At 40.2% G+C, this 64,024-nt stretch overlaps 1 protein-coding gene across 1 annotated transcript; it reads left to right on the top strand.

Annotated features, from left to right (window-relative positions):
* The first annotated feature begins 27,334 nt into the window (after positions 1-27,334).
* Positions 27,335-60,588, top strand: CLDN14 (claudin 14). The gene is made up of 2 exons (XM_068688370.1): positions 27,335-27,732; positions 53,017-60,588. The coding sequence occupies exon 2, from the start codon at positions 53,134-53,136 to the stop codon at positions 53,842-53,844; it is 711 nt and encodes a 236-aa protein (XP_068544471.1). The 5' UTR covers positions 27,335-27,732; positions 53,017-53,133; the 3' UTR covers positions 53,845-60,588.
* The last annotated feature ends 3,436 nt before the right edge of the window (positions 60,589-64,024 follow it).

Genomic DNA, 64,024 nt, shown 5'->3' on the forward strand with positions numbered 1-64,024 from the left:
TGCTTTTGCTTCTGAGAAATCTATTTTTTCCTCTATGTATTAGACCTGATTACAGTGTATTATTATAGACTGGGAAAGAGTTTCATGGCAGATAGCCTAAATTTCCTGTAGGTTTAGTCTATGGAGCCCTACCAATGCATATCAGTGTTCTGTCAATGCTTATTCATGAGTTAATAACACATCTTGATAGGGATTATTTAACTCATGCAAGAGTGATTACTTATATGTATAAAATTCCGAGTTATTAGAAGATTACACGTTTATTTTAAATTATCATTTGAGAGAACTCTTTCTAATGGTTATACATGATACAAGGATCATTTGTATTTACGTGGCTGAAAATAGTATCTTAAAAGGGGCAGCACTTCATTTAAACGCTTAATTTCAGTAACAGAAATAACAAAGCCAGAAAACTGTTCTCTCTCTCTCATCCCTTTTATCACAAAATTAACTAGAATGGGGAAGGTAAAGTAGGCAGACTTCTCACACAAGTTCAAGTAGAAAATACACACTATATGAGGCTACAGAAATGACCCTAAAGAAAACAATGTAATAGCTTTTCCCAGAAATTTCCACTTGCCATATCCACATTAAGCCCTCAGCTTTCCATGCCTGATCTGGAAAGGTTCAAAAACACAGAAAAAATCCATAATTTACTGAAATAATACAAAATTATAAAAGTGAATGATGAGTAGATTTATTGCAAGACAAGAAATACTGAAAATATTTGGCGTGCTTTTCAAGTCAATTGAAAATTGAGGTGTTTTTGATAAACCTGACATTTACCCCTTTCACATTTACATCCTTTAATGCAAAGTTCCAAAACAGACAAAAACATAGATTTTCTTCCAGAAGTCATGTAACCTGAACTAAATGAAAATGGAAGGTAGTGGCAACCACAAATAATTAACAAGTGGTTTGGAAATATGCTAAAAAGGCATGTTGTTAGTGAAATAAAGGAGGATTTGAACCAGAAGAGACTAGCATAGACATGGGTGGAGAAAATATTTTTAAATGCTATCCCGCTGATAGAAGTCTGTGGATACAGTGACCATCTTTATTCCATGGAGTTTTCCCATTTCTTCAACATTTAATGCTAAAAAGTGAGGTTCTTAGCTTGGTTACCTGAAATTAATACCAGAGCATAACAGAATTTCTCCTAAACACTTTATCTGTTGTTTTTTGTTTGTTTGTTTGTTTGTTTTGAAAGTGCAGTCTCCCAGCTGAAGTTGAAACATCCCTCTTTCTAGCCTTGGTGATCAGCTGTAGTTATAGGGCAAAAACATTGAAATATATTTAAAAAATCCAATTTCCTTTTTTACAAATATTTGTTTAAGATTTTTAACATATCAACAAAGAAATCATCTAGAACACTTCATGATTTTTTGTCATCTTCAAAATACCTGGAAGGGCTTTTGACTTGCAGGTTACATACTTTCAAGGTCTTGCCTGCATGCTTGTACTTCAAATCACCTTTAATATCATACTGGTGACTAGCAACAGCTTCAGACCCCAAGGCCTTTACAAGTTATTTTATATTCCATTTGCTCAATGCTTTTATCAAACATTGTTGATGAACAACTGTTTACTACTCATTCCTACCAGATTTGGTTTATAAACATGAATATGGTATGATTGATATGATATGAAACGATATGAAATTAAATGAAATGATATATGATATGATATATCTATATATCATACCTGCTCTAGTTAGCCTAGCTGAAGAAGTGGGGATGAACCAGATGACCTTCTGGTGTTGTTTCCAACCTCAATCATTCTTTGATTGGGTGATTTGGTGACGTGATAAGATATGATATGATATAACTCTGGTAGAGCCAACTTGAATCGCAAATGCTGAATTGACGCTGGTGAAGCAAAGCTGAACTCACACAGTCACTGCCTGTACCATGTTTCTTGACATATTGTGCAGCACCTGTACTGTCAAGGATCTCCATTATTGGAGGGGAACTCACTGCTACCATCATTGCTGCAGAAAAATGATAACAGACTATGAATAATCACCTTGTTGCACTGATCAGGACCCCGGACTCTGGCTGTGGAAAATAATTCCTCATTTTCCTTTCTTTCTCCACCTTCTACCAAGTACCCTTTTTGCACAGTGAAGAGGAGAGGAGAGGAGAGGAGAGGAGAGGAGAGGAGAGGAGAGGAGAGGAGAGGAGAGGAGAGGAGAGGAGAGGAGAGGAGAGGAGAGGAGAGGAGAGGAGAGGAGAGGAGAGGAGAGGAGAGGAGAGGAGAGGAGAGGAGAGGAGAGGAGAGGAGAGGAGAGGAGAGGAGAGGAGAGGAGAGGAGAGGAGAGGAGAGGAGAGGAGAGGAGAGGAGAGGAGAGGAGAGGAGAGGAGAGGAGAGGAGAGGAGAGGAGAGGAGAGGAGAGGAGAGGACGGGACGGGATAGGGAAGAAGTAGAATAGAATAGAATAGTTCAGTTGAAACACACCATCAAAAATCATCTAGTCCAACTTCCTGACCATTTCAGGGTTAACCAAAAGTTAGGGCATATTATTGGGGGCATTATACAAATTCCTTCTGAACACTGACAGGCTTGGGGCTTGGTCTTTTCTGCCTGAAGAAATACAATCCCACAATCAAAAGCAATAAAACAACTGAATCATAAAAGTATGGCTATTGAACATATTACTGCTTAGATGTTAAAATGGGAAGGAAATTTCATGTAGTCAAATACAAATAACATTTTGATTTAATTTCTTAAGGCTAGTTCAGCAATACATATTTGATTTCTAGCCTAGATATACTCAGTGGAACAGGAAATATTTCCAGCACTCCTTTGATTTTACCTTCTTTTTTTTTTTTTTTCCACATACATACCTCAGTGTAGCATCAACAGAGAAGGATGACTGATGTTTTCAATTGGTCATGTAAATTCTTATTAGAGGTATATTAGACAGAGCCCATCTGAAATGTAATTCGTGTTTTTTCTTCAGTTTACAGACATTAAGAGTTACAGTGAGAAATAGAAGATGATAAAAATCTTGCAAAATTTTGGTCACAAATGGGAGAAAAGTAGTCAAGGTTGCTATCAACTCTGCATCAAAACATTAAACTAAAAGGAAATAATTAATGGATTCATGCATAAATTGTCAAATGGATAACTGATTTCTTAGGAAAAAATCAACATCTTTTTCAGAGAGATGTGTAATTCAAATCTTTTAGAATGATACATTACAAATGTGGACAAGTGAGATCCAGTTGCTATAGACTGCCTGGACTTTCAGATTTTCAACAAGATTTTTCCCCAGGTATTCTCAGGAAAAGTCAGATTGTCATCGGATGGGAAGGGAAGTCATGACATGTTTAAAGTACTAATGAAAAGGCAAGAAGCAAAGAGAAAAAACGAGTTACTATTTTATTTTATTTTATTTTATTTTATTTTATTTTATTTTATTTTATTTTATTTTATTTTATTTTATTTTATTTTATTTTATTTTATTTATTGCAGGAGGAGGGTCAAGTTTCTTTGATTTCTGTGATGGGGCCAGTTCTTTTCAGAAATCAGCTGAAAGAGGGGACAAAAAACAAGGTGACAAAGTGGGCATCAAAGCTAAATTATTCAGGATAGTTACAAGTAAATTCAGCTCCAGAAAGACCTCATGATATTGAGTAGCTGGGCAATAAAATGGCAGATTAAATTTGATACGCAGAAATGTAAAGTAATACTCTTGGGAAAAAAGCCAAGCAAGTTTTGCATACAAAGTAATATTTTCCAGACTATTTACTACCACTCAGGAAAGAGGTTTCAGGGCCCTAATAGATGGTCAGATCAGTGCTTGGTAATGGTCAAAAAGCAAGAAATAGAAGAAAGGAATAATATGACTGAATGTTCTTATATAGACCCATCTGCATCTTGATTACAGGGGTAATTCTGATTTCTTAGCCTCTGTTTCTAGGCTGGAACAAGGGAAGGCTCAGCAAAGGTTGGAACAATATAACGTGGCTTCCACATGAGGAGTAACCATGATCTAGTTTTAATGAGTGAGCAATGGAGAGTAGGGGAGAAAAAAACAACATTACATGAACAGTATATAATATTCTAGGTGACATGGAGATAATGAATATGGAACATTATTCTTTGCTAATGTAATATGAGGGCCAGGACTAGAGTCATGCTGAAGGAGATATTTCTTCACACAATACACCAACAAGCTGTGAAATGTGCTGCTGCAGCTGAGACAGATTTCTGGTCTGCAGTGGATCTTATGTACACATAAATAGATTTCCTTGTCAGGAGGTATGCACATTTGATAAACATCTCCTCCTGGTTACAAGGACACTTGGTCAAATCCACAAGAGAAGAATCTGATTTTCAGAACTGGATTGGAATTGTTCTTTCTCTCCATCTTGGTTTTCATCTACAATAATATTTTCCCCATTTCTTACAAATTTATTAACTAAATGAGCTGTATTGATAATGTCCACAAAGTTTCTTTGATGTGTACTGTGAATTTAAAATAACAGGAATGTCATCTATTTTACTGAAAATTAGAATGATGCCATGGTTCAATATTAAAGCCTATATCAGACTTAATAGGAAGAAAAAAAAACCTACATTATTTTCATGGAAATATTACTCATTAAATAACATCACATTATTTCAAATATACATGCCTTTCTGTGCAGATGTGCAAATATGCACTATATATATATAAAGTTGCCAAATTTACATGTGTGAATGACAAGAAAATAAGGCAAAACATCTATCAGTGGATTATAACTGGCCTCTAACTCCATTATGATTTTGGAGTTATAATTAGATAACTTATTCTTAACACCTGGAAATAAAAGAATTACCATTCCTGTACTTTGAAGCACATTTAAAAAACAAAAACAAAAACAAACAACCAAACAACCATTAACTTGGCACTGTTGTCTCTCAAAAGTACAGGATTACATAAGGGATTCTATACATCACCAAAACTGTGTGTCATGGGGAATTATTGTTAAAAGGGGATTCAAGAGAAGAGTGATTCTTCCTTTGTTTCAGAACTAAGATTCTCTTGCAATGTGGATGTGTTTGAATGCAACTCAGACTTGTAATACACAGTTACTACCGAATCAGAGCCATTCCCTGGGTTTAGTGGAGAGCAACTGCTTCAGGCTGTCTCTCCTACTCCCCCATTCCTTTTTGTGAGCATGCTGAAGATGAGACATTATACTTGAAGAAATCCAGGACCACAGATCAATACACCATGGAATCAAGATATGCTCTGGAAAATGTACTTCCTGCATCTTTAATACTATCAATTTCCTTTTATCCCAGCCTTCACACTCCCAGGAGCTTAATAGCTCTTAGTCTGCCTGGTGGTTCCTGTACCCCTCTTCTTCCTGCTGGCAGACATGTCTTCCGGCTGGAGATGCCAACAAATGTCAGACAATTCAATTTATAATTCTAAATCTTCTGGAAAAGGCTGCAGAGGCCAGGCCATACAGGGCCTTCCAAATTAATCTGAAAGTAAAACAGTATATGCAGCAGGCGGGTAACTTTATCTAGATTTCAGAGATTTAGTTACATGAAAGTGAGAATATAAAAACACTTTCACATGTAGCAGAATACTGTTGAACACATTTGGAAAGGATCAAGTCAAGAGTACCTAAATCATTCAATAAAATCTGCTACATAAAACATCTAATAAATTGTAATGGCAAGGACTTGTGCAGAGAGGCTGAAATTCCAGCTATGCACCGAAAATAAAAGTTTGGTCACATAGTCACTTTCTTTTCTTTTCGTTTCTGACTTTACTAGCCATTGGGCTGGAAGTGTCCAGTTTCACTGGAACACCACAGAAAATGTTTGGCACCAGTCTCAAAGGAGAAATGATTTGGTATGCTGTGATTTGCTTTATGATTTTGGGGATACTTTATTAATCCCTGAAGTTTCAAATCTCTTAAGACCATGATTAAATAAATAAATAAAAAGGTCTCTTGGTGCAAAGGCAACTCCTATCACTAAGAAAAACGATCATAAAACTCCTGTGACAAAGCAATAAGGATTTCATAGTAAATTACAGGGCTAAATAATGATAGTATCTCACATGAGAATAAAACTTACTAATTCAGTTAAGCACTCTGTAAGTAGAACTGGAATGCTGCTAATACAATAAGATTTTTGTAATCATGTTAGTAAGAATGATAGCCTTATGTTCCATATCCTGTTCCTCAAGTTTGGTACCTATAAGATGCAGTACAAGAAAAAAGACCCATAGAATACATGCAAAGGATCTAGAAGCATCTGTTTCTGTTAGCAAAAAAGGTACATTGATTAAATTGCATTTACCTGCATTTTGGTGCCATACTGACATAAACACACACACAAAAAAGAAAACAACAACAACAACAAACAAACAAAAACAACAAAACAAAACAAAACAAAAAACAAGCAAACAAAAACTAGGAAGCTAGTCAACATATGTAATAGGCCATATTATTAATTGCCTAAACCAAGCTGTCTTATAGACAGAGTATATGACCCTTGTTATTAGTTTCTAGTTTTCATCACCCAGGAGTAAATGTTCAGTTTGTGTGGGTCTGAGAAATTTTGCTTGTGTCCTCACTGCATATTTAAAAACAAAAACAACAAGAAGGGAATATACCACATGAAAAGAAACATCTCCCTTCCAAAACCTCTACGCTTTATGCTTTCATTTAAGTCAGAGAAAGCTATAAGTAATACTAACATGCTGGTAACGGCAGTGTATAGTGAAAGAGAAGCCTGGATTAATATAATAATCAGGACTCTCTAAAGGACAAGGACAACCTTTACGATCAACAGCCAGCGGTGGTAGAGGATACTGTGCTCATTTTTGTCTTGTTTACAATGACAATATTCTGCAGAGGCATTCAGATGTTAAAGCTGGTATGGTCCGTGAAAAAGGTGGTACACACATTCTGTTCACATGTTTTAAGGAAGCTAACTCTTGGGCATCCTAGGTATGGCTGCAGTGCCATCCATTTCTTTTCTATGCAGCCTCCCTCCTTGTGGGTCAGGCCAAGGATTTAGCTTAAAAATAAAAGTTGGGTTATAGCTGTACAGTGGAAGAAAATATATGCTGTAAAAGGACTACACACTCCATCTCCATCTTGTTGTTTACACTAGCTTCTCACAGAATCACAGAATTTCTAGGTTGGAAGAGACCTCAAGATCATCGAGTCCAACCTCTGATCTAACACTAACAGTCCCCACTAAACCATATCCCTAAGCTCTACATCTAAACGTCTTTTAAAGACTTCCAGGGATGGTGACTCCACCACTTCCCTGGGCAGCCTGTTCCAATGTCTAACAACCCTTTCGGTAAAGAAGTTCTTCCTAAGATCCAACCTAAAACTCTCCTGGCGCAACTTAAGCCCATTCCCCTCGTCCTATCACCAGGCATGTGGGAGAACAGACCAACCCCCACCTCTCTACAGCCTCCTTTAAGGTATCTGTAGAGAGCGATAAGGTCGCCCCTGAGCCTCCTCCAGGCTGAACAAGCCCAGCTCCCTCAGCCGCTCCTCGTAGGACTTGTTCTCCAGGCCCCTCACCAGCTTCGTCGCCCTTCTCTGGACCCGCTCAAGCACCTCGATGTCCTTCTTGTAGCGAGGGGCCCAAAACTGAACACAGTACTCGAGGTGCGGCCTCACCAGAGCCGAGTACAGGGGGACGATCACCTCCCTAGCCCTGCTGGCCACACTGTTTCTGATACAAGCCAGGATGCTGTTGGCCTTCTTGGCCACCTGAGCACACTGCTGGCTCATATTCAGCCGACTAAAATACATAAATAAAATGAGAGGAGTAGGAAGGTATGACCACAACTGAGCGAAGTTTCAAGTGGAAACCAGCTGCCCAATATAGAGGGGAAAGTAAAACATATTAAAAAACAACAAACAAACAAAACCCAACTGAACAGCAACAAGAAAAAAAAACACACAAAGAACTCCACCACACACACAAAGAAAAACAAAATCCAAAACAAACAAAAAAAACAGTTGATATGCCTACTGCAGCACAAAAATCTAAGAAAGCTACAGATCCATTCCTTTCTGGGTTGTTTCTACAGTGAGACTGCGACTTCCATGATCCAATGTTTGACATATTTTTTAGCTCACTAATGTCTGCTTCTCTTCTTGATTGGGGCTTATGTCCAAGCATTCTGATATAACTGAAAATACTTACTGGGCTGTAATGGGGATTTGATTGGAACCAGAGGTACAAGATAACAAGTAGGGGACTGGAGAGCCCTTTAATGTTGTAGTAGTACCTGAGTGAAAGGGAACAAAACAAAAAGTGATAATAAATTACCACAGGTAATTGAATAACATTGAATAACAAATTGAATAACATCTGTCTCATACAGTCCAACCTAAAGAAGACGGAAATTGACAAAGTCTTTCCTTGAGCTTTAAAAAGTACAGCCGATGAAGAAAATTATATAAAATAAAATCTGTAACACATGTAACAAAAGTTGAGCCATAATTACCTGGAGACAACTGCATGTGCAAATCCACATATTTCCAATACACAGATGATCTTCTGCACATTACGTGAAACGTTCTTTACTAATTTAATTGTGAAGTATGTCCTAAGTCTACTCCCACCCTCTTGGACTAGAAATGGCAGCTTACTTTTCTGACAAGACAGAATGGAAGGGTGCAACTTAAAAAGTATGCTTCCTCCACTGAAGCAGAACAGACAGAAAACAGCAACATCCCAGACCTCACTGTCCAAATGTTGCAATGAGACATACACAGGGCTGTCAGCCAGGAGGTTGGCTTGCTATTTCCATCCCTAGTGGCAATGAGGCAGGGCACAGGTGACTGTCAAGAAGAAAAAAGCACTTATGGTATGGAGTGTGGATGGGAATCTGGTGTTCTTGTAAAAGCAAGAGTGAGAGGAAGGAAAGAGAAGGAAGGTGTAATAGAGTGGGGAAAGGGATGAGTGATGTCCACCGTGTTGGGTGGCAAACTTTTTTAAGAAGCCAGAACATGAGTCACAAAAAAAGGAAAGAAAGGTGGAAGAAAAATGGCTTTGACTTGAAGACCACCATTGGTGAAGACTCTTACAGTAAACCCCGACTGACTCTTTTCTCTCCTAGGACAAGCCTTCAGGTTCTGACACCTCATTCTCATGATGAATATTCCAACAGGTGCAGGAAGAGATGCAAACTGAATACAGCTTAACAGCAGTGAGTAGACAATAAAATAGGAAACAGTGCGTATATAAATTATATTTAATATGGTCTTAGACTTTGTAACTTTGCAGTCTTCCTTGGATGGTTTATAATTAGTCAAAACCTATTCCCATGCTTCTGTCCTGTTATTGTTACTATTATTTTTACAACAACTAAGTACTTTTCTCAGCTCTTTTCAGAAGTACCCTCTAGTTTTCCTATATTTGGCACAATAAAGCTAGTTGCTTACAAGGAACCTCACGACTCCCAGACAAGTTTTGAAATATATAATCAGTTGCAAATGTTTTGGGGTGGTTGACTGATGAATGCAGTAACTTTACCATTTATCCCATTTTTTACCATTAGCAAATCTTAAATATTTTAAGGACAGCAGCACTTTCGCCTTTTCAGAATAAAAAACCTCAAAAACTTTTGAAAATTATTATAACAGCTGTTTAACACATTGATTGGTCTGCTCCTAGTAATAATAAATACAGTAGTGGTAGTACAGTAATGAACTTTTATAAGAACTGACGTAATAGGATAATTTCTGCCATAATAAAACACAGTGTCAAAATATAGTTACCTGCCATTCTTCATACTTTATAAAAAACTCTTTCTTTCCTGTATTCTCATTTCAGCTCCTTCCCCTCATAATGATACACTTCATCGTTTCAGGAAAAAATCAGCGACTTGCAGAACTGTCCCCTGGGCTAGAAGGCTTTTCATTCATTCACTCTCTTTTCAGGTTCCCAACTTGTTTATCATTTAGAGTTTTTTTTTTTTTTTTTTTTTTTTTTCTCTCTCTACTCAATATGTCACTTGTGATTTACATGATTAATAAAAACATTCAGAGGGGCATTAGTGAGGACTTTCACATTTTGGAAGGTACATAAAGCCTTGCATTTCAGGACATAAACCAAGCTCCAAGTAATAAGGAGCTTGCTGTTAAATCAATAGCTTGAGCCAGGATATTTTGTGACTTCTCTGTGCTGTTGGTGTCTGACCACTCTCAGAAAAGTATGGACAAGGAGGACCTCTGATCTGGTCTGACATAGAAAGTCCACAAGAGAGTATTCAGTCAGATGCAATATATTTAGGAGTGTAGAGTGTGTTTGTGTGTGTGTACAAGGTTTTCTTTCTTGGCTTACCAGCAAGGAATGAAAACAAAAATGGCTCTGAAGAGCAAACAAAATCAAATGCACATTGTCACATCAATGACTCTGGCAAATGTATTGTGAAAATTCCACAAAGGGAGAGAAACCTCTCACAGAGCACCTGCAGAAATGGTTTACTAGGGACTAACTCCTCCAGTTACTTAAATTATCTCACCTTGCTATAAGGACTGGAGGCCAGAGATTTATCTCCTCTGTGCATGTTTCAATAACAGATGTTTCTTTATAATTTTTCAGTGTTTAAAATACATTTCTACCACTTCGAGTTCTGAGCCTGTGTTTTCAGAATTATCAAATTCAGCAGTAATAAAGCAAAACAAAACTATCTTTCAGACAAATAATTTCCACTTTCTATTCCTTCGTGTTCCCAGATAATGTCATTTTAATGACATGAGGGATGTAAAATATAACTCTCTAGGAGTTTTTTTACCTGAATCACAATGGGCTTTGAATATGGCATTGGCAGTCCATAGTCCATATGACACTCCACTGCACCAGCAGTCTGAAGACTGGGTTCCACTTTTGGCTCTGACACCAACCTGATGCAAAAATGGGAAAATCATCATGTCTCACTATGTCTCTGTATCTTTTCCCATCTTTTATATTGTTTTATATTTAGTCTGCAGACTCTATGAGGCAAAGGCTGTCTCTTTGAGAAACTGCAGATACTGGGAAGGAACAGGGACCCTTGTCTGTTTGGGCTTTCTGGTACTACCATAATTTAAAAATAGAAAGCATCTATTTCTGAGCCTGGATGATTTTTGCAACAAGTTGCTGTAAATACATTCCATCATCCTCCTGACTTATGCTCTTTGGCACTCCAAAATTTTACAACTCAAGATAGGGGCTCAAACTCAGCTAATGCAAGCTGTCAAAACTTTATTTATTTCACTGGCACCATGACAGTTCACGCCAGCTGAAAATCTGCTTTACACATTCAAGCTTCCACTCTGTAGATGGTGTTCCATAACTTGCATAGCCAAGACAGGATTTTCAAAGCTATGCGTCTCAACCATGGTAGAGACAAGCCAGAAACAATGTGATTACACTTATCACACTCTGTTTCCCTGTAAATGTGCTGAAACTCCATGTTTTTAGCCAACAAATCTTACAGTGACTTTTGTAACTGTAGCTCTGAAAAATGCAGAGGAAAATGGCTTGTGCTTTTCTTTTTAAATACAGATGAATACATGCCTATTAGTTTTTGGTGGTGGTCGTGATTTTTTTTTCTATTTATTCTCTAAAAATGGTGGGAAAAAAAAAACAAAACATTTCTTTACTCAGAAAAAATCCACCCTCAGAGGCTTCAAATTCTTCATTTCCTAACCAGAATTAAAAAGCTGTATTTGCTTAGTGATGTAACAGAGAACACACATTAATACATCTTCTAAGTCACAACTGTTCCACAGACTTCAGATTTTGAACATGAAGTACTGAAAATCTATAGCAAAGTCTTCAACAAATCCCACGACTTCAAGAAACACTAAAATATTTGTTGAGTAAATTAGAACAAGTAAGTGTCAAGCAATTACAAATTACTAATAGGCATTCAGGAGCTAGGAAAGCTAATAAACTGAATACATTTGTTCATACAGTTTTATTTGGTTGTTTCTAATAAAGACTTAAGAAATCACTACTCCTGTTGAGTACAGCACTGCATGTCCAGTAGCATTCATAGTTTTTTACTGTCCACAGTACTTCACCAGTGTTCAGAGAAAAAAAAAAAAAAAAAAAAGATTTGAGTAGTCTAAGCCCCTAAATAAAAGTGATTGTGTGTATGTGAAGAGCTGATAAAACACATATCTCAGAGAGCCCCTGCAAGAAAATGTCAAACTGGCATTTCATCTACTTCCATACCAAGGCTCTCTGTGCATTATAAAGTTGTAGAGAAAACTCTTACTGCTGTGCTTTAAAATAATGGTCTCTCCCTACAGACTGAAATATACATGTACAGTTAGCGAGAAAGGCTACAGCAGTAAGACTCAAGAGAACTCTTGTTTGGGTGAATGCCACTACTCCAAGATGCCACTGGCATCACAGGGAGGATCTGCTGGCCTGCATGGCCTCATTTCCACTCCCTCAGATACTCTTCATGCTGCTGCACCATTTTAGAGATGTTCTCTTTTCCTCTTCCTCCAGTCTTCACCCATCTCCCTTGGCCACATCCAGGGGCTCACCCTTCCGGCTTCATCTCCACAGCCTCCCCATTCCCCCACCTCGCACAGTGCTTGGTAGCTGCATCCAGTGCCTGGACTTCCCTCCTTGGGGTACAGCTCAGATCTCCATGGGGGAGCAGTTAAAATGACTGTCCATTACTGCAAAATCCCTGAATACCATCTGGGAAACCAAACTTTCCATCTGCTCTCTCACATGGAGAAGATGCTTTGTAGTTGAGATGGTTGAATTTTCTTCAACTGACAAAAACAAAAACCAAGCCCTAAACATTTTTATTAAAACCAGAAGCATGTTCAGGTCCTGGTATTTAACCAAGACACAAAACATATTTCCACAGGAAATTAATTTTTTTTCAAAGTTTCCAGTGCTCCCCCCCGCCCCTCCCACCCCCATTAAATCAGCCCTGAACTTCTTTAGCAGCTACATGAACTCTCTGATAACCTCACTGTGCTGTCACTGTGGAAAATGCAGATGGAAAAAATTCTGACCAACACAAAGAGGAAAGGATGCCTCTCTACCAGGGGCGTCCAGCAGCGATTGTCTGCTTAATCCCCCTCTGTGCCTCTGGAAACCTCCTCCCTGCTCACCGCAGAGCTCAACAGAGGCTCCACAGCCATCCTGCTTTGCTTGGAGCTATAGTAAAAAGTGGGTAAAGACAGCCAAGACACTGGGAGTCTCCAAATGATGGCTATCAACCCCTTGCAATTTTCTCAAGTAGAAATAATTTTTTACCACTGCTTCTCCATGGGGGCAATGGGATATTTTCTGAAGCTTTTATGAGCATGGCAAAGTTGGACTTGCAAAGTAACTAGAAGTCAGGAGTGTTTTGTGTAGCTGTGGCTCTCCACCTCTTTTTACAGCCTAAAATGCACTTGAAAGAGTTGGAACCACTCTGAGCCTCACCGAGCCCAGTTTTTTCCATTCTCTGCCATCTCTCTCAGTTTCCATTGCCCTGTTCTCTCTCCCACTGCTTCTGCAAAAACTGGTTTCCATACAGGGACAACTCTCAGCACCAGCACATATCAACCACCACCTCTCATCTATACTTTATCCTGCTTTACTCGTTTGGAGCTACAGTTACGTTTTAAAAAGTCTGTTAGTTTCTTTTTTTTTCCTCTTTTTTCTTTTCTTTTTTTCCCCATGGCTTAGATCATTATAACTAATGTTTGTAATGTCTATTTGGAAAGTTAGGTTCAGGCTTTGATCTTCTTTAAGCATATAACTTAGACAAAGTTGTTCTATTGAACTGAATGAGACTTACATTCCTGAAGTCAAGCATATGCACAAGCGTTTTAAGAATTATGGCTTCAACCTAAGTCAATCCTAAACCTTACATGAATTTTGGATATTAAAAAGAAAAATGTTTTTAAACCCAAGTCTCTAAGGAAAGAAATAAATACTTATATATGTCCACTATATTATGAAAACTACTGTACTTGAATAAGACAGTCATGGATGTTTTTTAGATTTAAGAAAATAATTTTGAAATAAAATATATCCATACATACATGATTAATGTGGCTTCTCTGTTCTCTTCTGCTCAAATTATTTATATTCCTAGTGAGAGGGGAAAAATTCTTTCCATCTAAAGAAGCAGCCTCTTTTATGAATAAAAATGAACTTTTTTTTTTTTTTTTTTAAACAGAAAAAGGGGAAAAGGTCTCCTTAAAAAGGTCTCCTTTCAGTTTTATTTTCTGGCATCAAAATAATATGGTTCAACTCTGAATGTGATCTTCTCTCTTTGCTTTCTACCATGTCCAATTTCATAGCAGGCTCCAACAGCATTTAGAGACTCCAGCTAGGCATTCAATAAAGTACACACAATAAGAAAATAGTCATGGACCAAAGAGCCCACAAGAAGACGGGTAGAGATAACACAGACGGAAACAGCAAAGTAGCACAATTCAAATAATAAGCAGCAGTCATCTCACACCCATTTTCTTGCCATCATAACAGGATGATTTCCCAGCATATATATTTAGCATAAAGACCCCTACAGATAGCTGTGTTCACTAAGATCCCAAAGATTCAAGTCAATAAAACTCTAAGAGGCCAGGCACTTAATGGGCAAAGAAAGAAAACTGGATAGAAGTGTAATCCACATGTCAAGTAGCCACATTGCAAAGCAGACATTATCCAGGAAAGAAATGTTAGAACAAAAGGTAGGATCAGGTTACTAAAAAGTGGAGAGCTCTTGAGACAACCCAGCAATCTGGGCAAGCTCCAGAAAATAAGAAAGGCTTCCTCCAGTAGGGTTTCCTTCCTTGCCAGCATGATACATGGTCCACTTCTTTGGATCATGAACCTTTTTTTTTTCACTTAAAACAGTGTCTTGAACCATTGGTGTTATCCTCATTCTCTTCTTGTGACCCACTATAAAACCTGAAGTTGATATAGGTCTCTTGCATTCACATTTGAAGTTTGCCAAAGCATTCTGGGGCTCTCCAAACAAAATGTTATATGCCTGTTTGTAGCTGTGGGAGACTGGACTCTGTGATGCCAGGGGTCTAGTCCAGGCGTCTTTCTACTAGCCAGTTCTCTGCAGTTACCAACACATCAAAGGCTATTGATTGCTGCCATAGCATCTTCCTTCACTTTGCCAATGGATGGGGGTCAAATAGAAAAGACAACAGTTGGCAATTCTAGTCTGGTATCTAGAGCAAATATACGTGTGGGAACCTTCAATCAAGGGGAATAGTCCAGAGATAAGAAAAAAAGTCTGAGCTGGAAATGACAGAATCAGAAAAGGAAGAAGATAGTGGAATGTTGACTGAAAGAAAAATGTCAACAATCCTCATGAGATCCCACCTGGAGTACTGTGTTTGGATCTGGTACCTGCAACATAAGGACATACAGCTGTTGGAGCAAGTCCAGAGGAGGGCCACGAGGATGATAAAGGGGCTGGAGCACTTCTCCTGTGAAGATGGGCTGAGGGCGTTGGGGTTGTTCAGCCTAGAGAAGAGAAGGCTCAGGGGAGACTGTATAGAGGCCTTCCAGTACGGAAGGGGGCCTGCAGAAAAGCTGTGGAGGGACTCAAACCAGGAATTGTAGTTATAGGACAAGGGGTAATGGTTTTAAACTGGAAAAAAAAATAGATTTAGTTTAGATATTAGGAAGAAATTCTTCACTCAGAGAGGAGTTGAGGCACTTGAACAGGTTGCCCAGAGAAGCTGTGGGTACCCCAGTTCTGGAAGTCCAGGTTTAAGACCAAGTTGGATGGGGCTTTGGGCAATCTGATCTAGTGGGAGTTGTCCCTGCCCATGGCAAGGGGTTAGAACTGGATGGTCTTTAAGGTCCCCTCTAACCCAAACTATTCTATCGATCTATGATTCTATGAAGAACAGAAAAGAGTCTTTCTGTCTGCCTGCAAATCCAGCTCCTTGTGTGCAACTTCTGACAGCAAGACTGTGATTTGAAGCAGTAGTTTTCTGATTGTGTTCTCAAATGTGGCCTTTCCCCACAGCTCTCTCCATACTGAAGATCCCTGGTGACAATGAAAATACTGAAAATATCAGATATAAGGACTCTGTGTATCTAAAAGCTCAATTTTTAGAAGTAGTATAATGAAAATGTTTGGAAAAAATAAACTATTAAAAAAACGCCTAAATTCTTTCGTCAATGGAGACAACCATCAGTTTGTATTATGTCTTGTACTCACTCCCCTCTGCCCAAAAAGCACCAAAGTGAGGACAGCCTCTTTTCAGGGGTGTCTTCTGGCAGCTGATGAGACAGACAGCAGAGATGTGCTCCCATTGTGTACAATACCCACCCTGCAGGACCTTCAGTTAGGTGGTTCTTGGTTTCCAGAAGGCTGCTTTGTGGTGACTGAAACAAAAACAAATGCAATTAGGGAAGCAAATGGAGATGGGAGGGAGTTGCTCTGACATTTAGGAATTGAACAAACAATACACTTCTCAGAAATTAAGTTTGTCTATTCAAGGTCTCCCAGTTAAACTACTACTTTTTGTCCCACTTCTGTCTGCAGAATTACAGATTTATATGTGTTTTCAAATCATAATGGGTTCTTCATGAATTTTTTAAAAATCACTATCTGGGTAGCCATCCAACTGTCTTGTTTGCCAAATCATCTCAGGAAAACCCCAATAAAGCTCATTTTGTTTTCCAGGATTTATTCTTAAAACAAAATAAGACAAAAAGAGAGCAAGTTATTTGCTTCAATATTGTAGATGTCAGTTCTGATTCTACTCAAGGTAACAGCAAACTCCCTTTCAATTTAAACTTGCTGGCCTTGATCCTTTAGTACAGGTACACAAGTGAAGCAGTCATAAGTTATGCCTAATAGTGAATCAAATTGTATCATTTTCCATTGGTGAGCAGTAGACAGGAAATATGAAATGTCATTACAGGGCTGGTTAACCATCTGGTAAAAGCTCCTGTATGAGCAGTGCAGACGAACTACATTGAAATATTAAGGAAACATCAACTGAAGCTATTTAGCCTCTCCAGAGACCTATAGTTCACGCATGGTGGGAAGGCAATAATGTCCAATTATTCTGGAAACAACTAAACAAGTCACTGTAAAATTATCTCATTTGCACTGGATCCAACATTAAGTATTTTTTAAAAATATTCATCATTCATTCCAGGTAACAAAACAAAACAACTAATCAATCTCTGAGGAACTACCCATAAATCAAAAAGCCATACTGAGGAGCTGGCAATTTTTCATTATTGCAGGAGTAATATTTTAAAACTGACAAGCTGACGGGGTGGTCCAGGTTTGTGACATTATCACATCTGTGATGAACAACCAAGCTTTGCACAATTACAGTAGTATGATTTACTCTAACCAGTTACCACAGAACTTGTGGAAAAACAGACTTAAAAAAAAATCTACATTGAATTTACTTAGCAGACAAGTTACTGAAACCAAATCTTTGCCAAATTCATCCTTTCATTACCACACGGAGAAAAAGATTTGGTTTTTCAGCCCTCTATAGCAATTAAACCAAGTCTTTCACAAAGACTCATCTCGTGAACAGAAGTGTACGTTCATCTTCAATTTATTTCAGAGCAAGTTGATTTGAAAAAGTTAAAAATCCCTCAGTGAATGGCAAATCAGACAGGAAATCTGAGGTTATCCTGATTGCAAGTGGTGTACATTGACTGACTACCCAATGACACTTAAGAGATAGCACATAAAAATGAAGTTTTTCATTGCTTTGCATCTCTGACTGCTGAGGACATGGTTCAGGCCTTTACCAATGTCACCTAACTGACTATTGAAACAGGTAAAACTAGGGTAGGTGGAACTTCTAGGAATCATGTTGGATGCTCATTTCACATTTAAGCCATTCCTAACTGCTGTCATGACTTCAGGGATGAGTTAGCAATGTCTAAATGCTCTTTACTTATAGGGCCCAATTCTGCACAGCCTAAGTATGATCTGTTACATATGCATGAAGAAAATTTGAATGAGAGAATGCAAAGCAAAAAACACAGAGCCTTAAAAAATAGTTTAGTAGAGCAATGATATTGACATGTATGGGTCTTCTAGTTAACATTGTAACTTACCCCATCATTATTATTTTTTTTTCTTCCAATTCAGAGCAAGTACCAGCTACATACACCTTAGGTTTGGGATCAGATTCTATTTTCGATAATTCATTTTGGGAGAAATCTCCATCCAGGCTTGTGCTGCAGACTAATTTGCTCAAGCACAGCAGAGGGAAGAACTGTAGGAAGGAGACTTTGAACATGTACCCTGAGCACCTATAGCATCACACACATGCAAGACCATCCCATGAGACAAGCTAGCTCCCAGAAGGTGTATGGTGTTTGTGTGGAGCATATACTAACCAAGGTGTATTCAAAATACCTTGACTATAGTTAAGAATGGGATGGAAGGAACACAGAAATTTGGTGTGGTATGAAGTAAAGGACTGAATATCTGAACAACCCTTTATTTTACACAGTTTACTTTGTTCATAAACCAGGAAACTGAACAAGTATAACAGCTTAAGATGATGTCTAGTCACGTGGTCTGAAAGAGTTTGACTGACTGGTTTGTCCTAAAGCATCTGTAGCCAGTGTCATGCTTAGATTTGACTCTTAGCTAGCTCAAATATTTGCTAAGAAAAACTGTGGACAGGAAAAGGAGTATTACTTCTGTTTGCATTTAGAAGTACTCAAAAAAGCAGCAAAGTTCTGCTTTTGCCTCACTTTTTTTTCTTTTTTTTTTAGCCCCCATTCTTTTCACTTTAGCAAGCTTAGCATAAGATACATATATTTATTACCCTCATTTTTGTCCACCTTCTTTCCATGCTTTTTTCCCCCATCTTCTTTTCCCATCCGCTCTAATACAAACCATTTGTAAGTTTTTACAAATTATTTCTTTTAAAATTTTGGTGATAAAAGAATACCAGGATTTCCAGAAATCAACTTGCTATATATTCAAATGTGGCCACTGGAACAACACGGCCTCAATATTTAGATGCTTATCCTCTCTATCCAAGTTTTTAAGCTTTGTTCACATACTCAGATCCTGTTGTGGTCCTCAGGAGTCAATAGCAAATCATTAGGCTGTCATCTATTATCAGTGATGGAAAGAGACAAGTTGCAGACTGACACACTCAGACTGGTTCTTATTCCTTCGATCTTCAGCAAATTCTAAGAACAAACTCCACAGTACAATTCTCAGGATTTTGGAGAGCTTCTAAATTACAAAATGTTTCCAAAGGCATACAGCTCTGTAGCTAGCAGCCTGATACTGTTGAATCTGAGGATCTCGCAGAACTATTCTCCAAGCTATTTTTATTAAACTCTCAAACTGCAAATCTAAGGCTACATCTACATTAGCAAGCATGTTTCCTGATAAGAGTGGATTTATAGAGTGAAAAGAAATGGTGTTGATTATCTGACATGCAGATGATACATGCTTTCAGGGAATTTACTTCAGCCTAGTTTTAGTCTGGTCCTGTGGACTGAATATGTAGAAATAATTGGAAAGCATTAAGAGCAACACTGGAACACATTGTCTGGTTTAATTTAATCCAAAAGGAAACCAGTTTGCGCACTCAGGAACTGCTCTGCATTGTGGGCCAAATCGCAATAAGTGACAATGATCGGGAGAACACTAATGGGAGAACACTAATGGAGCTGTGACCTAATTAAACGTCAGCTTGATCTTACACAAAGGTTCATATTCACATTTCCTGAGATGATTATTAGCAATTTAGTTGGAATATTTATATTTATGGCCCTGAAGAAATCTCGGTGATAACAGAACTTGTCTCTAATTGCCGAAACCTTCCTGTCCCATTCTGTGGATACTTTGATCAAAAATAAATTGGAAATTCCAAAGTGTCCTTGCAAAATTCCTGTATATATCAAGCCTAATGACTGAAGACTAGGGAGAGAATTTGAGCCAAGTCATGGTTCATAACTTGATTTTGAACCTGCTCCAGTAACACCGCCCTGCCTCACGCCAGTTTGATTTAGAGATAGGCTTTGTGCCCAGCATCTAATTTTGTATGTAATTACAGATCTAATGTTTGTAATATGGTCTTTGTGAAAGAAGGAATCCCCTGAGGAATGCTCAAACTACACCAATATTCTGAGTGGCTGCTTAGGTTGAGGCTCCAACACTTAAAACAACACAGGAGAAGTAGAGGTAACAGATTAATACAGCTCAAGCACATGTACACTCTTCATTTGTGGCAATACTGGCCCCTGGTCAGTGTGTGAAGCCCTCCTTTTTACAGACGTGCCCACAGTGCACAATGTCAAGAAGAGGAAGTGGTAGACCCAGATTAGGATCACAATAAAACAGGTTTGGTTTCAGCATGTAACATGAGGATTATTGACTATACCTCCTAGAAGATGTGCTTTCTTTTTGTGATTTCTCCTCCATCAACATATGGATGGCCAAAAGCAAGAGTTGGATTCTGCTAGTCAACAAGATTAATTCGAGAGCTTCTCTTGCTCCCTTGCTTACATCCTCATCAGTATACCTTCACCATTCTGCATAGGCTTACAGACTGATATGACTGCAAGCTTTTGTACATGATCCACAGAAAGCAGACAAATGACTATCAGTTCTGGACACACTGATACAGTGATTATATCATTAGATTTTCACAGGTGCCTCTATCCATTTGTGGAAGATTGTTCTGATGATAAAGTTGCCATACTACATTTCAAAATTATTCAATAAACTTTGAGAATAACCCAAACAAGAGCTGATTTTTTTTTTTTTTTTTTTGGCCTTAAAATTATTCACACAGGAGACTTCTGCATAATCCTCATCATAAACTGTAATAAGATCCATATCTGTTAAGAAAATATAGAAGACTACAGTGCTTCATTTCTTAGAACTGAAATTGAGAGCAGTGCCAGCTTTATTCTAACATGTTTCTGTATGATATAGCTTTACTAGTTGTGTATTTAACAAACACTGCCAACCTTAACAAATGCTTTGACATCTGACACTGGTAATATAACATATGATTGACCAGGTACTGTTCAGAAAGTAAATCAGAAACTGGATTTAGTTTTCAACTAACCTGTGAAGAAATAAAATTAATAAAGAAAAAAAGATTAAAAAAAAAAAAGAAAAAAGAAAATGAAAAAGAAAAAAAGAAAGAGCACAAGCACAGGGAGTCAGGCCACACAGCTGAGAACAGATTTTGAACTGATTCATGTCAGCTCTTTCTCAGCTGCAGGACTTAGGAGTTCTTCTACGTCCTAAGTCCAAGGAGCTCCTTGGCTAGTCTTTTACACTGCCCAGACGAAGTGAGACCAAGGTGTACATCAGCCTGACCCACACCCCATTTCTAGGAAAAGCAAACCAGGATGTGTAAGCTAGAGGAGACCTGCAGTGCAGTCAGCTGGATCACTGGTACAAGCAGGGTTCCAGGCAATCCATGACAGCACATGGTCTAGACACAATGTGAAAACCATTTTAGGAGTTAAACCTAAGAGGAATGTGGTAACTGAATGGGGAGATGTCTGTGTACAGCCCTAACCTTTCCTAACAGGAAAAGAGCCTGTGCAAAACAAACACAGGAAGGTAAAAACAGGAGAAATATCAAACACTATTTACCTCCCAGAGTAGTAAATGCCTGAAGCATGCAAGATTGGGCACAAGGTCTCATGTTGTGCAGATTAAGGCAAAGGAGAATGAAGCAGAGATGCCACAAGCTAGTAGCCTCCCAAACGAAAAGCCATCTCTTCATGCTGCTGATCACCCTCCTCCCACCCACATTCTCTCCCAGCTGCGGTACAGCTACTGTCCACACTCCCCAGCAGATGCTTCGCAGGAGCCTCTGCAGGACTTGAACACTGCTGAAGCCCAGCAGCTGCTTTGCCCCACTCCCTCCTGATGCTTTTTCCAGCCCCCAAACCACAAAGAAGCACTTTACACAAACCACAAGCAAAGAGAAGACTAACTGCAGAGATGGTGCTCCTTGTGCTGCAAGAGTAAGAGCAGAAGAAATGTCAGAATCGGTGCTTTTGGCATTCCATATCTGACAAAGAAACCTCCTACCACCCTCTCATTTTCTGAAAATGTTTATTGAAGAGTTTTGTTTTCAAAAGACTTCTTCCTCTTAATCTCTGTTACCAATAAATGAATAAATAAATGTCATAGGGGAAACCTGGGCAAAGTTTTCCTCTTCTTATTCTGAAAGCTAGAAGAGTTCATCCTTTTCTGTTTTAGAAATTTATTTCAAGTATCTGACTAGCTTCAGCTAGTAGGACTGCTGTCCCCCATATGGCTGTGACAATACAGCAGGGCCAAGGACAGATGCGGTCACAGACCACTAATAGTATGTTATAAAATCCTTTTTTTTTTCCAATGAAATACATCTGGTAACAAAATGTTGAGAGCTTGTTACATGTAGGTGGAATATAAAGGCTTAAGCAATACCCCAAAGGGGTTCTACAAAAAGTTAAGTACTGTTTGGTGGGGAAGGTGATCCAGTCTGCAACATACCGGGGGTCTGAAAGGACATACAAAGATGAGACATTAGCACGTATCACAGAAAAATAGATTAATTAATCTAATTAGAAGAATGATATCTTTCCTTTTGTTTCATGTTACAAAGCCCTTCACTTTTACTTACCTACTTAAAAGTAGGTGTGTATTAATAGCAAACTAATTAATCAAACACATATCAGAGGTGAAATTAAGAGCTTATTTACAAGTAATGCTTGGAGCTAATAGAAAAAAAATGGTTTTGGAAGGAGTTTTAGAAAAATTACCTTGATCAACAGACATCAGCGAAGATTATTTGGATATGTTAAAGTTGCTGTCTCAAAGTGAATGGATCTGCTTCCATTCCCTGTTATCTGAAGGTTCAACCCATGTTAGCTATGTGCTAGAAACCTCACTGAGCTTGCCTGCCTTATAGCTGGCTACAATACTAAACAAAAAACAAACAAACAAACAGAAAAAGAAACAAACCCAACTCCCTGTCTTTGAGTTCTGTGCATGCATCAAAGATCAGCGCTCTTTACCTGGTACTCATTTAAGCAAAGATTTTTGAAATCTTCTTGAACTAACCAAAATTATGTTTGACAAGAGCAGACTAAAACAGGGTGCTGAACAAGGCTTGTCAAATATGTCCTTTCTAATATAGTGTAATATGGTCATTTCAAGGAGCATTTTGGTGGAGCATGAAGTGAGGTTAGTTGTGATGCATTGGCTTTCCTTTTCAAAGTAAGGAGCTCTAAATCAGAGTGGAAAAGCCATGGAGAAATGAAAATCTCTTGGCTCCTCACTGGGAGTTAGGTACTGGGTAAACACCTGAGAACAGAGCTCACAGGTAAGATCTCACCTCCTCACTTCTGATGACATTCAACACGTCATATGTCTCTCCCATACACAGTTGCTTCAGAGATTTTTAAGAGCTGTTGTTTCCACGTGCATGTGCCCTCTCCCTTCCCAAATTCCACAGGCACAGGTGGCACAGTGGCTCAGCTGGCATTCAACCTGAGCACTTCTGAAAAGGTGCAACCCAGTTAGGAGGAACAGCCCTCTCTTCCAGCTATGGTCCTCAGGCAACAAATCCCACTGCAAACCACTTGGTTTCCTCTGATTTCCACGTTCATAGGCCACCATCAAAATTAAAAACAGAAAAACCGAATGCACAATGGGAAACTACTGCTCTCGTGCAATGTCTATGTTCCTTCAGAAGACTGCTTCCTCAAAGAGGTCCTCCAACCAAAGATGCAGACCAAAGACTTTTGAATAAAATTTCTTCAGACATAGAATCCACATTTTTCGGGGTTTCAGCCATTGTGACAGCCACTGCCCTCCAGTAGCTTTCCTGAGCAGCCTCATCACTGGCTGACTTCGCACTCCACAGGGCCGTGAAACTTCACCATTTTCCATTTCCACCTCCATTCTTGGCAGTGGTGGTAATTGGTGTTCAGAAACAGAAAATCTAATTTTGGCAGCATACCCAGGGCAATTCATGAGAAGTCAACCAAGCTTGGGCCTCAATGGTATCACCGTTTACCAACATTTACTGAGTCTGAGCAGACCGTTTGCCCTGGGTCACAAAAGCATCAATCCTTTCACACAACTGAGAATGCTACTGCGCTTTCTCCTGCATGAGTTGGTTGATTCTTGCTAACGATTATGATGTATTGTTATAATTACTCATAATGTACTAATATCTACTGCTTCACAGATACTTTAAGACAACATCTGTACCCTATATAGTTGATAGGATCTCCCTGTATGAAAATCCTCATCTTCAATCCTCAATGGCTGTGCATTGCTGTGGCTAATACACAGATGTACAAAGGATTTCAGAATTAAAAAAAAAAAAAAAAAAAAAAAAAAAAAAGAACATACCAGACTCATGACAAGTAGAAGAAGGTTTCCATGCCTCATGAAAGGAAAAGGAAAATGAGAAGTTAAGGAATTATTTCCTAATGTCTCATATGCTTTAGAGTACAGTAAATTGTATGTTTCTAGAAACAGTTCTTCATATACCTCTGCTGTAGCTGAAATACAAAGCTTTTCAATTCAGATTTAGAGCTATAAAAACAGTAAAAATCATCTAGATCATCTGGTCTATCCTCTGCCAACTGAGAACCGCTCCCCAAGTTTGCTAGTGATTTGTGTGTTGCATTACTCTGTGAGTCAAGCAGTGGGGCCTCTTGTATCACCGTGGGGAGACTCTTCCACAGCTCAGTAAGACTAGTCAGCTAGGAATTCTTGTTCTTAATATTGTTTTACGTAATGATGAGATCAATAGGGAGGATATCTGGCTTTGCCTCATAAAAGCTCTAGTTGTGTTCCCTGCTGCATTTCAGCTTTAATTTACGTTCTCTAATCTGCTTTACATTGAACAGCACTGCACTTGCCTTAAATAAATAAATAAATGAATAAGTAAATAATCTCATGTTAGCCCTGTACATCCAACACAGAATAAATAAAATAGGTAAATGCTCCAATACCTGACCTACTTGTTCAGGCTTTGTGAAGGCTCTGCCAAACTTAAGGTTCAGATGTAAATCAAACATCTGAAAGAGGATTCTGTTGCCTCATCACCTACAATGGTTTGTTCCAGATTTTTTTCTTAAACACTAAACCTCAGGAATATTAATATTCTTTGCAAGAGACAGTCCCTTGAAACAATATGACAAGCATATTTTTATAGATCTGCCAAGATGTGATGATATAGCGGCAGTGGGATTTTTATTTTTTATTTTTTAAATAAATCAAGAGTGAAATGCCTGAGATTGAGATGGGCCCAGACCATGGGCTCAGGAAAGCCCCAACAGCTGTGAGCACAGAGGGAGAGGCTGGATGACTCTGAACCCACATCTGGATTCAATGCTGGGCCGGCTCCTCTCTCTGGAATGATGTGAACCAAACACATCAGGCCAAAACCTTTCCAAGGAGGCATGGACAAGGAGCTTAGAGCCTAATACACAGATCTGCCTTTGGCAGACTTGGCGCTTCCTAAAGGACCTGGACTGGTGATGGCATCCACAAAACAGATAATTTATAGCTTCGTATTCGAGAATATTGGATAAGTTATTTAATACGCGCCTGATGATGATTGGCAGCAAACTAACAGGTTCCCAGCACAGAGGACACCGAGGCACCCTATGACTTCAGCCCCATTTCCCCCAGGGAGACCGACAAGCCCCCCGCCCCACGCACCCACCCCGCAGCCCCGGCCGCTGCCTCCTGAACCCGCAGAGCACACTGACATCTAGTGGGTGTTTCAGGAAGCACCGGGCCGCCTTCCCTGCTTGCTACCACCCCAAAAAAGCAAAGAAGCGCCTCATAGGCCACTCGTTTTCAACCACAAGTTGTCCAGAAGGGGGTCTTGAAGTCTGCCCCCAGACACTCGGCAGTACTGCCTGACAGCAGAGCATCCATCGCCGTCTTCACATCATTTTGAGGCCAGATGAAATTCTCATTGTGCTTCCCTCCTCACCCACTGACCTTTCAAGCCTCCATAAGAAATTGCCAGGTATTCCATATGGGAAGGGAAAGTGCAGTTCTCCTTTTGTAAAGGAAAAAAAGTGATAGCCGAGGAGGGAAGTGCTACAAGTCTATAAGCAACCACAGCTCCTGGGAGCTTTCCACCTCTTCTGGGACTGCGAGCTGTTGTGCTCACCAGGGTCTGATCCTACAACACAGGCCATTTTGCCTTCTCCCACTAAAAAGTGTATAAGTAAAAGTATATATAAAATTATATATTTAATAAAATTAGAAGTTAGAAGAACAGAAAACCAATATTCCTCAAGGACCATCATTACTATACCCATAGTGTTTTGTAAGCACTGACGTGGGATTGACCTCCACCACAGTTTTCAGCAGAAGCAGCTCCCCAGGCAAGGAAGATTCCCCTGTACCAAATTATTTTGCAGCTTTTCTTCTCCTCCCACTCCATCCCCATCACATCCAGCTCCCAAAAACACCAAGACAGATGGAGAAGAATATTTAGACTTGCCCATGGTATATTGCTTCTGAAAGAGCTCTGGCATTAGAAGAGGGAAGGATGCTCCTCTTCCTTGCCCCAGATATACTCTGTCCGAAGATCCCACCTCCTTTCTAGGTGTAGATGACAAGTCCCCTTTCGGGGTCTAAGAGGGAAAAGATATCTCCAGGGGCTGGAGCCAAATCAACATACATTCCTGCAAAGGGAAGTGGCTTCTGTAGAAGAATGTAGGAAGAGAAAGATATGAGGAAAAAACAGAGGCAAAATACTTTCACTTCCAGACTCTTAATATGACTTTATTCCTTAGCTTAGCTTCTTCCCTCCAAGTTTATATTACAAAAAATAAATAAATAAAATAAAATAAAAAATCAAGCAAACAAACAAAAAACCTCCAAATCTATCAATCAATTAAACAACAACAACAAAAAAATAAAAAAATAAGAGCTTTGGTGTTGGATTTGAGGGGGAGCAGGATAGAAAAACCAATTACCCACCCTGACACTGAAGGCCAAGCTCTCACACTGTAAAGCATACTGCTGTACATAAAAAATAGGGAGTTAATGCGGTATATTACACTGAAGGGACCCCATATTAGCCAGGCTTGGCCAGCTGCACTGCTGATTCCATCTCTGTCACCACCACCAAAACTCACAGGCTCCTTGTCTCTAGGAGACTGTAAATAGTCAGCTGGACTCGACGCTCCCATCCCAGCACCGCGTCCTCCACTGAACAGTGAGGCACGCTCTGTTTTCTGACACCTCTCCTCCCATGACAGATTTAGGCAGCTCGGGTCATGTACTACCAGCTGGTTACTGACACAAGACTCCTCCTAGGCAAAAGATCTGCCTGCAGCATTTAGATGTGGGAAGATGTGTTTCTAATTCCTCCTTTCAAGGTCTCCTTGAACACTGCCCTCTGCTAGTTATTGGGCTTGTCCTCCACAGCATCTCCTGGCAATCCACGTCAGGATGAAAGTGAAATGAAAGAGCACTGTAGGAAGCCACCCGACCGGCAGCAGATCAGCTTGTCACTTAGCATAGAGCAGGACAGCCCTGCTGGGCGAGCAGCGTGTCACTCGCTGCGCCTGGCTTTGTGGAGGGGCTATGCTGCTTCCCCGCGCTACTCAGTACGTGTCAGCGCTAATCAAGTGTGTGATGGTATTACCCTTTAGCACTTGTAGCCCACCAGGGATTATCACCATGAGCTTCTGCACTGAGGTTTCTGAAGAGTGCAGGAGCAAGTTGCCGGGATGTCAGAGAGCCGTACAGAGAGCGTAAGTCACTGCGGTGGGAAACAGGCACCTCTTGTCTTTCCTATTGAACGTGTGTATGAGAGAGAGAATGAGTAACAAAGCCTGCTTGTTGTGCTTTCCTAAGCAGGACATACAAAGCTGAATATAGGATAAAATATATAAGCTTAACCTATGTACCTCTCAGTTCTTTGTTTTGTTTTTGTTTTTGTATCAGTCAGGAATTAAAAAAACATCTGCCTCCTACACCAGTTGAGTTTATACAAATAATATGTTTATTTAGTGATGTTCCAAATGAAGATTGCTCCCCCTTTCCAAGCTATTAGTAAAAGGAAACAAAATTCGGGCAACATCATATTTTTAGAAGGTATGAGATTTCAAGGAGGAAGGGAGAGGGATTTTAGGACATTTTATTTACACTTAAGGAAAGAGGGTTCTATTCCAGCTTGCTCTGAACACGGAGGCTGTTTTAACTGTTTGCTGTTGTTCCTGTTGTTTGTAACCAAATACCACTACAGATGAAATCTTTTGCTACCTTACTGTTGCTTCCAAACAGCTTATGTTTGATGTTGACTTCTGCAGCTCCTTGGCTGCAGAAGTCAACATCAAAAGTTTATGAAGAATTCTAGGTCCAGCTGTGAAAGGCTCAGATTTTTGTTAAGGAGGAAAAAAGGAAAAAAAAAAGGAAAAAAAAAAAAAAAAAAGAAATATCATCCCCTACATCAAAACGAAAATCAGGATGCAGATGCACAGAAGTGCAACATTTCGTTTTGCAGCAGTTGTCACATAATATTTATATTATTTATTTATAAACTACAGTTTTTGGAGCACATGTTTTTGTTCACTTCATATCATATGTTGCCAAATGTCCATAGAGCCTCCTTGAGTTTTGGACGTGTGCAGGCAGTTCTAGCTAGCAAAAGCTATTTGAAAGGAGCCAGAAAACCGATTCACACACTCCTGAATATATATATTGAACACTTCTTTGCCAAGCACTAGCCTAAATAGAGCCATACTGTAATAAAGCCCAAGAACTTATTAATTCTCAGAGTGCAGAAGCAGGTGCTGTAAGTCTGCTACTTCTGCAGATTTGGTTTGTGCTTCTCTTGTGATAGTTTTTCCTACTCTTTTTTAACTCTTAGGGCAAAACATTTCCAATACAGAGTGATGAAGTGAGCTGTAATTAGCAAGGGAACTCAAGAAGTGAGGATATTAAATTCACACCCCAAGCCACCAAAAAAAATGCCTACTTTTCTACAGTTAGTACATAAGCCTGTGAAGGGGAGCACGGACATCTACATGATTAAGATCCAGTGGCCTACATTTTTGCTGAAGGGAAGAGCTGGTGCAGTAACTTGAACCTCATCCTATTTTCCTAGCTCTGTGCCAGTGCAGTGTGCTCTGTCTGACACCTTGGTGGTGCACATTGCTCAGCTCCCTACCTGCATTTGTGCAGCAATGCAGCTCAGAGTGGCGGTGGCACAGCAAGAGGTGCACAAGCTCTTCTCTGTGAGAAGTTTCCATTTTTCCTGGCCAGAAGAAAATCCATGCACAGGTGTGGGGTGCTTGTTTGTGAGAGCTAGAGAGCTAGAGAGTTATAATGTGTACAGTGTAAAAGGTCAAGCAAAAAGTCTCATATAAGAAGCAAGCAGGATGAGGGAGGATTTAGATACAGGATGAAAATTGTAAAACTGGCTTTTACAATGCTATTTTGTTTCCATGGGAGGGGGAGACTACTCTAATGATTTTGTATCAGAGGCAAATGAAATATAAGTAAGTAAGCATTACTACATTTATTTTTTGAAAAATAGCTGAACTGTCTTCACAACAACAGTCCTCATTCCTTAAAGAAAGTCAGTACACAAAGGCATCTCAGTTTCTGACTCATATACATAATTATTTCATTGAAATAGCATATGTCATCAATAAGGCTGCATTTGCCTACTACAGTATTGGTCTGCTAGACTACTTTTTAGTGTAAAGATATGACCTGTATGTTACTTCTCCTATAACAGCATTGCAGAGACCGTGTTTGAAATCTGCCAATTTCAAACAGATTTGAGAGAGCAGAACCTTCTGAGATATTAGGTTGCTAAGTATGTTACGAAAATAGGCAGCTAGGCAGAGAAAAACTCTCCCTGTGAGCACTTTCAATGCAAGAAAGGCAGCAGCAACACTGCATTTATTAAACATCACAGAGATATCACAGGGATGCTCTCTCCTCCACAGGAAACAAGTCTTTTGGGCCCACTTCTTACAAAAATATAGGTAACCTCTGCTCACCTGTTACATCCCAGATGCCCTCTGTAATGTGAGGACTGGGACCATCCTGGGAAACAGGGAGTCCCAAGATGTGCAGAAACCCACCTTCACAGGAACCCACCTGGAGTCACACAGGAAAGTCAAAAGGAGATGGGAGCTGAACACAGGTGTCAACTTATTACACCAGTCACTCAAAAGGCCCTCAGCATCAAAAGAAACAGGACCACCACGTGGTACTATTCATAAAACAAACAAACAAGCAAAATAAACAAAACAACAACAAAACACTAAATCCATTTCAGGTTCTTCTGGGAAGAAAAAAAAACGCAAACCTTGCCCAGCATAAAAGGACCTGAGAACCAAACCCATACTCACATAAGCTTTCCCTCCAGCTACAAAGCAGCTTGGCTATGCTCAGTTAAGGAAGGCACAGCTGGCAGACCAGGGAACTTCTGCACTCCCAGTTTAAGCAAGTCCTCACAAGGATAAGTGAATAAAATTGTATAATTTTTCATGCAGCACTATACTCTCCCTCTGCTAGCCCTCCCTCCCCCAGTTATAGACAAATGAGTCTCACCCAGCTTCTTGCCACTCTTCTTTGCATTTAGATTCCTAATTAGGCAGAGCTGGGGCTCTCCTCTCCAGTGGAACAGCCCAAGCAGGTTCAGCACTGCTCTTCCCTGCTTGTACCCTGGTCTCTAACCCTTCCAAAGGTGTGAGGTCTGTAACAAAGTTTGCAACATTTGAACTTCATTTCTGGTGTCCCTTGTATTGCCTCTAATCTTCCTGCAATTTTTAACTATTGAAATTCCTAGTGTGGGAAAAAAAAAAAAAAAAAAAAAAAAAAAAAAAAAAAAGCCTGTTGCAAATCTTGATGTTTTCTGTTTGGTAACAAATTTTAAACATTGCATTAAATTTTGAAGAAAAGGAACATTTGTTCTTCAGCATACTTATTCATGCACATGCATAAAATCAATGTATTGATGCGAAGAGTATGTGGCTAATGTTATTCACAAAAACAATGAAAATGGAAGTGTTCAACCAGCTATCATTACCTAAAGGATAAAAGATCCAAGAGGAAAAAGACTTGAACAAGTTATATCCTGTACGGAAATCTTTTACTTTTTTAATATATTTTTATATTAAAAAGTAAGGGGAAATAAAACAAAAACCACTATTTCTATTCATCCCACAAAATATAACACACCATGAGCTTGAGTGAAAGCTATTATTCCCAACCCCTCCTTTTGCAGGCACTAGGTGTTGCCATAAATCCCCGTGTCTGACTGATGGGGTAAAGACATCTCTTCAACCTTCATTCCATTTTGCTTGACTTTTACAGCTTTAAAAATTATGTCAATATTGCCTTTGCAGTATAATATTTTTGTAGTTCTCCTTGGGTCTATTCTAAGTTTGCTTAAAGATAAAGGAGCTGATAATTAATTTGCGCAAAAGAAAAGGCAGATCCCTAAATCCTTTCCTGTTAGAAAGCAAACTGAAGTGTGTGCTTAGTAGTGGTGGTAGTTAAGGGGTTTCTCATATTCCTCCTTTTCCCATGAGGAAGAAGGTGATTTGTAAAAGCCCTTATTATATAGGAGGATCCACTTACAGTGTTTGAGGACATGAATTCAATCCCAGGCTATGAGTTTTAACATTCTTGTCAAGATTCCCTTGTTAGCACTGCTTATGAGCTGCTAGAATAAGCTGTTTATGAATTAAAGCCTAGAAGCCTCCACTTGAGATGCTCAACAACAAACAACGCATTTCTATTAATCACATTTAACCCAGAATTATGGTACATTATCCTTTAGCTATCCATTAAGCCAGCCAGAGAGGTAGGCATCCTTGCAAATTGGCCACTACTCTTTCCTATGGCTTGTTTTGGATGCAATACAAATGCCAGTCATTGAGAGGCAGAGCTTTCCAAAATTGTTCTGAACAAGAAATTTAGATGTTGAAGGCAACACTACCTTTTTGACTGCCTTCAGAAACAGCTGCTGCTGGAGCCTCACTCAGCACAGACAACTTCTATTGCCCACTACTGGCCTGTGTTCATCAGACTCCAGTTCCTGCTACAGTCCTTAAATATATGCAATGGCATGATACGGCTATTGCAGACTTAAGCTTGTTTTTTTGTTTTGTTTTGTTTAGTTGTTTTGTGGTTTTTGTTTGTTTGTTTGTTTGTTTTGTTTGTTGTTTGTTTGGTTGTTGTTGTTGTTGTTTTTGCTATGAGGCATTTCTTACAACTCTAATAATCTCTCCTGGTCATTGCAATCAAGGCGATGTTCATTATGAAGTGACATGATTCCCACCTTTTTCCAGCAGGTGGGATTCTGAGATTCATCCTCATTGAGTGAGTAGCATTTATAGGAGAGAATTCACCATATGCTGCTGTTTCAATTAATTTTGTAAGTGCTTCTTGCTGCACCAGCTCTGTACGGTGTTCAAAGAAAAACTCTTCAGTTGTTAGTTTTGTGATGTGGTTGTTCTTTGGGGAAGCTCTTTTAAAAAGCAAGAGGACGTACTCTGCCTCAGTCTCTGTGTGAAAACTTGGGCATGTCTAAACAGACCTAACTGCTGGTATTTGGGCTGATCTTCCTACAGCAGAATTGTACAATCTATTTAATTTCTGTCCATAAACTAAATCTTACAGCTTATATGAAACAAGCTGTAGGAAGTTAAAAATAAATTGCTTAAATCCAAAGCACTTCCTGGAAGATTCTTGAAATATTTTTTTTTTTTTGTACACATTACTGAGAAAGGTAAAGTGTAAAATCAGAAGACATTAGTTAAACAACAGGAAAAATTATGCTGTGTTTGGTATTTTCTACCACACTATCTTTATTTATGCGAGGTCAGCATTTTCTATTTTTTTCTCAACACATTTGGCGATGGTAAATTCTTATTTTTTGAGTTAATAGAAGTGACTAATCAAAACACCTTTCTGAAGGGACCTCAGAAACATTTCCTATTAATTTTGAAGTCTGAATATATCTCGTTCGAGTCATGGCAACAGTGATACTTGTGTCTCCATTGGTTTTCAAGATGCTTCAAATTTAGCATGCTATATGGTGAAAAGACCCCTAGGGAGAGAAAGAAAGAGACATGTTATAATGAACAACTACAAGAAGGAATGGGGGAGAGATGTCTAACTTTGCAGGTCAAATGCATTTCACACAGCTTTTGCATTGCGTTGCTGTGCATCCTTTTCCCTGACTCTACTTCAGGAACATCAGACCAGCCTCCACCCTTGTGACAAGGGCTCTGTATGTCTGTCACATTTCCTTTTCACTCCCATACAGCAGCTTTTGTTATTCCTTATCCCAGTGACTCTCTCTCTATGTGCTTTGTATCTCAGTTCTACAATCCCCACCTACAAGGAGTTTTATTTTCTCTTCATCAACTCCTCTATCAGGAGCTGAGTGCCTATGTATATTCACCCACAACTTCTTCTGCAATCCAATATCCAGAAAAAATGAAAGAAAAAAAAAAGAAGTTCAAATTTAAGAATAGAATTTGTTGTGTTTATGAGAGTTTTTATGCCATATTTGCTGCTTAAGTTTACAGTGAGACATGCACTGTGAATATTTCTGTTTAATTTTGTGGTACGGACTATTATGGAGAGGATGTAGCTCTTAGAGTACTAAACTGTTTTGGAAAAAGTTACCATCTGTTTTCTGGGATACTTCCACACACAAAGGACTTTTTTTTTTTTTTTTTTTCTCAGCATGAAGCAAAGAAGCCAAATAAACTAGTGAACCCTCCTTAATAGGACTGTGAGTCAGCTCCAGGGAGAATCTAATCAACAACCTGTCACCTTGCCTTAACTTTAGGAAAGTGGGGAAGGCTTCACTTACTGTAGCTCTTCTCAGGGAAAGTGCCTATCACCTGGCTTCTGCTGCCAAGTACATCATGGGGCGATGGGATTCTTGCTTCTTGCTTTTTGATCAAACCACATCCCTTTTTGAAGCTGGACTCAGCAATTGGCTCAGCCATTCCCATGCACATAAGATCTGTGTACTTTAGACCCTTGGACTCCTTGCACGTATAAAATTTTCAAAAATGCACAGGACATGTAGGAGCTCAAGCCACAGCCATGTAAAAAGATAAAGGCTGCTAAATGTCTTTTGGTGCTTCAGAAAATGTTAACTGCTGTCCCTACTGATCATAGTGAGAGGAAGAAGGAAGAAAGATGGACTGTGAGGCATGCCTGTGCCATTTCAAGATTTTACAGCTGAAAGACAAGATCTCTGAAGCCAGTTGTTTAACTGGACTGGGAGCCCAGAGGGAGTGCAGAGCACTGGTGTGAAGTGCTTTCTTTGGCATGTCTGACTCAGGAGACAAGTCTTACGAACCAGCTACAGGTTCTGAGTACCTTTTTGTGGTTAACTCCAGCTCGAGAATGTATTGCTTGCAATAGTCTAACTTGAAGGTGATGAAAGCATAGTTTGCTCAGCCAAGTTCCACATCCAAATCTAAGGGGCACAATTTCCTGGCTAGTTTCAGAAGAAATTAGGTGTTCTTGTTGTTATTTTGGTTTCCTGAAACAGAAAGAACAATGGGAACATTAGGACTACATCCATCTTAGCCACAGGAGGGCCAGTCCTTCCAGCAGAGATGAGACCACAGCTCCAACAACCCTCTTGGTCTCTCTCAGTCAAGTGTTTTCTCCAAGTTATTCCCCAAATGAGATTTTCTTATATCTGGTTTTCAACTTTCTTCAGACTACAAACACCAAGAAAAAGTGTTGCTAGGGTGTGGAAGAGAGGGGAGACTAAGGCTGCTGGGACATTGGTGGTCCATAACTCATGGGGGTATGGTTCTCCCACCTCATGGTTTGACACAGCCAACAAAACAGGAGGAGAGCACTGAGGCTCTGCAGAATTTTACAGCTAAAGGTCCTTGCGAGACAAGATCAAGAGGCACAGGAACTCCTTTGAGTCCCTTATTGCAAGACCCCTGGGTTGGTTTATATGATCAGCAGCTCATGACAGATTGTCCCATACTGGAAAGGACATCTGTTCCTCTGGGTCGTGTCACTCCTGTCAGCCAGCTTCCTTCTGGTACCGATATAGATTTCCCACTTGTGGAGAAGGTCCTACCAGCTCTGATATAGGCTGCATGTTACTGTTCCTTGGTAATGCATCACATTTAAGCAGCTTTTCACATTGCTGATTGCCAATTGCTGTTGGCAGTTTTTCTCCGAAATGAGCCTTATATGGCTTTTGACACTTATGGGAACAGTCATGACTCAGACAGCTAAGAGCTGCTGCAAGGCAGTACTAATGGATTTGAAATCTGGCCTTTTGCTCTGACCATACTAAATATGGAATATCTCATCATCAACACACTGATGATCAACAGCTGAGCGCTTGTGCTAGCAGAGGGAGATTCAAACCACATCCTTTCCTGGGTTCAGAAGACCTGCTGCAGTGAAAACACAGATGATGTAGAGTAAATGTAAATGAACGGGGTAATTAATACATGGCTGTGTTGTGTATATTAGAAGAGAATGCAATTTGAAGGTGTTAGTCCAAGTATTTTTGACTTGGTTATTTTTGGTTCTGAGCTCTTGGTGGAAAGACATATAATAAAGGTGTCACAAGAGGAGTTTTGTTTTCCTTTATATATATACGTATATATCAGTAAAATTTGTACACACCCTTATTGACTTTGCAGTCATCCTTTAAGAGCAATGCTTGCTGTCTTGGCCACATTTTTCTGTTCCTGCAGTTCTTTTTCAGTAGGCTTTCCACATAGTGAAAGATTCAGCTATGAGTTCTCAAAATGCACTGGGCAGCCTCCATCTCAGTACAAAGACTTTCTGACACCTAACTTTGCTGATGTTTGAGACCACATCACGGGAACATGCCCTGCAGATTTATTGGTAGGGTATGTCTAAGAAGATCTGGGATTAAATAAATGTTCCCAGAAGAGATCTAAGCTCAGTCTGGAGATATTGGCTCAGGAGGAGACGGGAAATGTGGAAATCTGCTACACACACTCTTCCTAATCTTTTTTGTGACCAAACATTTCTGTACCTCAGTTTATCTTTTTGCATAGAATAGGTTATACTACCGACCTTCTTCTGTGAATCTCTTTCAGATCGGGAACTGGCTGTAGGCATGTAGTAAGTATATATCATTGTGTTGTCTGAGGTGAATACAAAAGGATCCCCCTACAGTAAATATGCATCAGTTCTCATTGACCTGGAGGAGCAGATCCATGCCCTGTAGCTCACTCACCCTGTGTGCCTAGCCTGACTTACACAGGCTCTACCTTTTTGTTGTGGGGCAGAGAGCCCCCCAGACATGTCAGGTATCATCCATTTAGTATGCTGCTTTCCACACGGCAGCTATTGAAACCTATTTCTACTCATCTGACAATATCATTTTAAAATGAAGAAGATTAAAGATTTTATATTCCAAAACAAACAACGGTAAAAGCTTTTGCTGACCTATTGCCACTTGCCTGAGGACTTGGAGGCAAGCTACAAATTGCATGTCACTCAGCGAGCTATTATAAATTCAATGTGCTTCTCCTTTCCAAATCAAGTTGTTGATACAAGTTCAATGCTCTGACAGAGCCCTCTTGCTGCACCTGAGAAGGAAAAGGCCCAACAAGGTATGATCAATGTGCTGGGGGACCACTCTCAATTGCAAGCTTGTGGGACCAGGGGGCTTCCTGGAGTTTTGCAGTTCCTAGGAGTTGATAGGAGTTGTTCCTATCTGTGCAGAGAAGGAAGGAGAACGGTCTCTTCTTGAGGACCAAGAAGCCACAAAGTGTCAAGTGCCCTATGCTCCCAGCAACTTCAGCAGGCACTCAACAGTTTAGGAGTGATGGTACCTGTTAGGCAGTGAGCCTAAGGCTTGCTTACATTTTGTTTAGCAGGTAAAAATTGGCACCATTTTGTTGATGTATTCTGATATACAGTGGCTGAGAATATAACACTTTCTCTGTTGGACTCTCTTTGGGTTTGTGACAGATATCTGTGTCCTGAAGACATCCAGGGGCAACAAGAAGTTTGTTTTACTCTCTCACAGATATGCCTCTCTCTATAGCTTCTCTCTGAGAATGACCTCCATGGTAATGAAAACTCACTCAAGTAAAGTCATCCTTGGGTTTTGCTTTTAGCATATTTTTGGTGTATTTTTTCCCCAAAAGTGCTTTCTGCATCTTATACCCCCAGGGCCAACATGGATGAAATAGAGCAATATAGTAACAGAGCTCTGAAATACATATTACTTTCATGGTGTGTCCAGAAGCAAGTCTTACAACCATAACTAATGTCAGATCATTTTTTAATTCTATTGATTTAATTTTTTTCCAGTATCACTGATTGTCAATAAGGACTTTTTTTTTCTTTCTTTTTTTCTTTCTTTATTTTTTTCTTTCTTCTTTTTTTTTTTTTTTCCTGAAGACCATCAGGTGTATATGTAAGAGTGTATTAAAACTGCAGTTTAAAAGAACAGTAATAATTTCATAGTGATATATACAGATGTGCCCAGTGAGGTTTCGGTGGAAGTACCACAATTCCAGAAGTCTGAATTTGTCATTTACCTTTTGTTTCAGAAGCTGCAGTATCCAGTCTAAGAATACATAGTTTTTACAAACAGTATGTAATAGAAATAGCATACATCTTTTTTAAAACAATGTTTGGTAATAAACCCAGACCTCCAGTATTTTAAAGATGTATGTAAAGCCCTGGTGCCAGCTACTCAAAAATCACTTAGAGACCAGCAACACAGGATCAGATTCTGCTGCTGTTCTACAGCATGAGTTGTATTTTGCTTTGACTCAAGTCTTTTGAGGCTAATTTGCGATCAGATAAAACTCAGTATGAGAAAGAGCAGAGGAGCTGGACCCCGAGTCACCTGGTACTTAGCAAAAATTGAAAAATACCAGAGGCACCTGAAATTTTCACTGAAGACTGGTGGTCACCAGCAAATATTTGTTATTACAGTGGTAACAGCAAGTCTTGGCTTCACTGGCCTTTTACTACTTTGAGTAAACAGTTACTTGCCAGATTATTATTATCTTGGCACTTGATGCAAAAAACTGTAGTTTCCATGTTTCTTAAAGCTGAGCATACATTTATTGAATGAAAGCATTTATTAAACATACGGGGACAGATTCTCAACAGGCATTAAATAACTTGCCTCCACTTGCCAAGAACTCTTGCTTGTTATGTTTTATTATGCTGAGAACTGCAGGTTGCATAGGTGGAAAATGGTAGAAAATGGAAATAGGTGGAAATGTGGCTTTACTATGAAGAATCAAGCCATTTTATATCTTCTGGTATCATGTAGATCTGAACTGTGTGGATTTGGATTGCCCTCACAGTTGCATTTATGTTACAAAATCATGAGTGGCATGGAAAAGTTAAATAGGGAATAACTGTTCTAGTATAGGAAGAAAGGGACATTCAACAAAACAAGAGTATAGCAGGTTTAAAACATTAAAATTAAAAATTATAAAAAAAAAAAAAAATATTCTTTATCTTCTGCCATGAGACACTTAATATTAAACCCCTGTACACATTGAAAAAGTAATTGGATGAAACAGTGAAAGAAAAAGTCATTAAGGTGAAACACTAAGATAGCATTTCAGGGTCAAGAGGTCTGTGATCATCAGCTTGTTGGAAACAAGGGAGAGTATTCTGGAAAAGAAATGTTACATGTTTTTCCAGTTCTTACTCTCCTTCCTAAACCTCAGCGATTTGCACTTTTGGGATAGTCTACAGGGTTGGATGGATCTTTGATCTAACTCAATGCAATTTTTTCTATATTGATATGTAAAATACATTTTGTGAGTCAAAGAATGAGAAAAACTTGCACAAACAGGCTTCTGTATATTGAGATACACACTTAAACTGTAACCTGGATTTAAACCATAGCCTTTGTCACTGGACATGTTGATGGCACACAGAATTACTAGGTGAAGGGATACCTTGATTTCAAAGTCCAGGTTGATTAAAATTAAGTAGTGTTTTTGCAGTTTTCTAAGTTTCCTAAAACTTTGTCCATCTCACAGATATCTCTTTTGATCTCTGGGAGAATGAGGCAAATCCTGTAGCCCTCCTCAGCTTTCCTTAACGTGGCTCAACTTCCACTGAAGCAAGTCAGACTTTCATCCACATAAAATCACTAGGACTTTTTCCAGCGATGATAAAGACCAGCAGATAGACTATCCTTCTGGCTGAATATAGGGTACTATAAAGGAGAAAAATAAGATGGTGCAATGACTCTGTGGTAGGTGTTCAATGGCATGAGTTATGTGCACTGCTGGAGTTGCATACCTTCCTCTGCTCAGGTAGACATTACCTAAAAAAAAAAAAAAAAAAAAAAAAAAAAAAAAAAGCTGTAGATTAATGTTGCTTAACAGTAACTTGAATTAAAATCATCTGCAACCCATTTTTTGTCTTTCATTTTTTCCTCTCTGAGCTTATCACCAGCTGAGTGATCACCCAATATATCATCCTTGCAGTCATGTCCTCTGAAAGCTTATTGTTGTGAACAGTGACAAGGAGATAATTTCTCAGCATCCAGAACTAAAGTCTTGGTCCAGGACTCATTCAAGTGAATAGTAACTTCAATGGGTGCTGAATACAGAACAAAGAGTTTTCTACCTCCATCCATTTGTCCCATTTGTAAAGTGGAAAACAAACAAACAAACAAAACCTAACAAAAACAGGTAGGTAAGTCAGAAAACATCTAGGGACAACTTGCGATGTTAGTCACAGAGAAGCTACTCAGATGTCACCGAGAGGCCTGCAGGCTTTAATTTCCTCCTCTTTTGTGCTTTGCAGAATGATTCACCAGCCATACAGCACAACACGCTGCACTGCTTTATCTATCAATGTTCAGATGAACTATTGCTACTGGCCAAATCTAGGGGATGATTATTCCACAGCATGCATTAAGCCTCAGGAAAAGGAAGACATTTTGGTGCATGTGGAAACGGGCTCATATCCATATCCTCAAAAAGGCTTTAAAGCAGTTCTAGAGAGCAAACGAGTTCTCATGGAGAATCTGATACATAACATAAAGAGAGCTTGACCCCGTCACTGTACCTTGAGTCCTGGGACCAAGCAGCTGTTGTGATCTTCACAGGATGCATGATATTCCAGTGATATGTGATAGAACAGAGGACAAATAAAACAGAAAGGGTAGGGATTAGATAGTTTAGGTCCAAAAAGCATTAAACAGCCCTTGGTAACTCCTGGGAACTATTTATTGATTCCTTCTACGCACTGCACATTCCCATTAAGTGATTTCATTTCCTTATTTTTCCTAATCACATAGCTTGGTTTAGCAGCCTTTTGCTCTCTGAAACCTGGGGGTACATAGATAAGTTCAATTTCTCATGTGGTTATACTTTTTATTACACATGAAAAGTTGATACAGTAAAAGTAACTCCTTGGAGCCAGCAGGTCTGGAGCTTTCATCATCACGAACCACTGCATCAAGGAAGCATCAGCGGGTTAATTGCTGTGTTAGGCTCTGACAGACTATCGTGTGGCTTTTCCCATCTCTGTAGCAGGCACTAACAAAGACCCTGGAAGATGTGACTGCCTCTGAAAAGCATATTGGAAGTATGTGACATGGGAAATAGTAATAAGGGACCAGAAATAGTAATAGCAAGGCAATATTGGCGCCATTGCTGGAATGGTCAAATCCTTCAGTTGTTATTCAAGGATTCGGTTTGCCATTGTGATAGTAGTAGTAATAGCAGGGCAACCACATTGCAATAGCCCCAGGTGTGTGGCTAGCCAGCCCCAGGGCACCTGGAGCACCACAGCAGGTTTCTCTTCCTCCTTTGGGAGCAGCTTCCTGAAGTAAGGCCAGCTGTGAGGGAGAGCAGGGACAGGACAATCCTGGACACTGCCATTCCCTTTGCAGATTTTGCAGTCAGCTCAGGGCAGGGCTCACTCAGCCCGGCTGCTTGGCAGCACTTACCTCTAAGCCAGGAAGAAAAATCCACAGCTACACTGGAACAAGAAAGAAATGAAAACAGAGATCCAGGACATTGGGTATGTTTCTATTGGCTCTGGCTGCTGGGTGCAGTGTATCAGTAGCTGCTAGTTCCCGAAAGGTCCCTCCTTCGCAGATATTTACAGAGGCATCTGCAGTGGGCAACCGGACGGCACCTAAATGAATAAAAAATAAACCCACGAAACCATATTTCCCATTCTTTGGAACATAGTAAAAGTGTCTCCTGTTCCTTTCAGCACCTAAATTCGATACATTCATCAGCTCATGAAAAGACACTGGCACATGATCCAGGGAGACACGCATTCAAAGGAAACAAACCTGTGCCACCCAGTACTTTCCAAATTAAATAAATACCCCCGTCATTGTGCCTAGTTTTGAAAACCCAGCTACTAGTAGCGTGAATCACTTTCTCCTGTGTGGTGCTGAGCCCTTTGGAAGACCTTTGCTTCCACAAGGTTTTGTGCTCTTTGTAGCACAAATGATTTGCTCTTGCTTAAAAAGTAATTGTTTTTCCTCTGCAACTCTCAGTCGTATTCATTTGGTGACGTCCTGCAGTAAACACATGCTCTAGGAAGAGAGTCACGCGCCATTTAGCATTAGCAATAAAACAGTTCATCGCAGATGGGTGTAGGGTGTCCGTTCCTGTCCTGCTGCACAGGGAAGAGGATGACGTGCTCTTGGCAAAGCCTGAACCTGCCAGCACTGCACCTTAGTGCTGTCCCTCAGAGCTGGGCCGATGGGCATTGCCCTCCCTTTGCTTACAGTGTTCACATTCAGCCTATGAGGGGTGTGGAGAGCCAGCATCAGACTTGAGACAACATTTAATCTTGTTTAAGGGGTTTTAAATATTGCTTGTGTCTGCTACTCCCCCTCACAAGGGGCAAATTTTCACTTAAAGAGGCTGGCTAGTAGAAGAGCTCCTGACATCTGCTCACCCCTAGAAAAAGAGCATTGGGCCCAGAAACAAATCTGTAACTTGAGTTGCAAAACAGTCTGGACACAAACCCAGAACGACCTGTGCTGTGTTTTACATGAGCGCAGTTTCTCTTACTTATTACGCTGCTTTATGATTCCACATAGACAGAAAGAATTAATTTCCCATTCATGTCCAGGGACTACGCACACTAGCAGCCATTAGACGTAATTCGTCACCTGTTCAAATCCCACATGCATTGACAGGAAAATTAAATTCAATTTCCTTTCAAGTTTAAATATCTCTATAGATATTCCCCAATACAGGAAAGTACTTAAGCTAGTGCTTCACCCTGAGCATGAGAGCGGTTCAAGCAATGTCAAGTGCTTTCCTGGACAGGGCTGTGATCAGTCACAGACATACACCTGCACCTGAGCGTGAACACCCAGCAAACGCTGAGAAGTTAAGGCACCGGGGTATTAGAAACACACTTGATTATTGTTGAGGTCCTGTGATTTTGCTCCTGTCTGCAAGATTTTCAGTTAAAAAAAAAAACAACACACAAAACCAGGGAAATTAGCTACAGAAAGGCAACATTTCAAACGCACATAGTTCTCTTAGTCTCATGGGGAAAATTTTACACAATCCTAGTTTCAAAATAATGTTAAGGTTGCAAAATTGAGCAATCATAAAAGTCAGGAAATTTAAAAAGTTAGTATGTGTCTTTCAATGTTAGCTCAGCAATAGCAAATATATGTAGTGGGAGAAGTTTATACTTGCAATTTCTGTGTTAAATATAAAGTTTAAAGTATTCTTGTTGACCATTAATAAGCAACATAAACTATATCGGGTATTTAATGTCTGTAAAAGGCATCTTAATTATAAGAATTTCCTGGCTTTGGAATTCAGAGGACTTGATTCTGAAATATAAAATACCACTCCAGCTTTCTGAGTTATTTTGGCTCTTTTTTCACTTATGGGTGAAAATCATCATTGGGGAAGAATGGGAACTTCACCTGTGTTATAACACAATTCTCACATCAGAATAGTTTTGTGATGTTTATGAAAGGCTGTGATTTATAAAGTTGGTAAAGACTGGCTTAATTTGGGGGGGGGTTGTGCACGGTAAGAACTTCTGTGGTAAAGAGACCACAGTGCTTCCCCCTTGCTGGCAAGAGAACTAAACCTCCCAAAACAAATGTGCTCTACCTGAATTAATAATATGGAGCAGTTCCGCAAAATGTTTAAAATACAGAATGATCTTTCCAGGCCAGATGTATGACTTTCTCAAATCTACGTGTCGTGGTTTAACTTACCGTGAAAACCTAAATACAGTGTGATGGTAGTGTTTAGATAAGACAGATGTAGAGTGCAGCGCAGGCTTGGTCTTGCAGAAACGCTGATCCTTATAAATGAGCTGTATTGCGCTGTGGGGTTTTCCTGGCTGACTCTTTCAAAACCCAGGCTAGATTAAATCATCACAGCTGGGGAGAAAATATCAAGAGTTAAACAACTACTTTATGAGAGTTGTAAGAGTGTGAAAGTTTTAAGAAGTTAAATAATTACAGTACTCTCTGAGAGCTACAGCAAAGACAAATGAGTTTGTGGCTGATGGTCTTATTTATTTTGGTCATGTAGTGAAAGACAAATGAAAGTGTCAAAGACATGGGGAGAATTTCACACAGGGACAAACATATAGCTATCAGAGCAAGTACAGGGCAACACACAGCAGTGAAGAGTCCCTCGTGCACTCAGCTCAAAGGGAGGATGATGCCCTGAGTGCAGTGTTCCCACCAATTTCTATGTTGCAGGTGGTGCCACAGGTATGTGCATCCTAAGCACTCTGTTACTTGGTTGCCAGCTTGTTTGTTAATGGGGTTAAGTTGGCCTAGGAATAAAATATGGCTTCTGTGAAGTCTGAGGATCTACAATTTTGTGTAAAACCTCCATGACTGTGTTGAAAATCCAAAATTATGGCAAATACTGAAGGGCAAGGAAGATCTCTTTGTCAGGTCTGATTCCGATGTATCAGGTCTTTAATAGGATGGGCTTGAGCAGCTGTTCTCCATTTACACCAACATGAATGAGCCCAAGCTCACCGAGATATGCAGGGCATGCCAGCTCACTGCTCCAGCTTTAGCAGTGGCATTTATCTTCTTGTGCAGTTCTTACAATGCCCACCACCATAACGGCCCCTAGGCACATTAACAGGTTAGAACATATCTGGATTTTCTCAGATGGATCTTCAACATACCCAGATAAGTAAGGAAGAATGGGGAAGGTTGGCCATTCATCTGGGGCTGCCAAATGTCTGTCCTGAAGACCACTCACAGCAGCATTGCCAGCCAGCCCACTGGGGGTCTGCCAAGCTTGGACAGTGGCACTGAGAGCGTGTGGCAGCTCAGGTGCCAGCAGTGCCTCATGCTGGTCATACGGGCCAGGCTCAGTTTGTGCAACACACCCAGGCATATAGAATGCATTGCTCAGGGGCTCAGACCACATTTCTGCATGGTAGCCTTCCTAGGCTCCATGGAAGCAAAAAAAAAAAAAAACAACACATGGGAACCAAAAATTACAAAAAAAAAAAAAAATCAACAAAAAAAGGTAAGTGGCCTCTGTGGATGGCTGGGATGAAAGCTTACTGAGGCAGAAAGGAGAGGCAAAGGATGGATCCACACACTTTTTTTGCTTGGAGGTTTGCTGCTGCTGGTAGGCAGCTTAGCTCAGAGCAAGCAAATGGTACCCCTTTCCCCCTCCCCTCTTCACTCTGTGGCTGCTGAGTGAACACAGCAGCCCAGATCTTGTTTCAGGTTTTTCCAGGGTGCGTATTTCCCCCCTTAGATCTTTTGACAATAGGGCACTGGCCCCTCCAAGCAGGCTCATGCCCAGGATGGAGTTCAGAGCCACAAGCAGTCCCAAGAAGGAGAGGAAAGCTGCAAAGGTGCAGTCGCCTAGCAGGCTATGCACTGCAGTGTAAACCCTGCAAATCTAATTTCAGTCTTCAGCAAAGCAATGGTTCACATAGTAGGGGAAGTTTCTGGAAGCACCTGTACCAAAGGATAACACACGATCCCATTCTGAGGTCAGTTTGAGCAGTGGCTGAAGGGAAACTCTGTCCTGCGGCAAAGACGACATAAATAGCAATACATCACATGATGTTACAATAAAGATGAAGCTAAATTGGTCTGAAAACTATTTTAAGCATTATTGAGCAATGTCAATAGCATGAGAGTGGGCAGAAAAGGGGAAGAAGGAGAGAGCCTAGGAGGGACATGGGTAACAAAATAGGTATGTTAAATTTCAATAGGTATTTGCAGGCCATACGCATCACCGAGGTAATTTGTTTAGGCTGATTCGAGGAAATATGGCTGGGAGAAGGAGCATGAGAATTTAGCTTGGCACTCAGGATGTATTTCTGAACGGTGAAGCGTACCAGACTGCAGAGCAGCCCGCCACAGGAAATGTTAGAAACTCCAGGGCTTGAGTCATTTAAAATCTGACTGGGCAAAATCACCCAGGAGTAACCTGAAGGCAGTGCTCACACAGGCTGCACAGGCATTGCAGACACTGGTCATAAATTATAATAACTCGGATACAATAGGTAGCCAGCCAGCTGCACGCATGCAGACTGGGGGACACAGCTCAAAGCCTCCATCTCCCAAACACCACAACAGTGCCGCCCCATCTCCACTGCTGAGTGGCACCGCGTGGATTTATGCTAGCTGACAACCTGGCCCAAAGGCTCCTGACATCCAGGCTGAAACAGCTCCAAGATCTCTCAGTGCTCCAGGGCAATAAGTGCTCTGTTTTAGCTGTTAGACTTTTGTAATCTGCCTGGGCAGCGATTAATTTACCAGCTCACGCTTGCCGACAGGAATCCTCCAGGGCACGGAGCCCCCCGTAAGTTCTGCGTCATTCAGGCTGCAACCCCTTCTGCAGATGTTGTGGCCTTTTAATCTGAGGGCCCGATAAAAGCCCAGCCTACGCACAAAATTTCCCTGCTTCCAGCAGATCATGTTCCAAAAAGGGATATGGTTGTTTCAAATGCCAGGCTACAAGGAGACTTTCTGATGTTGATTTGGCTTCGTTTATTCTGGAAGGAAAGGGTCCACAAAGACACCGGTAGGCAAACAATTGGAGTTTCAGTTCCCACGCCTCTTTTTTTTGCACAATTATATATATATATATATATATTTATTTATTTATTTATTATTATTATTTATTATTATTATTATTATTTTTTGCATACTAACACTGTGCATAAACACTGTGAATTATTTCACCCTCCAAAATGCTAACTGTTATCTTGCCTTTTCCTTGTATACTAGCTTTCCAATGAAATGCTCCATTGAGTTTAGAGCAGTCTTTGGTGGTCATATCGTAATACAGCAGTGTTTCAAACACCAATTAATTTACTCTCAGTTGAAATTATTTCCACTTTGCATGTGGAGAAGAAAAGCCCAAACTATCAGAAATGTGACCCAATGTTTAGTGTTCAGCAAGTGGAGCCACGTACCTGATTTTCATAGTACTGATCATTTCATAGCACATTACCTTGTCCCGTCTCCCACTGAATTTCTTAATAGTCAAGCTTGTTGTGTTTGGTACACCCCAAAAATGAAATCTGGCATTTGTGGTTTGCCAAGTACTCCCTCAGAATTTTGTGGAATAACGTAGATGAAACCCCAGGGCAGCAGCCTCATTTGTCTCACTTCCCTGAATATAATCCATTACTCTAGAACAAGTGAGGCTCTAAAGGAAAAAAGGCTGCTTTATCATGTACATATACAGTACCTCATAATGTTTGTGTGTTTGCAGATGGATCCAAATTAAGATTAACCAAACAAGTACTAATAACTCCAGAAGAGTTTCTTCCAAAGCCACAGTCAACATTTAAGAAAAGAGTCCATTATTTCCAGCATGTTAAGCTTACTCATCTAGCAGTGTCCCATAGGCAAACAAACACCTCCTAGATTCAGTAAACCAATTTCAGTGAAAGGATTGACTTTCTGAAAGAAAATGAAGGTTTATAGTGTATATTTGCTACAATGCTCTTTTAAGACATTAATATTATAAATATAAGACAGAACTAAGTAGCCACGTTGCATGTAGTGCATTTTATAAATGCGCCATTCATCATCTCCTCCTCTATGTTACACTATATGGAGGAACCTCTACCATATTGTGGATGTTTATTATCTTTCAAAACTATTAATCTTGGCTACATTCAGTAAAAAATGAGATCATGTGAGCTGCAAGTGGTCCAAGCACAAGAGCTTTTGTTCATGCGCCAACCATATAATTGTATGCATATATACCTCTGTCTGAAGACATCAATCATTTTCGTATAATCACAGTTTAGCTTTTCAGATAATTTTGTCCTTTTTTTCCATACCACAGGTTTTTTGGGTGGACCTTGAGACCCTGTTATAGGTATGACAAATGACTTCAAGTTTCCCAGTTCTTAGAGCTTAGATCTGGCTCCCCATACAGCAGATTTGAGCACTTCATGGTTTCTCAAACTAAGCATCCAGAAACCAAGCTGCTCAAAATCACTGGACTCTTTGGAAAGCTTTGATCCAGATGAGAAGTTCTGGGGACTATCCTGGGGACTATTCTTTCATCCCTTAACCTTGTTGTAGGTTCATGCCATGCCAATAACTTCATGTTGTGGTCTTTCTCCCTGAGGCCTGGGATAAGGCCCTGCATGGAGCACTTCAGCAAAGAGACCCATTCCTATCAGCTGCCTCTATCTTCCCCAAGAAGCAGGTGGCAGCCCCTGAAGGGTAACTCATCCCAGCAAAGATCTAAAGCACCCGATGAATTACCTACCTCAGCCACTGGCTATCCAGTGGACAGAGATGACAAGAGTCCAGAATCTGGGGTTGTAAAAGTATGTGGGATCAAATTGTGGGCCTGATACTTTTTAAGTAGTATGGTTTCTATTTTTTTTCAGGTCTATTGACATTTAAGTAAGTTCAGGATGAAAATCAGTCTTTTGGTTTGTGCCCCTGAACAAAACAAAACAAACAAACAAACAAACAGAACCCCAAATATGAAATACTCCTGTAACAGAAACAAAAAAAAATAAAAATGGAGTCCACTCAAGAATATTTCAAAGCAAGAGCATTTTAAAGACAAGAACATTTGGTGCAGAGATAGTGTATGGCTGGTCCCAGGCAAAAACAAACCACAAAATGAATGGAGGCACCCTTGGCAGCACCCATGGCCATCACAGAGACCTGAAAAAGCAGCAGGGGCAGATGGTGTTGGTGCAAAGGAGACCGCCTGTGCAGGAGGAAACAGCGAGGCAGCACCAGGCTGGTTAAAACCCAGCAGCTCGGCACGGGGGAAGTCCTGGGGGCTTTGGGGTCTGAAGACGGGTTCATGCTCCTCACGCACATCTGGCAGCGCCGCAGCTGTGCTGCAGTGATCAACGTCAGACTTTGCCGCTAGGCCTTGCTTCTCAGAGAGGGGTTAGAGTGGGTGTTGGGTCAGGGCTGGTTACAATGTGCCTTTCAAACTTTTATTGATTTCCTAATCTCTTCTTAAGGGAAAAAAAGAGGAAAAATTGAAGAATTTTGCTGCAAGCCCTACAGGCCTTATTTCCCGGAGATCTACTCACCCACACCCACATACAGGGAGGGATTTTTTCTTAGAGAGTGAAAAGTGCCAGCCAATTTTTTCCCCTAAAAACATTTCAGAAGGAGTTAGCAATTAAAGGGCCTGGGGATGGGGAGACGGCCAAACTTGGAGCATTGGAGCTGGTAATCTTGCCCACCCTCCCAGCGAAAACACTGCTTGTTCATGCCTTAAACTCTGATTCAGCTGGCAGTTAAACATGTGCCCAACCTTAATAATTCAGGCTGTGTGAGATTAAACAAGCAAGTAAAATGAGCGCATACTTCAGGGCCTGGCTGAAGTGAGGTCCCCAACAGGGAGCACGTCAGGCCTGACTGCTGGTTGTCTACAAAGGACTCCACTGCATCTCAGCACCTTGCACTTCCCCTGCACAGGCTGAGATTGCCAGATTTTCAGAGTTTTTGACATAATTGGTGCAGAATTTGAGGGGCTGAAGTGAAAGCACAGGTAGGTAAGGGTACACTGATAAATACCAAAATGACTGAATAAAAATCCATCAGCAGAACATTCTGCAGCCCCGGGGGTAAGAGTCAACACAGCCAAAATCTGCAAGAGAAGAAGCAGTTCAAGGGTCTGGCTTGGAAAGAACAGAAACATAAAGGATAAGACTGATATGGGTAGGGAAATAGTAAAATGAGAAACAATGAAAGAGGCAGCAGTAAAACATGCATCTGTCATGTAATCCAGGGTAAATACCCAGATTAGTGACATCGGTTTCTGCTGTTTATTTGGAGCTTACTTTGGAGACATGTCTCCCAAAGCTAATGCAGCTGTGATATAGCCCAGTGGAAAGTACAGCCCAGGATTTATCCCAGCTATAGCTGTTCTTGTACAGCACAGGCGACAGACATAACAAAAGTTTTTATGGAAAGACATTTGTCTTTCCAACCCTTGTGCTGTTAAAGAAGTTGGCATAAATTGGCAGAACAAGGAAATTAAAAGTTTCACAGTTCACCATTTTTCACATTATTTTACAAACACTCAGTGTTTAGATGGGCTATGCTAAACATGCATGCTACCCTGCTCTTGGTCCAGTACTGGGCCTTGGCATTAGGATCCATCACACAGCAAAACAGCAGCACTCTTCAAACCAGGTCTGCTGAAACGGTTCAGTTCAGCTGTATCAAATCTTCAGGCACAGGCCAAACTGCACCAAGAGGATGAAGAAAAAATGACTTATCTGAGATGATGGGATGGGACAAGAGACCAGGATGTTGCCAGTGTTATTGCTGGAGGGGATGCAAACAGACACCACCGTGACTAAAAGGGGCTTCCTCCAAAAGAAAAAGCTTACACCTCACATCCTGGGCATCTGAGTGGGCAAGGCAAAAGTAGAAACAAGCCACTTCAGTAGCATACTTGGTTTGAGAAAACCATTCCTGCCTTTTCTAGCAGCCATGCCTAGGACAGTGACTCTAATGGCTCCCCTTAGATAAGCAGCCATTTTACCAAAATGCAAAGGTTTTTACCCTGTACAAATGTTGTCTTTGCTTCCTCACAAAACCTGGCTCAGGTTCGCTCATTTTCCAAGCACATTAACAAACCCAGTCCGTGCAGAAAAATGACTTGCTTCTGTTCTTGCATTTAACTAGGCCAGCCCAGGAGAAATATTCAACCAGCCATTCACCTGATCCCACTGTGGTGGTCATGTTCCTCACCTAACCGGTTAGGAACAAGGCTGTAAGGTGAGACATTTTAACAGGGCCATTGATGTTCTTAGAGATAAAGGCATTCAGTTTCTGCTGGCTTTGCCACTTTCAGGTAGGGAGCAGTAGCAGCTCCGCAGTGGTTTTATTCATCATTATTCAACAGTGGCATTATTCATTCAGTGGCATTATTCAACACCAGGGGCAGCTGGCATACACTGAGGAAGGCACATGGAAAACCTGAACCAAGCAAGTGGGCTAATTAACACCAGTTTCTTAAATTAGAAGGCTCTTAATGGCTAATGTTTAAAAACAACAACCTAATACTATCTAAAAATAGTTACTGCCAAGCCCCAGGGTATTCTGACCTCCATTAAATTGGAAGTCCACTTCACGTGACTGGTGGTGTAAATCACATTTACCTTTTATATCCTGTTCTCTCTGGGATTAGCTGCAAAGCCTAATGCCTGACCTTGAAAGCCTATTTGCAAACACGCAGGAGTAGCCTTTAGCACTTCTCAGAGTGGTGTGCAATATATGGATATAATGTGTGGACCAAGCAATTGGACAGAGAGCAACCTGGGCTTCCACTTACCTGCAGATGTGTTCAGGGAAGAAAACCAAGGGAGTGGGAGTCTGTCAGACCAGGCAGGGATATGAAAGTTGGTGCTGGAGTTAGGGTCTGGAACTGGGGTGGGGGACACCCCAGCTTCTTCTCCAGTTCAGTCACAGATTTTCTGTGCGACCTGGGCATGTTCCCCATCCTCGTGCCATGTCCCAAGGCCAGGCCTAGCTCTCCCTGATCTAGAAGGAATGTTGCCAGGATGATTTCTCTAACATGTGGCATGCTTAGATATAGTGATATGCCTCAGAAGAAACAAAGCGTAATGTAAAAACAAGACAAAACAAAACAAACAAACAACAACAACAAAAAAACACAGTTTAGTTTTCCTTTTGCATAATATATGAAACCACATAATCTGGAAAACAATCATAGTTTGAGGATTTCTAGAGCTCTTAGCCAAGCAAGTGGCAGGAACAGAAACCAAATGTTCAGTACTGATGGAGACAACCACTTGCTTACTTTTGCTGTGCTCCTCTGTGCTGCGCTTGGCCCTGATGTTTGTCCCGTGATATTGCAGTACTCTGTGATAGCTGTTACAAAGAGAGCAATATGAAACACAATCTTCCCTGGCAGAGTGCAGACAGATCCTGCAGCCAGCACCTACCTAGAACAAGGATTTCAGAGATAAACCCTCTGATTTTTTCTCACCATTTGCCATTTGGGCAAATTACTTCCACAACCACAGAAAGCAGCTTATTTTTGTTTAAGCATTAGTTACAGAGCATCTGAAGGGCCAAGAAGTCCTAAAATGAGCCCTGCTCAAGCAAAGCTGGCCTTTGGTTTTGCTCTTCCCGTTTAGTGTGAGGGCCTGGTACTTCTTGGCAGACCTCCCCATCCGACACCACAATTTTCCCCACCCTATGTCTGTGCCTAGCAGACACGCTCCAAACAAAAGAAAAGGAGCGTGTCTAAGTACAAGGCTCTCAGCCTGTGTGGTTGCCCTGCCTAACCCATGCAATCCCCATGCTTTTCAATTTTTTTTTTATTTTTTACTTTCCTTTGGCACAAGGTCTATGGCGGATTCTGGGTTGTACTGGGAAGAGACACTCCATATTTCTGTTATGCAGAGATCAGTGCATGCCATGGCGTTGTCTGGAGACAAAAATCAGTACTGGTGCACACCTCAAGCAGTCCTGCCTCATTAGTGAGATAAGGTGAATGCAAACCAGCTTTCGCTTTCCTCGATCTGCGTTATTTTGTTGTTCTAATGGTCTTCATTAGTTTCACCAGATGGTTTTCCTCCCTTTGCCTGCAAAGGCCCAGTCCTGCAAACACTTAGGCTTTCTCCCATAAACATGCGTTCAGCACATGCATAGGTCTTTGCAGGATTGGAGCCTAAATTTGTTTCTGTTTCAGAATTCCAAGTTGGATCTTGATGCAACAGTTATTTTATATATTAAAATATCAGGTTTCTGCCCACACACATAATGCATGATGTATAACAGACCTTGCAAGGCAGCCATTGGAAAAGACCACTTAATCTGCGATTTATACAGAAGGAAGAGTTCCTGTTCCTTGTTTTCCAGTGAAAATTTATACACGACAAAACTGTGGAGGTGTTGCTCCTCAGAAGCTCCATGATGTACATCTGGCTTCACATGCTGTCATTTAGCCCACAACCTAAAATCATAAGCTGAGACTCCACAGAGGCTAATGAAAATTATTCCCCTTTGAGTTGCTTTATTAAAATGCAACCTCAAGAAATACTGGCAAGTCAGGAAAGTGACTTTAATCCAATACTTGTTATCCTCTTCCACAGGTTTTAAATCACTCTCGTTGCTCCCTAGTTTGAGCAAATACGCCCTTATTGTTTTTGTAGTCCTGCTATGACCTTCTGGGAATGTTTTCATCGTGTAAAGCAAACTGCAGTTCCCTACTTTATAAATCTCATTCATTCCAAGTGTTAACACTAGCTAATTCTCTGCTTTAGAAGGAAATCATGTTTGTTTTTTTGAAGAGTCTGCTGGGAAGAAGAATATTTGAATTTCAAATATTTTTTTCCATTTCATAAATTGTCTTGAGTTTTCTTCCCAGTGGGCAACAGAAGACTGTTTATATAAGTGAAGAGGGAAGCTTACTTTCCCATTACTTCCACAAAAATACGATTAACAGCGATAACTATGCTAATTATTGCACTAACTGCACTTGGAATGCACCTTACTGGCTGGAGAGGTAATGCATTTGGGTAATAATTAACTCCTTTTTTCCTCAATTACCTTTTATTAGGAGAGCAGAAGGTGTCAAAGTAAAACAGCTGCATATCTTCCAAGAAAAGCCCATGTTTTCTGAAGGAATTCAAGCGGAGGTGCTTTATTAAGGGAACCAGTCAGGACAAACATTAGCATGGCAAGCACGGCTGTTCAGTTACTTGGCTTCTCTCTAAGCCTGCTCGGTCTAATTGGGACACTAATTGCTACTATTCTGCCACACTGGTGGCGAACGGCGCATGTAGGCACCAATATTATAACAGCTGTGGCGTATATGAAAGGGCTGTGGATGGAGTGCGTCTGGCACAGCACCGGCATCTACCAGTGCCAAGTCCACCGCTCCCAGCTCGCGCTGCCTCGTGACCTCCAAGCAGCCCGTGCCATGATGGTGATTTCCTGCGTCCTGTCCGCGCTGGCATGCGTGATTGCCGTCGTCGGTATGAAGTGCACCCACTGCGCCAAGGGGACTTCTGCCAAAGCCTCCATCGCCGTCTCCGGGGGGATCGTTTTCATCCTGGCCGGTCTCATTTGCCTGGTACCCGTTTCCTGGACCACTAACGATGTAGTTACAGATTTCTACAACCCCCTGCTTCCCCACGGGATGAAGTACGAGATAGGTCAAGCCCTGTACCTTGGCTTTGTCTCTGCATCTTTGACGATCCTTGGAGGCGCTCTGCTGTGCACATCGGGCCAGTGCAGCGGGAACGAGGCACCCTACGAGCCGCAGCCCAGAGGCACGAGGAGGACTGCTCCCTCCTGTAGACCACCAACTGTCTACAAGGGAAACCATGCTTCTTCCCTGACATCTGCTTCCCATAGCGGCTACAGATTAAATGACTATGTGTGAGTTCCCTAAGATTTGCCTGCGGGACACAGCTGCTTTATAATTTCTGTGCATGGCATAAAACAAAGCTAGGATGATTTTTAATTTATAAGGGTTACGATACAAAGTTTACCATTGTTCATTTCTTCCTTCCCTTTCTTTCCATAGAAAGAAAGAATGTGAACACAAAACTGCTCCCTTCAGTACAAGGAGAATAAATACAAAGGAAACAGGGATATTCCGGGGACTGCACATACCTGCCTACTTTAAATTAGGGTATTTGCATACAGGCAGTCCAAGGGAAGTTTTACTGAAAGTAATGTTTTGGTTTGTAGTGTCTGCCCTGCGACAAGCACAAAGTGGAACTGGCCACGACTTGTTATTTGACCTGTGTCCCAACAGAAGATGCATTTTTGCCTAAAATAGAGAACTTCATGGCAAGACACGGTGATTTCCTGTTAAGTTTCTTATCTCCATAATGCATGAATGTTTCCTTATGACCAGGTAGTATTTTGTCTTAACTTTTTGTTTGCTTTGTTTGTTTGTTTGTTTTTGTAGTGCCTAGAAATACACATTTTAATAGTATTACAACACATGTGTTTGACAGTATTTCATAGCTGATATTTTAAAATTATACTACAATGGTTTGACCTTATCAAAACAAAATGTTAGAACTTTTTGAAACAGCATAATTCGTCATAATGGAAACAAATTATTCTGTGGATCAGAAGTGGGTTTTAGAAATGTCAGTCATAAAATAATAATAATAATAAAATACTATCTGATGCTAAACTTCTGTTAAAAGTGGAGAAAAAAAATAATTATCAGAATTTGTCACAGAATGGACATTTACCTCTTTTGCAGTTGTGGCATTATGTATTATCAATGAATGTTTCAGAGCAGTAAAACAATTTCTAGAGCCCTATCCCCAAAATACCATGTGATCAAAATAATTTCTTAGACTTAATCTTGATGCTTTTTCCCTGGGATCCTGATTGAAGGGGCATTATGGTAAATAATCATATTTTTATATACTTCAGCAGAATTTTGGGAAATTTCATTCTGCCAGACTTTGGCACAAAAAGCAGTCTGTGCTGGAAGAGCTTACACACATGGATTGTAACTATTGCCTCTCAGGAGAAATGTAATATGAAGACACTTACTTCTAAATTTCTGAGAAAATGTAATCATTACTCAGTGTATTCGAACAATTAAAAAAGAAGAGGAATTCCCCTGTCATTTTACATACAACATGTACTACAAGACCTTAGTATCAAATCAGAAAAAAAAAAAAAAAAAAAAAAAAGGAAGCCCTGGATTACTATTAACCCCAGAGAGCTGTATGTCCCTCTGGAGTAACATACGGACCAACACATTGACATTTAATAGGGTTAATAAAAAAGTACTTCCAACAACTGTGAGGGAAATACATGTGGTGTAATTCATTTGGCCAAAAGCCTGTTTGCAATTACGTTATCACCAGGTAGCACCTCCAGAGCTGGGAGTCTTTCAACACTTACCCAGTTTTCACTCTGAACCTCCCTTTCTGTGGTTGGTCACCTACATTTATTTTTTTTTATTTTTTTTTTTAATGATGATTTGAGCTGTGACGGAGTACTTTTCAGCATCAATGCAAGTTATCATCATCACCACTTCTAATAAAATAAAATGACATTTCCGTGCAATTTGCTGAGAGCAACAATCACAAAAAGGATCTGGGGCCAGGCTCTGGCACATGAGTGGTAAAAACCTATCATGTTTTATTAACTGTAGATATTACATATGATGTGAAAAAAAGATTTTACAGAAACTTCATTAACACTGCAAACATCTTAATAACAGACTTGGAGATGCAAGGAACTGACAGAAACTGCTTTAGACAATGGCCTCTTAGTCATGATGGAGCAAAACTGGAGTTCATTATACATTTTCTCAGACGTCTTTCTAGGGGGAAAGGTAGACTAATAAAGGTGGTCAGTTACACCGTTGTTTTTTTTTCCTGTGTTTACATTACAATAGATCTAGCCAAGTGATTATGATATCAACTTTGAACAAGGGTTTTGGACAGCCATGAATACTGGCACACAAGTCCGAGTCCAGGAAATGGGCTTGTGTGTCATTAGGTAGTATGTTTGCTATATACTGATAAATTATTTCACTTGCCAAGATGTTTGTGCAGTGGGAATATGTATGTGTAGTGCTATTCTTACTGCACAAATTCCCAGCCAAATAGGATACGTGACAGTAGTAAGAACAGTTTATAAAGTCCTGGCAAAAATACCTGGAAGTGCTCTGATGTCAGTGAAGAGAGTGAAATGGTTTATTTCACAGGATGCTGTGAACCAGTGGATCCCATCCCCTGCTGGAATCAACATATGTTTCTGCTCTTTTTTATTTTTATTTTTAAGCTGCCATTTGAAGCAAAAAAAAAAAAAGTATCCCTTCTCACAGCGTTAAAGGTCTGGCAGTCAGCAGGCATGTCTCTGAGACCTCAGCCAAGGAATTAATCCCCACCACCCTCCCCTTGCTGAGTAATCCCTGGTCATCAGCGGCATCTAAGGGCAAAAGAGTGTCAAGGACAGGGGCTGAGCTGCCTGGGCCACGGAGGTGTCACATATGGGAATGTACTCTTTGGTCAGCTGTAAGGATGGGATTTGGCAATAAAGGGCTGTTGTGGTCAGTTCGGCAGCATCAGGGAGAGAGCGAGGCTCTTTCAAAGACACCTCAAACCAGGACCCCCACCTGGGGATGGGATGAGGGCAAGACTGCTGCTTCCCACCTTGGCATCCTCCCTGCAGGCTGTTGTACTAGCTGTTCTCCAGTCACCCTGAATTTTGCCATCTAAAATACAGAAGGCCTTGATATTATCTCAACAAATATGCCAGAAGTGTAACTCTGATTCAGCACATCACATACCATTAAACATAAATCAAAGGAACTGAAGAGAAGAAAACTTACACTTGCTGCTAGAAATTGGATAATAGTCCAAAGGAAAAAAAAAAAAAAAAAAGTGCTACTCTGTTTCTACCGACCCTGAGGGATTACAACCATGAGCATCCTTGCTAAACAGCATCCCACCAGTATCCTAACTGCATCTGCAGGAAAGGGATCTAACCAGCAGGCTGCAAGAAGAGACTGATCTAAGGACATGAAACCTAGGCGGGGGGTGGGCACAGAGGTAGACCAGGGCCTTCCTGAGGTGCAAGGTAGGTGGGTGGGAACAACAAAAAAAAGTAAAAAAAAAAAAAAAGTAATTTACTTTTTGGCTTAAAGTACAGGAATATATTGATATTAAACCCTGAAGAAACTGTTATGTCCAAGGCTGTCCTTCTGCACAGCAGAGGCCAAAAGACTGTGTTGTTGGAGGGATGCATGATCCAGTGCCTAAGACAGGCTGTGCTGCTCATTGTCACAAAACCTGACATAGTTGGTGGGCAGACAGAGGCTCTTTGGGTTGCAAACTGGTATGTTTGCTCCGGTTTTTCCACAATGCCTGATACAAGTACTGAGTAAGGTAAATGATACACCATAGTAAACACTAACTCATTTCCACAACAAACGTGTCCAAGTTAACTAATAAGATGAGGAAATGAACTACAATCAGTAACTAAATGTTTTGCTTATCTAAGACAGAATTCATCAGACCATTTCCACAATTAGCTATTAATTAAGGTCTTTCAAGTCAGTGCATTAAGATTGATGGAAATTCTGGATCCACCTGTAAATACCTGCTGCTGTTTTGCTGTTTACTTTGCTCTATATCCAACAAGATGGTTTGTGGAGAAATACATATGAAAGATAGTAAGGGTAAAGTGCTTCAAGAGGTCCAGGAGCTGCTTAAAGAAAAGTTGAAAGCTTAATATATTCCCATCTCTAGCTGATCTACCAAAATATATTGTATTTTCCTGCATGCCTTATTTAGGTATGTGGTATAAGAGATTTTTTCTTTTCTAACTTGTTTTCTTAAGAGATTATTCATGCAGCTTAGGCCATGTGTTCTACATTTCCTTATTCTCACTGCTACATGGGTACCTGGTCAGGCTGATTCCCAGGTTAATTCCTATCCTTTCCTGTTCTTCTGCCCTGACATCCGAAGATATGTCTGAACCTAGTGAGGCTTGATCCTGACAAAGCATAAATCAGAAGATCTCCCTTGAAGAGCATAAATCAGAAGATCTCCCTTGAAGTTACGTTATCCCACTTTCCCTACTGCTCCCCCTTCCCCAGGCAGGAGAGCTAGATGAGGTGTTCCCTTCGCTGAGAAACCTGCCAGTTTTGTAAGGCAGTTTTCCATCAACTCCAGCATCTGAAAACGCTCCACAAAGAAGACAGGAAGATATACTGACTTTTTTTTTTTTTTTTTTTTTTTTTTTCTTAGACAAAGGCCTCCTGGGGGAAAATGCTGTTAATTTTATTTTCTGCTTTAAGCACGAGGAAGATCCATTCATTTTATTAGCTTGCACTTAAAACATCTTTGGTAAGCAAACTGCTGCAAAGTAGAGTGAATAAAAAGAGTGAATCAATGTGCAGATTTTGATCTGTTAAGAGCACATGTGTATATTTTATATGTGTGTGTGGATATATAAAATGGTGGAATTCTGGCTGCATTGACTTTACAGAGGTCAGAATTTCACCCATAAGCTTATTATTATTGTCAATACTTCCAAGTCTATTATAGAGCTTTTAACTAAAAGGCCTCCAGAGCAAAGAAAATCAAAGTCAAGGGAGCTTTGCCCCTGTAAGAAAGACAGCAAGGAGGGACTTGCCATGGCCATTTCACAAAGTGTTTCGTACTGAGCAGAGTAGTTGTATCTGGTGGCATGTATGAATGAGTCTCCCTTCCACTTGAGTCAAGGACAATCAATTTTATTTTTAAAATGTCATAATCAGTGATATTGATCAACACTCCCTAATGGGGTTGCTCTCGAATCCATACTGGCTTGGGTTATTGCTACTTCCCTTGCAATTCATGCTCAATTAGGCTGCCTGGCTAATGCATGTCAGCTTCATTTAATCGCTCTCAGGCCTGCAGTGTGAGAAAAGGGCAAGCTGACAGAGTAATCCTGCACTTTCACTTTGCAGTGAGCTGCCTATTTGTTTTATTTGTTCAAATTTTAAAGGGCTAAGCGCTTGTTACATGGAAAATACAGAAGAGCAAAAGTCAAGAAGTACTAATAAGCCTTGGAAAACAGAGCTAGAACTCAGTTGCTTGTGCAAAGAATTCCTAATGTGTTCGGTATTCCGAAAGCAAGGTGGATTTTGTAGCTCGTTGCTGATGAGTAGTGCTTGTCCATGGAAACTGCAAAAGAAAATGGGTAGAAGCAAATGTCTTCTGCCAGATACATCCTTGGAAGAAGAATGTTTATTCACTGGTTGGCTGAGGGTAATGTGGCAGAAGCAACTTCTAGAGGAAGCTGGCAAACAGCTGGAAATCACAGACTTAACAGTTGCTTCCATAATATATAATATTAAAGTTAAATAATGTTAATTAATTAGGGGAAAGGGAGAGAGAGAGGAATGGCAGCACGCCAGCAGAAGGGAAGTAGCTATTAAACACCTAAGATCTCCAGCCTGTGCAAGAAGCCTGTGCACTTCCCCCAGCACGCCAGTTGTGAGCTGAAACAAAGAAATCACCTGTGACCACCGAAGTGCCTGGCTGCAGACAGAGGCTCTCGGGGCATCTAGACATGAAACTAAATACTAGAGGAAGAAAAATGCAGGTATGAGAAAAGTAAAGGAAAAAAAAACCTCTAGGGGGGCTCTCCTGAGCGTGGTGCCCCCTTTATGGTTGGGCTGTATGTCCCTTGCCGCCTTCCCACCTCCTGGCTAAAGGTTAGGTTTGCTGAGGGAAAAAAGAAGTCAGAGAAACACTTGGAGGCTAGAGCACTGCTGTGAGTCCCAGATTTCCAGCCCCAAAACCTGATGCATGTCTTGGGAATCGAACCTGCATCTGACCATGAGAGGCAGACTAAGGTCGTATTGTATTTTCTGCTTCTTTCTACTTTTGGTAGTGCAAGTTGGTGGGTGTTGCTACTCAGATGTTCGCCTGATACTTGGGGGAGGAGAAACTATCTCACAAATTTTGGGTGTCTTGTCTCCTTTGAGATTAATGCTCTGCATCAGTGACAGTTCAGTCTGCCTGGTGGGACCTGTGCTCCTGACCCCTGCAGGATGCAGCCAAGCAGATGCTGTCTTTCTGCAGGCAAGCAGCACACAGCTGGCTTTAGGGAAAACATCACCCTCAGCAGCATGTCTGTAAACCCCACCTCATCTCTGTACCTCTGCAGAGCCATGCCTAGGGCCCTATCTAACAGAACTATAGCAGGAGAGCATTAAAAAGACAATATGAAAATAAGCTCATTCCAATACGGCGGAAAGGGTTACTTGATGTTTTGGTTTGGTTTGGTTTTGGTTTTGTGTTTTTTTTGGTTTTTTTTGTTTTTTTTCCCCATTGATTTCTTCAGTTTTTCTTTTTCTAGCCACAACAGGCCTCCTTCTTGTTCCCTGTTTCCTCTGCTCCAGCCTCTCCAGGTTACTTGGCTTTAGAGTGTGCTTCTAGTTTTAGACTTGCTGAGGGTTGTTGCACATGATGGCAATTATAGCAAAGAAAACTGAAACCATCCAGGACAGGAAGGGGAAAAGAAAGCTGTAGGCTTCAGCCTAAGATTTTAGTTTAACAGAGCTGAAAAAAATCCAGTACTCTTGCAAAGACATATAATTATTAGTGCAAGAAATCTGTCAGATGGTAACAATGCTTACAGAGGCCACCTACATGTAGAAGTGCTCTATGATTCATTACTATTGTCTTTGAATAAAATGTTGTCTGAACTCCACACAAGGTAAAAGATTTATTTATTACAGCTATGTCTTTCCCATATTTCTCTTTCTACAAGAAATTTTATGAAAACTAACTTGTGTAGCATTTGTAAGAAGGCAAGAACAGTACTATTTATTTATTTGTTTGTATATTTCAACTGTGATGTCCTTGGTTAGCCAGCCTGGGGATCTTCCTTGCATTCAGGACCTAATTCTGCAACATTTTGGCCAACAGGCAAACAGAAAACACCAAAACTATTAATTTTTGCTTTTTACACCTGGGTGTTCTGGGTGTTAACTGCCTGTATTGATCCTTTATGTCCATCTGCTTTTTATTCTTCTTTTATCTGCCAATAACCAAGCATTTTTCATTTATATAAATAAATAAATGAAGCTGTATTATACCTGTGGATGCTTCATAAAATGTCCTTAAATTAGTCACTTTTATATTTGTACTATGTACTCTTATATACCAGTTTATGAAAGGAATATGTTACGAGTATGGATTACCAACTACTTTTGTGTTCCAGGCTACTACAGACAGGCCCCTTTAGATGTAGTCAATGCAAATCCAGATGCTGCACCAGCTTTTCTCACCAATGCTTGTTTTGAGTATATTTGAGCTTTTAAAGTTATCTTATGCAGCTACTTTAATATAAGAGTAAAGACAAAATTCGTAACTCAGGTAACATGGTCACTGATGACTATGGGCCATGTGCTAGAAACACTATCACCAGTAACACGCAACTTAAACTGCAAATGGTTGTTACCATAAGAAGTATATACACATGTAGCTGGTGAGATCCTCCTGAAATTAGGAGTGGCACTATAAATGTCATCTGCTTGTACAAACACTTTGTTCTACACTAAGCACCAGCACAGTGCAGGGCAGAAAAGAAAAAAACTGTTCCAGCGTGAATGCCATCTTCACCATTGCACCTATAAGCTGCGGTGCGCTCTTGAAGGGCCTCAGTTCACTGCAGTGGGACGACTGCCACCAAAGCCATGGTAATCTCCTCGGTACCTGCCACCGTAATGGCAGTGAAAGACAATCGGCCTGTTGTTCGTGTTTGCTGGGGTCTTGAAAGAAATCATTTTAAATAAAAAACAAAAGCTCCGTATGTTTCTGGCAATGCATGATGCACTGCATTCCCTTTAAAGTAGTTGTCTGTGATTTGATGTTTATTTGATTATTATTATTTATTTTTTTAATGTGCATTTATAAATGCAGACTTTCTGGGCATTGGTAGGATGGATTTAATCTTTTTGCTGTATTTTCTCACAAATCCTTCATGTATGAAAGGAGATAAAATGGGTCATTTTGTATCGTGGTAGTAAAATCTTCAAAATCTTCTACAGCAACCTTGTCCCTCCGTATCACAGCCAGTGTAAAAGTGATTTGGGACAAAATCACAGCTGTTATATTTTATTGGGCTTTTGTTGGAAGACTATGGACTTAAGTTTGTGTTTGTTTTTTTCTTCTCAGTTTTTGAATGGCTCTATCATTCTTAATTATTTGCACAAACAAAACAAGTATTTATTTATTTATTATAATGGAAGAAAGAGAAATAATGTTAGGTGAGGCTTTCCTTATAAGAACATAGAAAGAGAAAGTTTGCAGAAGAACAAACCAGCCAAAAAGAAATACTGTTTAAAATTAAAATGTTTCCTGCTATCAGGGAATGAATATCTGGACCAGTCTTTTCATAAGGCTACTGGTGGCAAGCAACCAAACAGATATTAAATCAGAGTGTGATCACTTAATGAAAGGCATAATGGGATGTCATTCCCTTGGACAAATGGAGATGGATTAAATAAACCAGAAGAGTCCTTTCACACATTTTACCCATCTGACAATGAAAGTTTTCAGTACAAAACTTGAAACACTATCAAAAATCTTTTTAAATAAGGCAGAAAAGGTCTTAGTTTTTCTTAGGAAATGGATAGTGTCTGGACAACTAGACGGGAGCTCTCAAAGCATCAATACAGTCATCAATATAGAATAGGTAATTTAACTTTTAAATTGGGTTCCAAAATAGCTCAAATAATAAAATCCACAGAAGTGGAGAGCCCCCCAACTCAATTAGTACTACTAGTTATTGAGTGCTACCAATATACATCTGCAAATAAAGTGGGGAGAAAAAAAAAATTCTAATATGTCAGTGAATAGGGAGAAAAATAGAATGCTATTAAATCTTTTTGAATTGCTCTAAACTGGGAAAATAAAATGAAAAACTGAAAGAACTAGTCAAACACATCATTCTAAACATCCTTGAGAAATATGTAACATCATACCAAAATACATGCTTTTCAGTCCTCTAGTCTTAATGTAAGCAGAGCAGCTCAGATATTTTCTTGTAACCTCTACTGACTAGTTGACATCACATTTGCATCTAAGTATTCTAAGTAAGTTGAAATGCTTACTGAGCAGGAATGGGAATTGCCATAAACACAGCCTACTTTTGCACAGTAAGAAATTCAACAAGAAAATTTCACAGAAGGAATTTGGGAGATATTTAGCAGGTTATTGGTCAAAGACTTTGCCATGGTTTTGTTGAGGATTTGGCTTGATCTAGTTAATAAAGAAAAATGAGACCACACAAGAACAAAAGTTAAAAGAAATATTCAAACAGCCATTTACTTAGCCATCATGGCTGAACTCAGCTATGAAGAACCTGAGTACAGAAAGACAGAAGAGACCAAAAAGTAGTTGCTGGAACATAATCTCAAGTGCCTTTCCTTTTCTCAAACTTGCGTGAGGTAAAGTCCAAGTTCTTACACCAAATATGTGTTTGTGAAAGAAACATTACCAGTCTTTGTCTCACTGCAGCCAAGAGTGATTCACAATAAAAATGGTATGGGCACTCCTTTGGGGTCTCAGCACTTCACCATGACGCAGATCCTGTATCACACGGGAATATGCTGCACAACTACCAGTGTCTTGGCTCCAGCAGTTCCTCAGGTTCCTCCCACGGTTTAAACTCATCCTCTCCCAGAATCCCAAAGAAATTAGAAGCCTTTTGGCTTTTTTTGTACTTCATCTCAGAAGTTACATGGCAGACATAAAAGCAAGCTGACACATTACATTAAAAATGGGGGGCTTTGCACATGATTTCTGAATGTCTTGTTGCTTTAAAGGTCAAAACAGGTTAATACCGGCCATTAGAGAAACTCACACTTCATGAACAAAAAAGAAAACTATTAATTTTACCGTCCAAACTTAAAATTGAGAAACACAAAGGAAATGCCAGACACAGGTCACCAAGGACAAGCACAAGAGAACAGATTTTAAAAGTCAGTTTTGTAATTGGTTCCCTTCTGATTTCTCTAGCTCCTCTACATATACTTCCACTGATTTGGCATGCTGGAGAGGTATAAGCACTCATTT

The sequence above is a fragment of the Anas acuta genome, chromosome 1 (assembly GCF_963932015.1).
Source record: "Anas acuta chromosome 1, bAnaAcu1.1, whole genome shotgun sequence".
NCBI classification, from domain to species: Eukaryota; Metazoa; Chordata; class Aves; order Anseriformes; family Anatidae; genus Anas; species Anas acuta.

What these genes read in the sequence shown, in the direction of transcription:
- CLDN14 (XM_068688370.1), top strand. Translation starts at nt 53,134, where the DNA reads ATGGCAAGCACGGCTGTTCAGTTACTTGGCTTCTCTCTAAGCCTGCTC.